This window comes from Quercus lobata, chromosome 5, assembly GCF_001633185.2.
Source record: "Quercus lobata isolate SW786 chromosome 5, ValleyOak3.0 Primary Assembly, whole genome shotgun sequence".
Taxonomy (NCBI): Eukaryota; Viridiplantae; Streptophyta; class Magnoliopsida; order Fagales; family Fagaceae; genus Quercus; species Quercus lobata.
In genome coordinates, this window is record NC_044908.1 from 68,104,334 (window position 1) to 68,176,017 (window position 71,684).

General features: G+C 35.1%; 6 protein-coding genes and 1 long non-coding RNA gene across 8 annotated transcripts; 3 read left to right on the forward strand and 4 right to left on the reverse strand.

The window, feature by feature from the left end:
* The first annotated feature begins 14,566 nt into the window (after positions 1–14,566).
* Positions 14,567–16,363, forward strand: LOC115989674 (protein PYRICULARIA ORYZAE RESISTANCE 21-like). The gene is made up of 3 exons (XM_031113485.1): positions 14,567–14,916; positions 15,240–15,324; positions 15,467–16,363. The coding sequence occupies exons 2-3, from the start codon at positions 15,252–15,254 to the stop codon at positions 16,096–16,098; spliced, it is 705 nt and encodes a 234-aa protein (XP_030969345.1). The 5' UTR covers positions 14,567–14,916; positions 15,240–15,251; the 3' UTR covers positions 16,099–16,363.
* Positions 16,364–24,582: 8,219 nt separating this feature from the next.
* Positions 24,583–26,984, forward strand: LOC115989675 (pentatricopeptide repeat-containing protein At4g16390, chloroplastic). Its single transcript, XM_031113486.1, has one exon. It carries the CDS (start codon positions 24,680–24,682, stop codon positions 26,798–26,800), a length of 2,121 nt encoding a protein of 706 aa, XP_030969346.1. The 5' UTR covers positions 24,583–24,679; the 3' UTR covers positions 26,801–26,984.
* Positions 26,985–29,407: 2,423 nt separating this feature from the next.
* On the reverse strand, positions 29,408–33,330 carry LOC115992059 (microtubule-associated protein 70-5). The gene is made up of 11 exons (XM_031116102.1): positions 32,989–33,330; positions 32,419–32,504; positions 32,124–32,189; positions 31,864–32,034; positions 31,584–31,754; positions 31,345–31,500; positions 31,072–31,218; positions 30,727–30,798; positions 30,086–30,643; positions 29,851–29,999; positions 29,408–29,703 (listed from the first exon to the last, which is right to left on the reverse strand). Exons 1-11 carry the CDS (start codon positions 33,086–33,088, stop codon positions 29,685–29,687), a joined length of 1,695 nt encoding a protein of 564 aa, XP_030971962.1. The 5' UTR covers positions 33,089–33,330; the 3' UTR covers positions 29,408–29,684.
* Positions 33,331–38,041: 4,711 nt separating this feature from the next.
* On the reverse strand, positions 38,042–41,092 carry LOC115989091. Of its 2 annotated transcripts, XR_004091772.1 has the most exons (4): positions 40,828–41,092; positions 39,075–39,142; positions 38,583–38,942; positions 38,042–38,496 (listed from the first exon to the last, which is right to left on the reverse strand). It is a non-coding gene; the product is annotated as an uncharacterized LOC115989091 (long non-coding RNA). The 2 variants fall into 2 exon arrangements; XR_004091771.1 differs by lacking the exons at positions 38,042–38,496; positions 38,583–38,942; positions 39,075–39,142 and adding an exon at positions 39,689–40,219 and having other exon boundaries at positions 40,828–41,070.
* A 6,592-nt stretch (positions 41,093–47,684) lies between these two features.
* LOC115988569 (two-pore potassium channel 1-like) lies at positions 47,685–48,943 on the reverse strand. The gene is made up of 2 exons (XM_031112138.1): positions 48,054–48,943; positions 47,685–47,855 (listed from the first exon to the last, which is right to left on the reverse strand). Exons 1-2 carry the CDS (start codon positions 48,941–48,943, stop codon positions 47,705–47,707), a joined length of 1,041 nt encoding a protein of 346 aa, XP_030967998.1. The 3' UTR covers positions 47,685–47,704.
* A 3,312-nt stretch (positions 48,944–52,255) lies between these two features.
* Positions 52,256–55,467, forward strand: LOC115992045 (putative protein FAR1-RELATED SEQUENCE 10). The gene is made up of 4 exons (XM_031116086.1): positions 52,256–52,376; positions 52,785–53,865; positions 53,952–54,395; positions 54,494–55,467. Exons 2-4 carry the CDS (start codon positions 52,846–52,848, stop codon positions 55,103–55,105), a joined length of 2,076 nt encoding a protein of 691 aa, XP_030971946.1. The 5' UTR covers positions 52,256–52,376; positions 52,785–52,845; the 3' UTR covers positions 55,106–55,467.
* Positions 55,468–60,890: 5,423 nt separating this feature from the next.
* LOC115992506 lies at positions 60,891–62,024 on the reverse strand. The gene has a single exon (XM_031116714.1). It carries the CDS (start codon positions 61,837–61,839, stop codon positions 61,222–61,224), a length of 618 nt encoding a protein of 205 aa, XP_030972574.1. The 5' UTR covers positions 61,840–62,024; the 3' UTR covers positions 60,891–61,221.
* Between the last annotated feature and the right edge of the window lie 9,660 nt (positions 62,025–71,684).

The window sequence follows — 71,684 nt, forward strand, 5'->3', positions numbered from 1 at the left end:
TAAGTATTAATTTCCCCTTAGTCTGTGGTCCGTGGAGCCCTGCAGGACTAGGTTCTGTTTAAAACTTATATTAGTAATAATTTCCCCCAAGTCTGTGGTCCGAGGAGCCATGCAGGACTTGGGTTCTGTTTAAAACTATGAATAGTTGCCTTAAGTATTAATTTCCCCTTAGTCTGTGGTCCGTGGAGCCATGCAGGACTAGGTTCTGTTTAAAACTTATATTAGTAATAATTTCCCCCAAGTCTGTGGTCCGAGGAGCCATGCAGGACTTGGGTTCTGTTTAAAACTATGAATAGTTGCCTTAAGTATTAATTTCCCCTTAGTCTGTGGTCCGTGGAGCCATGCAGGACTAGGTTCTGTTTAAAACTTATATGAGTAATAATTTCCCCCAAGTCTGTGGTCCGAGGAGCCATGCAGGACTTGAGTTCTGTCTAGAACTATGAATAGTTGCCTTAAGTATTAATTTCCCCTTAGTCTGTGGTCCGTGGAGCCATGCAGGACTAGGTTCTGTTTAAAACTTATATTAGTAATAATTTCCCCCAAGTCTGTGGTCCGAGGAGCCATGCAGGACTTGGGTTCTGTTTAAAACTATGAATAGTTGCCTTAAGTATTAATTTCCCCTTAGTCTGTGGTCCGTGGAGCCATGCAGGACTAGGTTCTGTTTAAAACTTATATTAGTAATAATTTCCCCCAAGTCTGTGGTCCGAGGAGCCATGCAGGACTTGGGTTCTGTTTAAAACTATGAATAGTTGCCTTAAGTATTAATTTCCCCTTAGTCTGTGGTCCGTGGAGCCATGCAGGACTAGGTTCTGTTTAAAACTTATATGTAATAATTTCCCCCAAGTCTGTGGTCCGAGGAGCCATGCAGGACTTGGGTTCTGTTTAAAACTATGAATAGTTGCCTTAAGTATTAATTTCCCCTTAGTCTGTGGTCCGTGGAGCCATGCAGGACTAGGTTCTGTTTAAAACTTATATTAGTAATAATTTCCCCCAAGTCTGTGGTCCGAGGAGCCATGCAGGACTTGGGTTCTGTTTAAAACTATGAATAGTTGCCTTAAGTATTAATTTCCCCTTAGTCTGTGGTCCGTGGAGCCATGCAGGACTAGGTTCTGTTTAAAACTTATATTAGTAATAATTTCCCCAAGTCTGTGGTCCGAGGAGCCATGCAGGACTTGGGTTCTGTTTAAAACTATGAATAGTTCTTAAGTATTAATTTCCCCTTAGTCTGTGGTCCGTGGAGCCATGCAGGACTAGGTTCTGTTTAAAACTTATGAGTAATAATTTCCCCCAAGTCTGTGGTCCGAGGAGCCATGCAGGACTTGGGTTCTGTTTAAAACTATGAATAGTTGCCTTAAGTATTAATTTCCCCTTAGTCTGTGGTCCGTGGAGCCATGCAGGACTAGGTTCTGTTTAAAACTTATATTAGTAATAATTTCCCCCAAGTCTGTGGTCCGAGGAGCCATACAGGACTTGGGTTCTGTTTAAAACTATGAATGGTTGTCAGTAGCCCAGCAAGCAGCGGATAATCATGAAAGAAAACGTATGCTAAGCCATTCTCATTAATAATAATATCTTCTGAGGTTATTTACATTCCATGGTCGAGGTACAGTTTTTTTATCTAAATCTTCTAGGTAGTAGGCGCCTATTCCGGCCACGGATGTGACACGGTATGGTCCTTCCCAATTGGGCCCCAGCTTGCCCCAAGAGGGGTTCTTTGCGCTGCCAAGAATCTTCCTCATTACGAGATCACCTGGCCCCAGAGGCCGTGGTTTGACGTTAGCATCATACCCTTGTCTCAGCTTCTGGTGATAATAGGCCACATGAATCATCGCTTTTTCCCTTCTTTCTTCGGCTAGGTCCAGACTCCGTTCCAATAACTCGTCGTTATCGCTTGGGGTAAACGATCTAGACCTCAGTGTGGGAAAGTTGTTCTCAATCGGGAGCACGGCCTCAGCCCCGTAAGTCATCGAGAAGGGGGTCTCACCGGTCGATCGTCGCGGCGTCGTCCGATAAGTCCATAAGACATGGGGGAGTTCTTCTACCCATCTCCCCTTCGCCTCGTCCAACCTCTTCTTCAGTCCGTGTACTATGACCTTGTTCACTGCTTCGACCTGTTCATTTCCCTGAGGGTAGGCGGGGGTGGAATATCGGTTGATGATTCCAAACTCGCGGCAATACTCCCTAAAGTTTTTACTGTCGAACTGCAGACCATTGTCGGAAATGAGTGTACGTGGGGTCCCGAAGCGGGTGATGATGTTTTTCCAGATGAATTTTTGGGCGTCCACGTCCCTAATGTTGGCCAATGGTTCAGCCTCCACCCATTTAGTGAAGTAGTCCGTTCCGACTATTATGTATCGTTTGTTCCCTGCGGCCTTGGGGAAGGGTCCAACTAGATCAAGGCCCCATTGTGCGAACGGCCATGGACTCGAGAGGGGGTTGAGAACTCCTCCGGGTTGGTGGATATTCGGGGCGAATCTTTGGTACTGATCGCACTTCTTGGCGTATTCTTGGGCCTCTCTCTGCATGTTCGGCCACCAGTACCCCTGGGTAAGTGCCCTGTGTGCTAGCGATCTCCCTCCGGTATGACTTCCACAAATCCCCTCGTGTAACTCCTCAAGCAGAGATTCGGATTCTTCTGGGTGTACGCAGAGTAGGTACGATCCAGAATAGGAGCGCCGATATAGTTTGTGGTCCTCTGACAGCCAAAACCGAGGAGCATTCCTTCGTATTTTCTCGGCTTCCAATTTCTCTTCCGGCAAGACGTCGTTTTGCAGGAAGTTCTTTATGGGATCCATCCAACTGTGACTCTTTCTGATCTGGTGGACTCTGGCAGGGCCTCTACTGATGGGACTTGCCTTAGCTAGATCTTCAACCAGGATTACTCGCGGCAGATTATGTGCCAAGGACGTGGCGAGAGTGGCCAGCGAGTCCGCATGGGTGTTGCCACTCCTGGAAATGTGTGTCACATTGAAGGACTCAAAATTCGTCTGCAGCCGCCTGACTTATCCCAGATACTCTTGCATCCTAGTATCTCGGGCTTCCAGCTCACCCATCACCTGTCCGACTACCAGTCTGGAGTCCGAGAACGCTTCTATCATTTTTCCGCCCAACCTTTGAACCATCGTCATCCCTTGTAGTAAGGCTTCGTATTCGGCTTCATTGTTCGTAACCGAGAATCCGGGCCTTAATGATTTTTCAATGGCAGCACCGTCCGGGGATATTAAAACTATCCCAACTCCTGACCCTCTCTGGTTGGCTGCGCCATCTACGTAGACCTTCCAATGCGTGTTCCTTCCTGTTGAGATCGCACCAACCGACTTCCCATCCATGTCCTTCTTCTCGGTTATTGTTTCTATGGAGGGCTCAGCAAACTCCGCTACCAAGTCCGCGAGGACCTGCCCTTTGATGGAGGATCTGGGCATATATTTTATATCAAAGGCTCCTAAGAGCGCACTCCACATGGCGATCCTTCCTGTATAGTCAGCGCTTCGAAGCACTGCTCGGAGGGGAAGCTGAGTCAGAACGATGACTGTGTGCGCCTGAAAGTAATGAGGAAGTTTTCGGGTTGCATGCACTATTGCTAGGATTGCCTTTTCTAAAGGTAGGTATCGCACCTCGGCCTCATGTAGTGATTTGCTCACATAGTACACCGGTCGCTGCACCCCATTATCATCCCGTATCAGTACCAGGCTTACAGCGTGGGGAGCTACGGCGATGTAGGCAAACAGCACCTCATCCGCCTCAAGGCTGGACATGATGGGTGGTCGGGACAGGTAGTCTTTAAGTTGCTGGAAAGCCTGAACGCAATCCTCCGACCATGCAAACTCTTTCCACTTGTTTATCAGGAGGTAGAAAGGCCGACATCGATCCGCCGATCTCGATATGAACCGGTTCAACGCCGCAATCATACCAGTGAGTTTTTGTACTTCCTTCGGATTCCGAGGAGCTTGTAGGCTGTTAATGGCTTTGATTTGATCGGGACTTACTTCTATTCCCCTGTGGGTGACCATATACCCTAGGAATTTCCCAGACCCTACCCCGAATGAACATTTGGAGGCATTCAGCCGCAACCGGTGCTCCCTTAATACGGTGAAGATTGTTCCGAGGTCCTTCATGTGCTCGGACGCCTTTCTACTCTTGACGACCATATCATCTATATAAACCTCAATGATCTTGCCCAGTTGTGGTTCAAACATCCGAGTCATCATTCTTTGGTAGGTTGAGCCTGCGTTCTTTAGGCCAAACGGCATCACCTTGTAATGATAATTTCCGATGGGCGTCATGAAAGCCGTTTTCTCTTGGTCCTCTAGCGCAAGGGGTATCTGATGATAGCCTTGGAAGGCGTCCAGGAAGCTCATCCGAGGGTGCCCCACGGTTGCATCCACCAATCGATCAATTCGGGGTAGGGGGAATGGGTCCTTTGGGCATGCCTTGTTCAGGTCCGTGAAGTCTACGCAGACCCTCCATTTCCCTATCTTCTTCTTTACCACCACCATGTTTGCCAGCCACTCTGGGTAAAAGACCTCTTTGATAGCCCCCGCTCTTTTTAGCTTTGCCACTTCGTCTTTTACGGCACTAACATGTTCCTTTGAAGGGCGTCGGGGTGGCTGCTTCTTCGGAGTGGAAGAGGGGTTGACGTTCAGGTGATGACAAATAAGTCTGGGATCGACGCCCGAGGCGTCGTAGGCTTCCCATGCGAACACGTCGACAATTTCTCTAAGAAATCCGACCAGTTCCTCCTTTTCCTGAGAGGGCAACTCCGAGCCGACCAGAAAGAACTTCTCCGGGTCGTCGTTGACAGCGATTTTATCTAAACTTTCACACCCTATCTCCTCGGCCAGTCCGTCGTCCTGCTCTGCCGAGGCGGCTGATTGCTATAAACTTTCAGGGGCCGAGGACTCGGCATGGGGCCGATGTAAGACGGCGGCCACCATACACTGCCTGGACACGGCCTGATCTCCTCAGATCTCTTCCACTTGTCCTTTGGATGGGTATTTCACCTTCTGATGGAGTGTGGAGGTTACTGCTTCCAGGGCGTGGATCCATGGCCTGGCGACTATCGCGGTGTAGGGTGAGTAAACGTCGACGACGATAAAATTCACTTCCACCACCTCCGCCCCAGTCTGTATGGGTAGTCGGATTTACCCTTTTGGCGTAACCATTCTCCCCTCGAAGCTAAGAAGGGGGGAGTCATAAACTGCCAAATCTTCTGGCTTCAGGTTCAGCCCCTTGTATAAATCAGGGTACATTATCTCTACTGCACTTCCCGAATCCACCAACACCCTTTTCACGTCAAAGCCCCCAATCCTCAGAGTGACCACCAAGGCATCATCGTGGGGTTGAATAGTTCCTCTCTTATCCTCATCCGAGAACCCCAGTATCAAAGAGCTTCCCTTTTTTGACCTTTTGTGTTCCCTCTGCCTGCTCCCGGAGGGGAGCCGATCAACAGCTAACACCCTGGGGATGGGTGGTCCCATTCTTCCTGGTGCAGCGAAGATGACATGTATTGTCCCGGTGGGTGGTCTTAAGGTTACGTCCTTTTGCGGCCCTTGTGCTGCTTGGCCGGTGTAGCCACTCGACGGGTGCAGCAGGTGACGTAACTTTCCCTCTCGGACCAACTGATCCAGATGATTCCACAGATTCCTGCAGTCCTCAGTAGTGTGCCCATGGTCTTGATGATAGTGGCAGTACAGGTTTTGGTTACGTTTGGAAGGTTCTCCAGCCATCTTTCCCGGCCATCTGAAATAGGGTTCATCTCTTACTTTCTCCAGTACCTGTTGTACGGGCTCTCTGAATATGGCATTCACTGTTTGCGGGTTACTCTGCCCAGCCTGTCGCGCAAAATCTCTCCTCGGCTGACCATGATTGTGCCGTTCCGACCTGAAATCATTTGCTTTGGGGTGGATAACCTTCTCCTTCCCCCTCCCTTGCAGCTGATCTTCCTCCACTCTTTTGTACATGTCTATCCTATCCCTCAACTGATCAACGTTGGCAACTGGTTTACCAGTGAGGGACTTCCTTAAGCCATGGTCGGTGGGGAGGCCGCTTTTGAATGTGCTGATAGCGACAGCATCGTGGTTATCATCCAGGTCATTATATACTTCCCAGTATCTATCGGAGTATGCTTTCAGAGTCTCTCCCTCGTGCATGGACAAGGACAATAGCGAACCGAGGGGCCTGGGGACTCTGGTGTTGGTGATAAAGCGAGAGCAGAAATCTCGAGTGAGCTGCTTGTAAGAGCTTATGGAATTTGTCTTCAGGCCATTGAACCACCTCATCGCCATTGATCCCAAGTTGGACGGAAAGATTTTGCACATAAGGGCCTCATTTTGCGAGTAGATCGCCATCTTTTGGTTAAATTGACTCACATGCTCTACCGGGTCTGATCGACCGCTATAAATGGCGAATGCTGGTTGGTTGAACCGTCGAGGTAGCTCAGCCCCTTCAATTCTATACGTGAAGGGGGACCTTGAAACCTGATCCAACGCCTTCTTCATGGCGTCGTTTCCCGAACCCTTACTAGATGCGCTCTCATACTTCCGCACAGGGCGTGGTTCCTTTTCGTAGGTAAAGGTTTCACTTGGGGGGGGTCCTTGACCTCCGTCGGTAACTCACATCCTCCGCATTAGAGGACTTGTCTGAGTCTGAAGGAGATCGCCTTCGCTGTGCTCGTCGTAGCTTCCTTTTCAGATCATCTATCTCTCGCTGCATGGCCTGGTGACTATTTCGCTTCTGGGACACGTGACTACCTATCTGAGTGTGACTCTGGCTTGTCCGGATAATATGCACACTTCCTTCGCGATTTCCCCTGTGGCCTGGATTGACGGGGTTATTTTGCCTCTGGGACTCGGCGAGTTGTGTCTGTTGGGAGTCAGCCTCATGAGGATTCTCCTGGTGCGGACCTAGTTCTGCCATGCTTGACCGTTGTGCTAACTGATGCTCTAGTTCTTCCCACAGACGGCGCCAATTGTAGTTGCACGATTTTCCTGGCCCAAATTCGTTTGATCAGGCCCTGGCCCAAAGCGCAACCCACAATAAATATTTGTAGAGGATGGGTTAAAGAACTTGGTCTCAGTGAGTCTGTTCGGTCTGATACATGGAAAGCATTGTTACAAAAAAATAAAAACACCAGAATGGATCTCTCACGTATAAGTTTGTTTCTTTAGTTCCTCATACAGAAATTTTCGTCCCCTTCTCTAAGGGACTCCACTACATTATATAGTTCCCTTCTCTTATCTCAACCCTACACTTGTTGACTATCTAAGCACCTACTTGAGTGGCTGTCCCATCAGACGCCTTCATCTCTCCCCATGTGAGTTGCAGAGGCCAAGGCGGTACTGTTCAGGGGTCATTTCCTCATTAATGCGGCCAAGTGGGTGGTTGGGGCGCAATTAATGTGGTGGTAGCTCTCCATGGGATATTTTAGATTTTATTCATTTTATATGTTGGGAGGATGAACTGAAGTGGCTGGGGAGAGTTCCTCGTCTGGGCTTCATGATGTCCGAGGAGGATTTACTCCTCGGACATGTTTCCCTGGCGTTTATGGGTTTGAGTAATGCTTCATACGTGGTTTCTCTTCGGATAGGACGCTCCTCGGACGGGCCTGAGTTTGGAATAGCCCATTATTTCTGGGCCGGGCCCCACAGTATGTATGTATGTATGTATGTGTATGTGTATATACATATTATAATAAATATAAAAGTTTACCATAAAACATTTCCTCAATTCAGAACTAATTATTCATGGTTTTAGACTTTAGTATCAATTAAAAGAAGAAAAGAAAAAAAAAACACAATATAAAAAATAGAAAGTTTAAAAGTTACCATTGCATACTAAGAAAACAAATAATACTAATAAGTTAATGCAAATAAGTTACCATTCTGCCCTAACAAAAATTCAAAAATTACAAAACAAAAAAAAAAAAAAAAAAAACTTTTTCTGTACCGGCCGGTATTGCCCGAAATTGGCCGATACACCCGGTATTTTTTTCGGTACGAAATAGGGGGGTCAAACATACCGGATTGCTAGCTGGTACGGTACGGAATCGACTCCCTTGCTTGAAATGCAAACTATTTACAATAACATCCCTTAGATGATTAAAAAAAAAGCTTCAAAAAATATAGAATTTCATATTTTATCCTCCACTTAAATTGTTGTCCAATTCACTTAAATATAGAATTTCATATTTTTCATATATTCAAGAGAGGTCAATGCAATTTTTCCTATTTTTTAAGTGTAATTTTGTGAAACATTAATTGCAGTTGATATATTTACCAAAAATTAAAAAAAGAAAAAGAAAAAGATAGTCAAAAGTCTTGTAAGTTGTAGCTCAATTGGCACATCTATGTGTTTTCAAATAAAGACATTTACAATTTAAATCCCTATCCTCCAACTAAAAAAAAAAAAAAAAACCCGCCTTGCTATTTTTTTTGTTGATAAATTTGATAGAGTTGGCGTTCACTCTTGATGATTGCTCTTTAGTGTAGACGACGATCGAACCCATATCTCTTATTCAACGACAACAGATTTTACCAATTGAATTAAGTTAGACAATTAACAAGAACCCCCACAACTCTGCTCACTCAAATATTTGAATTAAGTCAGGCAATTGAGCAAGATTTGTGTAGAAAGTGAATCTATCACTGCCTCACTGGAGGCTTTCCCAGTTTCTCTTTCTCCTTGGGTTTTAGAGTGGCAAAGGCAAATCCCTTTGCTCGTTGGGCCCTGACTTTTGATTTTGTTGGCCCGTTTGATGTTAATTTGGATCCTCCGAAGCCCATCCTTCATTGGTACCATGGTCCTTTGCTGTGCCCGTTGCCGTTGTTTCAATAAAGTTTTATCATTCATTAACAAAATAAATAAATAAAATTATCATTCAAGAAAAAAAAAGAAAAAGAAAAAAGGATAATATTATCTGTGTCCCCAAAAGATATAAGTGTACGGACCCTTAGCATAAAATGAAAAAAATAAAATAAAATAAAATAAAAATTCACATTTATAATTCACAACTTTTTTTTTAGAAGAGTTATAATTCAAAACCTTAAACCTTAGAATGTTAAACATTTTTTGGTCCAAATAAAGAAAAGAACAAGAATGCAAACTTCTAAATCGCAAAACATTGTAATAAAAAAAAAATCACAAAACATATTCCAAAACATGTAGGGCCCATTTGGTAATGTTGTTCTAGTAATTTTATTTGTATTTTTTGGAAATACTTGTGGATGAAAAAGTGTGTAAAAATACATGTAATATTGTTTAAACACTGATAAATGTTGTTTAAACAACAGTAACAAACGAACCCGTAATTATTGCTTCTCTAATAATTAAACCTATGATAATCCCTTTTAGATCAAACTTAGAGCCATTTTATTTGCATGCCCCAATCCTAATGTATGAGCTAGATACATGACAATGGCCACACACCCATAAAAATTCATCATCTAAGTGTGCAAGGCTAGGGACGGAACCAGGATTCATACCTGGGGGGGCTAAAGCTTAAAACCAAAAAAAAAAATTTATGAAAATAAAAATTAACATCTATTTCATATTTAACAAAATACTACATACAAAATAAGTATTTCTTAAACATTTTATATTATAAAACACATCAACAAAGTATAACATACAAAATAAGTGTTTATTATTTTGTACGCGATTTTTGTTTAGTCCATATTTTTTTTTTTTGTAGTTAAAGGGGCATGAATTTTATTTATTTATTTATTTTCTTGTAGGTCAATATCTAAATATTTTAGATGAGGAGAGACAAATATATATATATATATATATATATTTATATGTGGGGGCCAGTTAATTAGGATGTACTATTAAGGCTGTACTAATTGGGCCTATGGCCCAATCCGAGAACATTAGCTAATTCGAGGATGGCCAGATGAGGTTATAAGGGGAACAGTATAAAGAGAAAGGTAAAAATAGTATAAGATAAGTCCAACGAATGTCCGAGGAGAAAAGCCATCTCGGAAACAAGGGTTCGAGATCAGTAAGAGTGTCATATCATCATAGACTTTCTTCAAAGTTACATCACAACTAAGAGTTGGACATTGGACAAGGGGTAAGAAAAGGGGAGGGCAACAAATATCTTCAAAAAGCTGCTACCTCCACATTAAATGCTTTCCAACTAACTCTCTGGCCGCATTAATGTGGAGGTGATACCTGAAAAGTGGTTAAGCAGCCTTATAGCTACTAGTTGATGGTTCTGGAAGGTGTTGGATGGGACAAGAAAGAGTTCCTAGAATCTAACCTACACGTGTATGGTAGGGATGATACCAAGATTGTAGTATATAGCATGAGAAGATAGCCAAAGGGATGCATCGGAGAAAATCAAGAAATTTTTGGAATAATACTGTGAACTCTCATAACTTTGTTCATGAACAAGACAACATAATATAAGCTCCTTAGGCCACTCCGATGATAGACTTTCTTATCTTACTTGTGTTTAATAGCCTAAAATTAGCAAATTTTATCGTTTTTCTTCTAGAGTAGATCTAGTTCTTTCATCCACGCTCTACAAATTTATTGTTTGGGCTTTTTGGGATAAAACTCAATCCTATATTGAATCCAATCCAATTTCAATCCTTACAATATATATATATATATATATATATATATATATATACACACACATAAATGCAAATCTTAATTTTTTTATACTAGTTTTTTTCTTAATGGAGGGTGGGGGGGGAGCAATGGCCCCCCTCTGCCCCAGTGTAGATCTGTCACTATGCAAGGCCATATTAAATTTAATATTTATTTTCATAAAAGCAATTTAAGTGACAAATAAAATTTCATTGACATCTCTTTTTAATTTATATATATAAATAAAAAACAGTTCCTATTGTCGATAGTTTATCAACATCCAATTTCCAATGGTTCAACAGCTAAAAGAAAATTGCAACAAACAGCAAAGTTAACAAATTTCAAATATTCCAACATTCACACTATAAGACAAAGGCCATTCCTTTTTTTTTTTTTTTTTTAAGGGGACAATTGCACTAACCTCTAATACGGTTTTTTCATTATTGCGCTTACCTCTTCTCTAGAAATAAGACACTCTCCTCTCATGAAATGTAAACTATTTACACTAACATCTCTTAAATGACCGAAAAAAAGTCTCAAAAAAATATAGAATTTTCTATTTTAGTGTCCACACCATGTTTAATTGGAAATTAAGGTTTTTTTAAATTTTATTTATTTTATTTTTTAATAAAAAGCCTTCTTTTTTTTTTTTTCATTCATTCATTCAAGGGAGGCCGGGTTGGTACAAATTTTCTATTATTTTTTAGGTCTTATTTTGTGTAACATTAATTGTGGTTGATGCATTTACCAAAAGTATTTTTTTTTTTTTTTTTTTTAAATATAGCCAAAAACTTTGTAAGTTGTAGCTCAATGTCAACCTCCAAGTGTTTCCAAACAAAAACATCCACAATTTAAATCTCCTAAACCCATCAACTATCAAAGTATAACCAAAAAAACAAAAACAAAAAACCCAAATCCCATGCTAAATAGATAACTCCGCCTCACTTTTTTTTGGTTGATAAATATGATATAGTAGGTGTCCCCTTTTGATAATGGCAGCTAAAGAGATACTCAAGTTTGGGTAAGAGTTAGGCCAAGGTCTTGGAGCATATACTCAATGCAAGGTATACCTTCTCCCAAATATGAGGGCAAAAAATGATTTTATTTTATATATAAATATTTATTTTTAGAGATATAAAAAAAATATATTACTTTCACATTTTTCCTCTAATTTTAAAAAGATTCAAAAAAATTGAGTAATACTAGAAATAAGACAAATTTAAAACTGGTATGTTGCTGTCCTCAAAAGATTAAGCAGAAGATAATTTGCAAGGGTGGTTTAGTATTATCCTCAATAGCTACTCTAATTTGAGATCCCTCATCCCTCTTTCAACTCTTTGATGTGGGGGGCTCCAAATCCAACTTTGAGAGTCCAAAAACACTAGTTTATTATTATCTCTTTTCTTTTTTCTTTTTTTTTTTTTTTTTTTTTTTTTTTTTTTTTTTAATTTCAATCTATAGCATTCGCCCCTAATAATAACTTTTTATCATCAATCTAAGACACCAATTAATTTTTGGTATAAACGAAAATTGAATCTCAAAACTCTTATTCAACTATCAGAGACTTTATCAATTGAGTTACCAAATTATTATTATCCTTAAATAACTACGAAATGTCACTGCGGCAAAAATAGAAATATATAATATGTACAACAGTACAGGGAAGTTAATGTACAAAAACATTTTATGCAAAGTGGCTGGGCTGGGGCTAGGCCCATATATTGTAATTTATCAAGAAATTTTTTTAAGAGTACCATGCTCGGGTTTGACCATTAGTGGCCCTACCTGCCCGCGATCCAGGTTTTTACACACACACATTTATATAAATATAAATATATATATATATATATATATTTATATAATTCAATGAATAATTTAGGGGCCTGGATTTTCATATATAAACTTTCAAGTTTCAACCATATGTTTTAAGGATTGTTTGAAATATATCCTATGTTTTAAAATAAACTTTGAAATTAAATATTATAATTGTACCAAATCATATAAATTCAAACTTTTGACATTTCAAATTTGAATTTTACTCTTTTAGGGGTTTAAGTTTATAAAATTTAAAAGTATATGGTTCAATGTTAAATTAGCAAAATTATACTTAATTTTTAATTCGAATCTACCTTGTTTGAAAATGGAACATACCTTTTTTTTGAAGTGTTATCATTCATGTCTTTTTTTAAAAATATATGGCATTCACTCTATAAATATTTTGGCATTTACCATTTCAAAATTTTACTTTATCAATTTTAAAATACTACTTTACAATCTACCAAACATCAAACATTTTATTTTTTTTACAACTCCTTTTAAATACCACTTTTCAAAATCCTACTTTTCACCACTTTCTTCTCAGTCTAAGTAACCCCAGTCAAAGTCACAAGCACGGCTAGCCACCACCACCATAAACATTCAACACAATCAACCCAGCAAACCTAGACCCATGGCCAACCCACTGCCACCACAATTAGCATCCATCCAAAAATCAACCCCATAGCAAAAAAAAAAAAAAAAAAAAAAAAAAAAATCCTAAACTTGAGAGAGGAGGCGGAGGATAGAGCTGCAAACAAACCCACAAACCCAAGACCTACGGCAGCAATAGCAAGCAAAACCCACAAACTAGAACCACCACTAGCACCACCATGGCAGCCACAACCCACGACAAAAAAAAAAAAAAAAAAAACCCACTACAACAACACCGTTATCAACAATCCACCACAAAACCCATTAAAATAAACCAACATCACTAGCCAAAACAACCACCATCAGAATCACAAGCTACCTCCAAAAAAAAAAAAAAAACCCAAACAATCCACCAAAACAACCACCACCGAAAAAAAAAAAAAAAAAAAAAAAAATTCAACACCACCACTACAACAGTGGTTTTCAATTGTGGATGCTGGTGAATGAAGAAAAGAGAAAAAAAAGTGAGACCAGTGAGAGAAGGAAAAAAGAAATGACAGAAGCTTTGATGGCCCTAGCGAGAGAAAAAGAAAGAAGAGTACAGTGAGAGAGATGAGAGAAGAAATAAAAAAAAAACTGTTTTTTTTATAAGATTTGAGCTACAGTGCGCTCTCATCTCTTGAGAGCGCACTGTAGCAAGATTGTAAATTTTTGAATGTATAGCATGTTTGATGCAGAGATTTTATAGTTTTAGATGATAAAAAATAGCATTTATAGCGTTTACAATCTTTGTTGTGAATGCTTTCACTATAATGATCGTTTTTTATCTTTATTATTATTTGAAGATTGTAGCAAACTTTAAACTCAATCCTCTTATTTAATTAAAAATAACTTTCTTAGTTTTTTTTTTTTATAGGAAAACTTTATTAGTTGAGTTTATTGCACATAGATATCTAATTAGAGAACTTACTAAAATTTTAAATTTTTTTATGGTATACTAAAATTTTAGAATAAATAGTGTGTGGTCTTCAACTTTTATTACGTTCCCAATAATAATTAAATAATGAGTTAATAAAATATAATAAAACAAAAATACTACTAAAGTCATATTTAGATTGGACCAGTCTAGAAGATGAGCCCACAGATCTGATTAGAATGGGCGGAGTTTGTTAGGAGTTATGATTGCTTAAATGCTCTCAAGCTGCAAAAGCCTGCAGCCAGTTTTCTATTTTTTTATTTTTTTCAGAAGAGATAAATAGAAGGTTACGGTTAGGCTTAGCCAAACAATTTTGGACAATTCTGACTGCATGCACAAACATAAAATCAAGAGGTTGGGTGAAACTGGTGATTGTACAATCTGATCCAGTACCTTGTGATGATAGATCAGATCTGGCCCAAACTTAAGCAATACTCTAAGAAGCTTAGGGGTTGGGGACACATGTAGGGTTCCCATTAAGGGTGCATGGCCCATTATTATTATTATTATTATTATTATTAGTAATTTAGTATTATTTTCCTTGATAATGGAAGGTGAGGTGGGTCAATCAGATCCAGAACATGCAAAATGATATAGATTGGAGTGTCAGCAATCACAAAAATAAAAGTGTAAAAACCACACCCTGCAAATTACATAACGACAAGTTCTTTAATCTTGATGGAGCATGAAAATTCAAAGGGAAAGCCCGCGAGTCCGCATCCCATTGGGTGTAGACGTACGACATATGACGTTTTCACGTCTTCTTAAGATGTGGTTTGGCATAATATATGTGCTACTCTTTCTAACTCATCTCGTGGCCTCTTCACTATACATGTACTTTGATTTCTCAATCGAGCAGTGTTTGCCCCTTCAAATACTTTTTTGGTCTGAGTTTTGAGATCTGAATTCAAAGCTGCACAGCCATAGGGGTGGATAAGGTTTGTCAATTCTAGCCGTAATCATTTTTCCTTTTGATTAATACACATTTGATGATAACCCTTCCAGTCTCTTCTTTTTTCTTTTTTTTTGTGTGGTGGGGATTTTGTGTCAAAAGTTACTCTTTTGTTATTGGCTTCTACCGCTTATTCTGTCGCAGAAACTCTTTTTGTTTATGTCAGAACCTGATACTGTTTTTTTTCTGATTATTCTGTCGGCAACATCTCCAAGTTTCTCTTTTTTGCTCATAATTGTTCTTTGGCTTTTGTATTTTTTGGTTTAAATATGGATTATATATATACCAAAATTTATTTGCTTTTTATAGAAGACAACATTGATGATGATCAAGGTCGACCTTCAGTGCAGTCGCTGCTACAAGAAGATCAAGAAAGTGCTTTGTAGAATCCCTCGTGAGTCTCTCTTTTCTTAAGTTCAATTTTTTTTTTCTTTTTTAATGTATAGATGATCGAATGAACAAGTTTGTGTTTTTTTTCTATGTGGCTAAAAAAGAAAACTGAGTTATTATGTGTTGGTAATTTTTGTGAACAAGAGAAATACAAGACCAGGTATACAACGAGAAGGAAAACTGTGTGTTAATCAAAGTGGTATGTTGCTCTCCTGAAAAGATTAAGCAAAAGATAATTTGCAAGGGTGGTTGTGCCGTTAAGAGCATTGAGATCATTGAGAAGCCTAAAGAGAAGCCAAAGGAAAACCCAAAAGATCAGCCTGAGAAGCCTAAGGAGAAACCAAAAGACCCTGAGAAGCCCAAGGAGCCTGAAAAGCCGAAGGAAAAGCCAAAAGAACCTGAGAAGCCTAAGGAGAAACCAAAAGACCCTGAGAAGCCCAAGGAGCCTGAAAAGCCGAAAGAACCTGAGAAGCCTAAGGAAAAACCAAAAGAGCCTGAAAAGCCTAAAGAAAACCCACCACCACCACAACCTCAACCACAACCACAACTGGCTTACCCGGTTCCATTTGGGACTTGTTGCACTGAATGCTATGAGGGTCGTGGTGGGGGCCCATGCTATTCTGGACATGGTAGGCCAACCCCATCTTATGATGGCTACTACGGAAGGCCCATTTATGATAGTTATGGTGGTGGTGGTGGTGGTGGGTATAGAAGTAGTTACGTGAGTCCATGTGATTACTTCGGTGAAGATAATCCCTCTGGATGCTCCATCATGTAAAAAAAAAATGGAACCTTCATAGCATGATGGTGATGATGATGATGATGATGTTGATGATGTTCTAGTTGCCTATGTCTCACATGGTTCCAGTTGGCTGGGTTTGAATTATAGGATTACAAACAAATATTATATATTATTAATAATAATAAGGATATTAATATATGGGTTCGGTTACTGTCGGTGGGGAAAATTTATTGTTCATTTTAGTGTTACTTTGAGTTGTAATGATTTTTTCAAATAATAAAAAGCTTCTATTCAAATAAAAGAAAAAAGAAAAAAGAAAAAAAGCTTCTATTAATCATTTCATCTTCCAATATGTACTGCCGACATTGGATTCCCCTGCTTTAACTAAAACCGTAATGAGTTCTTCATGTTAGGGTCATGGATGCATGGCTGCATACGCCAATGTCAAAGTATGCTAGTTGGTGCACATTCTTTGGCCAAATAATATTAGTCAACGAACTTAATTAATTTTATGTTATTCTCAAAAAAAATAATTAATTTTATGTTACATTACCTCACGCAATTGGTTGGACCTCAATCAATTTCTTTGCTCGTTTTTGGTATGAAAGGACTTACCTTCTTTTTGCTTTCTGTATATGCCAATAGCCAATTTTCGATTTGAACTTCCCAAATTTGTCAAATTGATAATTATGTTAGTCTACCTTTTAAATTGACTAACGTTAACATGACACATACATCAACAAAATATATCAAACACAATCTCAACCGATTGAGAGAGGAGAGAGTGGATTTCTATGATGCAACAATTCAATGATTAAGATCTTAATTGAATTGTTGCATCATTGAACTTTGTGGTCCTGTCGTTGATCTTACCATTCAAGTACAACAACATTTATGATTACGTGGTGGCCGGCTGTGAGAGAGGGTGGAAGGATTGGGGAAGATGGGTTTAATAGGTTGTCGACAAGAGAGTTTTGCTATTTGGCTCATGTCATCACCAAAGTTGTTGTCGGCAATACTAGTGGTGGTGGCATTGGCGATTCTCTACCCAAAACCTTAACCTTTTATATATAGCTAATTATGTAAAATCCCTATTGTTTATTGTTCATTGTTTGCTTTGGATATTGTCATGGTTTGAAACCCAAACCAGAAAAGAACCAGAAAACGAGATATTCAAGATTTTGAGGTTAGATTGAGATCAAACTATGACCAAAAAAAAAATTGTTTATTCACTACGTAAAATAAATATAAGAGTTAGGTAGCGTATGAATTGCGTTTCCGGGTAGTGTTTGCGTTTTCCTTTTATCTTATTTTTTTTAATTGAGAGCAGTGTTTTCGTGTGGGATGTTGTCTGTCAGTGGGTCTCGTGCACTGTGCACAAGACCCACTACCTCTTTGACCAGCAAATTTTGCACTGAAATGTATCTGTTAGTGGGTCTCATAAACAGTTCATGGGACTCACAAACCTCTTTTTCACACAAATTTTCATTAAAAAATGGTACCACGATACTATTCACACATTTAAAAATTATTTTGTTACAGTATTTTCAGTTTTCAGCAAAATAAGTGATATCTAAACACACCCTTAGTATCTTTAGAACACAACATACTAACTTGCTTATATGGTTAGCGTGTCAAGTAGAATTTGTTGCATGTGTAGCTGTGTGTAATTATCAAGGTTTTTCCAAAAAAAAACTGTAGACCCCTGAACTGGTTGGTTTATAGGTCTAAAAAATCAGCTTGACCTCTAGTCTCGGTTAACCCGTTCAAATTGGCCGGTCCAGTTATAAAAACCATGGATATTGTTGCTTCTTTTTATTCTAACTGCATATTTGTTTTCCAATTTTGTGTTGCTTATTCTTTTCTTTTCTTTCTTAAAGCACTAGTTAGTGGAATTTCATGTACCAAAATTTTGGGTTGCGGTAGTCGAATTACCGTCAATATACAAATAAGTCTAGTCACTAAAATAGTACAATTTGATAAATTTTCGTTATTTCAAGTTAGGTTAATTAGTAATATATTGATAAAAGGCAATTATCATGGAGTCCGCGTCATACATTGAAATTCTATCTTATTTATAAATAAAAAATTCATGGCCTTTTTCTTTTGATAATTATAAAGATAACGAAGTATAATTGACTTACAATAATTACAATAAAAACAGTGTAAATTCATGTAAAAATAAAGTTGCACAAATTACTACTTACCATTTCAATAAATTATGAAAAAAAATTGTGTAATTTTTTTTAGATGGGTCTAACATTGTTCAAGGATAAATAAATAATATTATCTATCCTTGAACAAGTGGTTGATCCAATTAGCAAATCAGCAGAGATTGAGCAAAGATTTGTGTAGAAAGTGAGACTTATCAGTGAAGGCTTTCTCCTTCTCCTGGGCTTTTAGAGAGGCAAATCTAACTCGTTGGGCTTTGACTTTTGATTTTGTTGGACTCTCTATCCTCCATTCGTGCCTGTGAGGATAGTCTTCTGTTGTGCCCTTTGTCGTTGTTTCAATAAAGTTTATCATTCATTCACTAACAAAAAAAATAAATAAGTTTATCGTTCAAGCACAAAAAAATAATTTAAAAAATGATAAATATTATCTGTGTCTACAAAAGATGTAAGTGTACGGCCCTTTAGCAAAAAAGTGTATTGGTATACTCTGCCCAGGCAAAGGTGTCAGAGAATCTGAAAAAAAAAAAGAAAAAAAAAAGGCAGAGAATGGCCAGGTGGATTTGGAGAGACTTTTTATATTCATAAGAAGTTTTTGGAAAATTTAATCCACTATAAGAATAACTCTATTGTGTAAAACAAAACATCATCATTCGGCAAATGTCGGTGCTTATGTTGAAACAATCCCTTCAACTATTAGTTTGCCGCTTACTCCAATTTCTAACGAACTAATCATGCTTATGTCTTGTATCTACCAGGAATGGTAATGAGACGAGGAAAGGTCAGATCATGAATGTTTTATCTTTACCTCTATTCCATAAGGTCATTAATCGTTATCTTATCGATTGACAAACTACGAACTTTCTTAGTGTCACTCTTGTAGATTTCCTCAATCATGCTTAATTACTATATAAGATTAAATAGAATTTTGATAATCTCTACCCTTTTAGGTATTATATTCTGTTACAGTGATATTTTTACTGAACTTATAAAATAAATCCAAATCTTCATAACTTTATCATCCAGTATGAAACCATAGTTTGTGGTTGTATAAGGCTATAGAAGATAATCTCCATAAAAATTATCAAACTTTTTAAAATTTCCAATAGACTACTCTAAAATTAGCTAGGTAAAAGTATCATAATTTTTTTGATTATTGGAGAGTTAATCCAATAACCCAAAACTCATAGCACCATACAATTTTATAATCCTTAACCGTCTATCAACATTGAACCATTGGTACTGCAACCGTAATCATAGTCATAACTTCAAAATACAATTGTCTTTCAAATAAAATCTGTTGCCACTTACATTCATAATCAACTCAAGGATCAACATCCTACCAAAAAATGGGTCACTAGTTGAATTTAAATATAGTACAAGCCATGGCATTTTACGCAATTTGCAACATTACAATTCATCTTCTAGTGAAAATTTTAATCCATTAACTTCAAATCACCCCCCCAAAAAAAAAAAATGAAAAAAAAAATTCACATTTATAATTCAAAACCTTAAACCCTAGAATGTTAAACATTTTTTAGTCCAAAAAAGAAGAAGAAAAGAACAAGAAGAAGAACTTCTAAATCACAAAACATATCCCAAAACATGTAGTTATTACTTCTCTAATAATTAAACCTACAATAATCCCTTTAAATCAAATCTAGAGCCATTTTGTTGTCATGCTCCAATCCCAATGTATGACTTAGATACATGACAATGACCACACACCCATAAAAATTCATTGTAAAAGTGTGTACGGCCACATCAAAATTCAATATTTATTTTCGTAAAAGCAATTCAAGTGACAAATAGAATCCCGTTGACATTTCTTTTTATTTTATTTATAAAAAACAGTTCCTGTAGTCGATAGTTTATCAAAAACCAATTTCCAATAGTTCAACAGCTAAAAGAGAATTCCTAGAAAATTGCAAAAAGTTAACAAATTTCAAATATTCCAACATTCACACTATGAGACAAAGGCCATTACTTCTTTTTTTGAGGGGAAAATTGCATTGACCTCTGATGTGGTTTTTCGTTATTACACTGATCTCCCATCTAATTTGAAATAAGACTCACCTCTCTTGAAATGCAAACTATTTACAATAACATCCCTTAGATGATTAAAAAAAGGCTTTAAAAAATATAGAATTTCATATTTTATCCTCTACTTAAACTGTTGTCCAATTCTCTTAAATATAGAATTTCATATTTTTCATATATTCAAGAGAGGTCAATGCAATTTTTCCTATTTTTTAAGTGTAATTTTGTGAAACATTAATTGCATTTGATATATTTTCCAAAAATTATAAAAAAAAAAAAAAAAAAAAAAAAAAAAAAAAAAGATAGTCAAAAGTCTTGTAAGTTGTAACTCAATTGGCACATCTATGTGTTTCCAAATAAAGGTATCCACAATTTAAATCCCTATCCTCCAACTAAAAAAAAAAAAAAACAAAACAAAACCTACCTTGCTATTTTTTTTGTTGATAAATTTGATAAAGTTGGTGTTCACTCTTGATGATTGTTCTTTAGTATAGGCAACGATCGAACCCATATCCTCTTATTCATCGACACAGATTTTACCAATTGAATTAAGTTAGACAATTAACAAGAACCCCCACAACTCTGCTCACTCAAATGTTTGAATTAAGTCAGGCAATTGAGCAAGATTTGTGTAGAAAGTGAATCTATCACTGCCTCACTGGAGGCTTTCCCAGTTTCTCTTTCTCCTTGGGTTTTAGAGTGGCAAAGGCAAATCCCTTTGCTCGTTGGGCCCTGACTTTTGATTTTGTTGGCCCGTTTGATGTTAATTTGGATCCTCCGTAGCCCATCCTTCATTCGTGCCATGGTCCTTTGCTGTGCCCGTTGCCGTTGTTTCAATAAAGTTTTTATCATTCATTAACAAAATAAATAAATAAAATTATCATTCAAGAAAAAAAAAGAAAAAGAAAAAAGGATTATATTATCTGTGTCCCCAAAGGATATAAGTGCACGGACCCTTAGCATAAAATGAAAAAAAAAAAAAAATTCACATTTATATTGTGGGGCCCAATAATTCATGGACCAGGCCCATTCGCCCTTAGAGAGTCCAAAGGCCCGAGCCAAGAAGAACTACGGCCCAAGCTCTACAATGCAGAGCACCAAACAGTTTTGGGAGGCAGCCGAGGACAGTTCAGTCCTCGGCAAATCCAGAATCCCACCGGAGTAAAGGGGTAAAACTGGTATAGGAACGAATTCGTAAGGAGATCCAAAATATCTTGGGGGAAGTTATCCTTACTACCCCTCCAGATAAGACTCTGCACCTGACATCCCCAACAATTCTAGGATTAGACTGATGGGACAAGTATCAGTCTTGTAAAGATCGACCCTACACGTGGACGAAGGACAGTTAACGCAGACGAGTATAAAAGAAGAAAGTAAGTAACTCGAGGAGGTGGCCATTCAACCTCCTAAGAAAAGGAGACGATCTGGGTGAGAACATCTCAACAACACCGGAGATTACAGAAAAAACTCATCGTCAGGTAACCGGGGTATGACCCTAATGGTTCTCGGATCAAGTCCGAGGAGGCCCATCCCATAGGATGCGGTGCCGTAGGGCTTAAACGTTCAAGCCCAAATCCTTTTTCTACACGAATCCCTCTAAAACCAGGACCGGGCACCGCCCCGCGACCAACGGCTAGCTTTTCAAGCCCACTCTCTACAAATCATATTGTGAGGGATCTTTCATGCACGAACCCAACATCCTTATTGGGCCGCTAGAGAATTGTGTCCTTACATATATAATTCACAAATTTTTTTTATAGAAGAGTTATAATTCAAAACCTTAAACCTTAGAATGTTAAACATTTTCGGTCCAAAAAAAGAAAAGAACAAGAATGCAAACTTCTAAATCGCAAAACATAGTAAAAAAAAAAATCACAAAACATATAAGGCCTGTTTGGTAATATTGTTCTAGTAATGTTATTTGTATTTTTTGGAAATACTTGTGGATGAAAAAGTGTGTACAAATACATATAATATTGTTTAAACACTGATAATTGTTGTTTAAATAACAATAACAAACGGGCCCGTAATTATTGCTTCTCTAATAATTAAACCTACGATAATCCCTTTAGATCAAACTTAGAGCCATTTTATTTGCATGCCCCAATCCTAATGTACGAGCTAGATACATGACAATGGCCACACACCCATAAAAATTCATCATCTAAGTGTGCAAGGCCAGGGACGGAACTAGGATTCATACCCGCACGGGAGGGGGGGGGGGGCAAAGCTTAAAACCAAAAAAAAATTTATGAAAATAAAAACTAATATCTATTTCATATTCAACAAAATACTACATACAAAATAAGTATTTCTTAAACATTTTATATTATAAAACACATCAACAAAGTATAACATACAAAATAAGTGTTTTTTATTTTGTGTGCGATTTTTGTTTAGTCTATATTTATTTTTTTATTTTGTTTTTGTAGTTAAAGGGGCATGAATTTTATTTATTTATTTATTTTCTTGTAGGTCAATATCTAAATATTTTAGAGGAGTAGAGACAAATATATATATATATATATATATATATATATATATATATATATAAAAGGGCAAATCTTAATTTTTTTCTACTAGTTTTTTTTTTTAATGTGCTGGTGGGGGGGGGGGGGGGGCAATGGCCCCCCTCTGACCCAGTGTAGATCCGTCCCTGTGCGAGGCTATATTAAATTTAATATTTATTTTCATAAAAGCAATTTAAGTGACAAATAAAATTCCATTGACATCTCTTTTTAAATTTATACATATATATATAATAAAAATAAAAAACAGTTCCTATTGTCGACAGTTTATCAACATCTAATTTCCAATGGTTCAACAGCTAAAAGAAAATTGCAACAAACAACAAAGTTAACAAATTTCAAATATTCCAACATTCACACTATAAGACAAAGGCCATTCCTTTTTTTTTAAGGGGACAATTGCACTAACCTCCAATGCGGTTTTTTCATTATTGCGCTTACCTCTTCTCTAGAAATAAGACACTCTCCTCTCATGAAATGCAAACTATTTACACTAACATCTCTTAAATGACCAAAAAAAAAAGGCTCAAAAAAAATATAGAATTTCCTATTTTAGTGTCCACACCATGTCTAATTGGAAATTAAGGTTTTTTAAATTTTATTTATTTTAGTTTTTGAAAAAGCTTTTTTTTTCATTCATTCATTCAAGGGAGGCTGGGTTGGTACAAATTTTCTCATATTTTTTAGGTCTTATTTTGTGAAACATTAATTGTAGTTGATGCATTTACCAAAAATATTTTTTTTAAAAAGATAGCCAAAAACTTTGTAAGTTGTAGCTTAATGTCAACCTCCAAGTGTTTCCAAACAAAAATATCCACGATTTAAATCCCCTAAACCCATCAACTATCAAATTATAACCAAAAAAACAAAAACAAAAAACCCAAATCCCATGCTAAATGCCTTGCTTTTTTTTTTTTTTGTTGATAAATATGATATAGTAGGTGTCCGCTTTTGATAATTGCTGTTTTGTATAGCCACGAATTGAATCTCATATATCTTATTTGACAAAAAAAAAAATATATCAGTAATTAAGTTAATTAACTGCAACCCACGACTCTACCTCACTCAAAAATGGTTGAAGCTACCACCGCACACTCTTAGTGCAATGGTCACTCTACAAGTATAAATGTTTATGGGGTATAGGGGACAAAGGTCGGGGTTCAAGTTTTCAAGAGGGAGTTTCACACACATATACTAGATTAGGGTAGAGTAGAATTTCTATCTTTCTTATTTTCCTAGGTCGGAACAAGTTGATAGGATCCCCTTTTTGTCGCCCCCATGTCGCCACACGGGAGGGACATGGAAACGTAAAAAAGGAAATAGAGGGATGGGCTTTCTCTCGCTTTTGGCATAGCGGGTCCCGACGGGAGGCCCGCACGACAGGCTATTAGCTCAGTGGTAGAACGTGCCCCTGATAATTGCGTCGTTATGCTTGGGCTGTGAGGGCTCTCAGCCACATGGATAGTTCAATGTGCTCATCAGCACCTGACCCTGAGATGTGGATCATCCAAAGCACATTAACATGGCGTACTTCTCCTGTTCGAACCGGGGTTTGAAACCAAACTTCTCCTTAAAAAGATAAATGGGGCGATTCAGGTGAGATCCAATGTAGATCCAACTTTCTATTCAATCGTGAGATTCGAGTGGTCCGGGAGACCACCACGGCTCCTCTCTTCTCAAGAATCCATACATCCCTTATATATATATATATATAAATTAAAAAAAAAGTTTGTAGCTACACTTGAAGTGATAAAACTAAGGACAATATAGTGAAAAACAAATTTGCTCATAAACGGCTCACTTGATAAGGCCTCCTCCCTCCCTCTAAACCCCCCCAGCCCCCCAAAATAAACACACACAGAGCAAAGAGAGAGGGAAATGGCTTACCATCTCTGCTCTTCACCTTCCTCCCTTTTGCACGACCGTCAACCTCTCTGCAACTCTCTTTCCTCTCCACCAAAACTTGGTTCCAAAACCTCCACTTTCACCTACTCTTTCATGCCCACTCTTCTCCCATCTCAACCAAAAACCTTACTTCAAATAACCCATGTTTCTCTACAAGACCCAATCCCACAAGAAACCCAGAACTTAAACCCCTCAAAGGGCAATGATTCTCAATACCCAGATGGGAAATCCGGGTCCTCCTCCAAAAACTATATCTGGGTCAATCCCAAAAGCTCCAGAGCCTCACAGCTTCGCAAGAATTCCTATGATGCAAGGTATGCTTCTCTTGTGAAAATGGCTGAGTCTTTGAATTCATGTAGTCCAAATGAGGAAGATGTTGCTGAAGTTCTTAGGGGTTTAGGTGATAGAATTTTAGAACAAGATGCTGTGACTATTATTAATAATATGGTGAATCCAGAAACTGCATACCTTGCACTTAGGCACTTTCAACAAAGGTTGAAACTAAGTAGGGAGGTGATACTTTATAATGTGACTTTGAAAGTGTTTAGAAAGTGTAGGGATTTTGAAAGAGCAGAGAAGCTGTTTGATGAAATGCTTGAGAGAGGAGTTAAACCTGTTAACACCACGTTTTCGACTATGATTACTTGTGCTAGGCTATGTTCTTTTCCACATAAGGCTGTCGAGTGGTTTGAGAAGATGCCCAGTTTTGGGTGTGTTCCTGATGGTGTTACGTATTCAGCTATGATAGACGCCTATGGACGGGCTGGTAATGTTAATATGGCCTTGAGTTTGTATGACAGAGCTAGAACTCAAAAGTGGCGTATTGATCCAGTGACGTTCTCAACATTGATTAAAATTTATGGAACGTCGGGAAATTTTGATGGGTGCTTGAATGTTTATGAAGAGATGAAAGCTCTTGGTGTGAAGCCTAACTTGGTTATATATAACACTTTGATTGATGCAATGGGAAGAGCTAAGAGGCCTTGGCAAGCTAAGATCATTTACAGAGAGATGAAAAAAAATGGGTTTTTGCCGAATTTTGGGACATATGCATCTCTTTTACGGGCTTATGGTAGAGCTCGATATGGTGAAGATGCGCTTAGTGTGTATAAGGAGATGAAGGAGAAGGGAGCGGAGTTGACTATAGTTCTCTACAACACTCTTTTGGCTATGTGTGCTGATCTTGGCTATGTTGATGAGGCTGTTGAGATTGTTGAAGATATGAAAAATTCCGGGACTTGCAAGCCTGACAGTTGGTCTTTTTCATCCTTGATTACCATATATTCCTGCAGTGGTAAAGTCTCAGAGGCTGAGGTGACATTGAATGAGATGTTTGAAGCAGGTTTTGAGCCAAACATCTTTGTTCTGACATCACTCATACAATGTTATGGGAAAGCTCAGCGTACTGATGATGTTGTGAGGACATTCCATCGACTCTTGGAGTTGGGAATTACTCCAGATGAACGCTTCTGCTGTTGTCTTCTGAATGTCATGACCCAAACACCAAAGGAAGAACTTAGTAAGCTTACTGATTGTGTTGAGAAGGCTGATTCCAAGCTTGGTCATGTGGTACAACTATTGGTGGGGGAGCAAGATAATGATGAAGAATTTAAAAGGGGATCATCAGAACTCTTTGATTCCATTGGTTCTGATGTAAGGAAGGCATATTGCAATTGCTTAATTGATATCTGTGTCAAACTAGATCTGTTGCAGAGAGCATGTGAGCTACTAGACTTGGGGATTACACTTGAGATATACACAGATATTCAGTCTAGGTCTTCAACCCAGTGGTCTCTATATCTAAAGGGTCTCTCTCTTGGTGCAGCCTTGACTGCATTACATGTATGGATAAATGATTTGACCAAGGCATTGGAATCTGGGGAGGAGCTTCCTCCGTTGCTTGGAATCAATACAGGACATGGGAAGCACAAGTACTCAGATAAGGGATTAGCAGCTGTTTTTGAGTCACATTTGAAGGAACTCAATGCTCCATTCCATGAGGCTCCAGATAAGGTTGGCTGGTTTTTGACTACAAAGGTTGCGGCCCAATCGTGGTTAGAGTCTAGAAGTTCACCTGGATTAGTTGCTGCTTAGGTGTTTTATGAACTGCTCTTCTCATTGATATGTAATGCTTAGAAGTGGTATGTGCTGCTTCTCAAATGCTTCTTTTATTTGTTTTTGATCTTATCTCTCAGAGGAGATGATATTAGACGATGAAATCTATTTATACTTTAATCTCTTGTAGAGTTAATGAAGTTTTAAGAATTTTTGGATAAAATTGCCTATAGTTATACTCTGATCCCTTAATACATTACACGTCAGATCTTATAGGACCATGATTGAATAAATTCAGGAACAGCTACATGGGAATTGGGAAAGTATTGTTTTGTATTTTACTATTTTTCAAGCAGAAAAAAAAAAAAAAAGGAAGAAGCTGTTGCTGTGATAATGGAAGATAAAGACGGAGAGGTAATAAGTGATTTGTGGCCCTAAATTCGTTGACTTCTATTCTGCTAAACGCTTAAAAAAAATTTGACTCTAAATTCTGCTTAAAAAAATAAGTTGGCTTTTGACATCTGAATAAATATTATGTTCTTTGATAAAGGATTGCAATAAAAAACGCACAGACCTCTGACTTTGTTGACATCAAGATAATCAAAATGAAAATAGTGGGATATCTTCATGTGAGCAGGGAGCTTACTTGAAAATCCCTACCCTTGACTTGGGCAACTAAGAAAGGTTATATAAATAAAATTGAACTGATAATGAGGTAGTGATGGTATTGGTTTGCACGTTGAACCGCCTCCAACTTGAAATATGGCCATGCCAAATTATAAATTGATGATCCTAATTTGTTTGTTTTCAAGCACAATGGGAAACTGCATGAATGTACTGTCCTATTCACAAAAGAAGAAGATCAAAGTTCTCATCTTTAATGGAGGAGAGAAAGAGTTCAATGCCTCAACACCAGTTGAGGAGATCACTTCTGGTCCTTACAATGGCTTTGAGCTGGTACACCATGCCCAGCCTTATTCACCATTGCCACCCAACACTAGGCTAGAACCTGGGGAGGTTTATTGCCTTGTACCACTCCTGACACAGCCTAATTACCCATGGATGTCATCAAAAACGGCCAACCACAAAACTGGCAAGAGAAGGACAATAAAGATTGTAGTGACTAAGGAACAGTTTCAGTTTCTGTTAGGAAGCACAAAGAAGTTCCTATCTGAAGAAATTTCAGTCAGATCTTTGGGGGGCTTTCAAGTAGGAGAAGGGTGTCAGAAATGGCAGCCATCCTTAGCTACCATTCCTGAGGTATATTAGCATCCTCCTCATTTGGAATAGATCCATATGATAGTTCAGATTAGATATTACAAATCTAAAGGTGTATCTAAGGTTATGTTATTTAAAATTTTAAATGACATGGAACTCTGTACATTGTCAAATTCAGGAAACACGATCTTAACTGCTCTATTTCAAGTGAAATAGAGATGAGTGATAGGACAACTTCTGGTATCTTTCTTCCTTTTTCTAACTAGTTGTGCCATAACCATTTCACCATGGAAATTGTATATATAGTATGTAACTATATATTTCAATCAAGCAATGGTGAAGAGACAGCAGTTTGGGATTCTCAAACTTTTCAATGTATTCCTTCTTTTTGTTCTAGCAATGTAGGGAAAATTTTCAGTGTAGGATGTAGAATATGTTTATGACAGTTGTAATTTCTGTCTACAATTTGCTACAGTTGTTTCAAGCCATGACAGTCATGTAAAATGTGTTTTCCTACCAAGTCAATTACAACAGTTGTATATGACTTGTGGCTTGTGGTAACTAATGACATTTTGCAGTTGTTTCTTGCTACGATTGTTGTACGGATTGCTTTCCATCCTATCTAGTTACGAAAGCCAAAGGACTTGTCATTATAGAGTAATAAGTGACAGTAGTATATCTCACTAGAATTCTGCAAAAGTATTAGTTTCACAATAGATGTGTATATTACATAGTTCAAAAGAATCTTGTAATCATTTAGTATCTTTGTATTAATTTCACACTTCCATGATTTTGTGGCACCCATGCTCTTATGCTGAAGAGTTGCTTTAGCAACTTCAGAGGCCAGCCAAACTCTAGCTTTGTTACCTAAATTCTTGGAATGAATATTTTCTGACTCTGGGTAAGTTTAATGCCATAGTTTTTTGATGAATGTTTAATGCCATAGTTACCATAACAGAAGACATGTTTGTTGTGGAGCATGCAGGTATGTAGCAAATGCCATATAAAAAATTTCAGGAAGACTAAAATCCAGTGAGAGTATTTAGTTTCATAAAAGGTTATAAAATGTATGCTTTCACGTACTTTGTTATAAGGATTGGGTTTCCCAATGTGTTTTGTTGATACATAATATCTTCATGTTAGAAACTTCAGCATCTTGTCAAGATTTCCCATTTAGGCTCACATAACTTTCTTGAAAGCCTGATTTTTATTTATGTCAAATGATTTCTCATTTCCCAAATTTATCATACCGTCACAGTTTTCAATTATGTTTCAAATTCAAAATGATTTTGTCATTGAGTCCTGGCTCAAATGGCAGTTCCTCTTTCCACAAGAACATTTGGAAGGTAAGGTCATGAGTTCAAAAACTCATTATGTGTGTAAGTCATTAATAATTAAAAAAAAAAATCAGCTCCATTTCGGACCATAAAAAAAAGGCAGTTGAAAGTTCATTTCCTTCTTACTATTCACAAGTATGGACGCAAAACCATATTGGATACAATTTACACAATATCAAACAGTAGACAAAACAAATCTAACACATCACAAAGTCAATTCCCCCCATTCCAATCAGACCTTTATTTCTTCTAACTATCTTGGTTAAACTTCGTTTGTGTATCTACATTTGAAATCACACAAAGTGGCTGATGAGTCAAATGATTTCAGATTTCCTGATAATTTCAACTTTCTCCAATGTAGGGAATATTCACAATGCTTTTGTTACCCTGCAGCAATTGGAAACCACAAGAAGTTTAATATTTGACAGCCAAAGTTAATGCAAAATTCATCTTTAAATCATCTAGGACTTTCAATGCATTAGGCTAAATTAGTAATAGCTGTACCAAGAATGCTCAGTAAACAGAGGAAAAAACCTTGTAGATGAGTTTGCATGTCTATTCTTTCTATTATCATCCACCTTCATTAATGCAGCTTCCTTTTCTCTAGCTGCTGCTTCTCTCTTCATTTTCTTGGACTCTACTTCGATGGCTTTTGTCAATGCATCAACCTTCTTTATGAGCACCTGCATGGAATTTTACCACATGCAATCAATACTCTCTGAGAGTGAGAGCGAGAGAGAGAGAGAGAGCATAGTTTCTTATACATTACCTTTATTTCTTCATCTTTAGTATTCAAAGTACTTTCCTTCACATCACAAAGCTTCCTTAAGTTGATGACTTCCTTTTGAAGTCTATCATACAGCAATCCTGAGACCACATCTTCATTACTTCCTTTGTTTTGTGGATCTTCATCGCCTCCACTTTTGGATTTTCTTTCTGGTGAGGCTGTTGTTTCATCATTATCTGTGTTCTCATTTTCATTGCTATCAACAACTTTACTTCTAGATGCCCATATACTTTTTTTCAGCATATTTTCACCTGAAGCATATTTCTTTTTCAAGTTATTTGCTTGTTTGAGCTCTAGAGTAACATTGGCTGTTTCATTTTCTACAATGGGGTTTTGCAATGGAGAGCTTATACTGACAGTAGAAGCCCTTGGCTGGGATGTAGACCTCTTTCTTAGTCCACCATTGCTTGTCAAAAAGCCAAATATGTTGCTGGACTTTTCTGTTTTTGGGGACTTACAGAATCTGTTAGGGTTGACTGAGAAACTCGAGGAATCCTTCAAACCTTCTTCAATTATTTTAAGTCTCAGCTTTAATTTATCCTGAATTAAATTCACATTAGTACAGATATTTTACTGATTTAAGAGATCAAAAGAAAAAACAAGATAGGAAATTATATGTTCACCTTAAGTTGTGCTTCTGCCTTAGCTGTTCTCTCTGATATGGCTAGTTTGTCTCTCAGTCGCTGCATCTCTGCCTACATTTGCAAGGTATGATTAATCAAACAGAAAATATATGTAACAAATGCCTTCTTCTGTATATTTACTTGAGTTCTAACATTAACATTGCTTTTCTTGTTTATACTTCAATGATCTTTTTTGTTCTTGTTTTTAAATATCTTTGATCTTGTATGGATTTAGCTAGCTAATTAAAACTGCAGAACCAGTCCCACATTCACATTAAGAGTATGTTTAAAGTGGAAAATGTTTAAAAAATTGGGCTTCCTATAATTTTATGGGAAGGAAAATACCTGCAGAATTCTTCTCTCTTCCAACCATTGCTTGACAGGCATTACTTTGTCATTTTCATCTTTCCACTCATTAGCCACCACAGTTGCAACTCTGTTTGCTGAAACTTTGACTCTTGCTAGCTCCCTTTCCAGTGTCCTCTTTTCCTCCTGAGAAGTTGCACAAAACCATGATTAGAAATTTGAACAAAATCGAAAAAATCGAAATCATCAGAAGACTTGGTAAATAAATTTTCAGTGGAACACTTGAAATCACCACATATCCATGAAACATACATGCAATTCTTCTATCTGCCGCCGGTAGTCACGTATAGAATTAGCAGCAGCCCCACCTGCTAGAATAGCCTCCTCAAGTTCTTGAATGGTTTGGCTCAGCTTTTCAACCTCTAAAACCTTTTGGCGATTGGTTTTCTCAAGAATTCTGTTCTCCTCCTGCATGTGTTACGTATAAACTGAGTTAATTACCCAAACTTCATTATCTTGATCAGAGTAAAGCATCTGATGCAAAATCATGCCTGGCAAATCTCTATCTGTCTCTTCAATTCATAGTTTTGATTTTGAACCTCCTCTACTATTAAAGCCCTTTCTAGAGCACTTCTCAAAATTCTCTCTGCTTCAAGCAGGGCAGATTCTTTTGACTTAGTGAGACGTTCCAGAGCCTTTTTATCCTCCTGCATTGCTGCAATCTGAAAAGGCCAAGAGTGAAGGAAAAATGTAAGTATTGTGAGCTATCAACAAAGTTGGTATATTGCATTAGTTTCTAAAAGCAATTTCCTTATAAATTTCATCACCTACCTCATTCTTGTACATCTTGATTTCAGCCTCAAGAGGAGCAATGACTGATTCTATAGGAAGAGAATCATCCTCTTTTTGGTTTGCATACACCCTTCTTAGTGTTGCTTCAGCAGCATACTGTGCTGCCAATGCATCTTTCTTCTCACTTGTTAGTTTCTTGACTTCAAGATTCTGCATTTCATCAGATTTTGACACAATGAAGTATCTCACATTTAAACACACCATAATTCCAAACAGTATTTAGTGACTGCTAAATATACCTTATGGTCAAGAAAATTTTCAGTGACTCGGAGTTTCTCTTCCATTTTATCAACTTCATTTTTGAGCTGGAAAAAATTAATGAAATTCAAACAGAATTTTAGTAGTGAAAATTTGTAAAAAAATAGTTTCTTCCTACAAAACCAAAAACTTCCAGTGTACTTAGTACTACAAAATTTTGGTCCTGAAATGTGAAATAATAGCACAGATTAACATATTACTCGCATGTCTGTCCTGTTAATGTGCACAAATGTGTGGAAATTGAGTGCCAATGTTTGCATATGCTTTTTTGATTACCTCTTCTACAGCCTTATCCTTCAAAGCTTCAGTGGCTCTCAATGCCTTGATTTCACCTTGTGCAGCCCCCAACTCCCTATCCTTCTCTGAACATTCAAATCATGAAATGCCTAAGATCTTTTTATTCTTTAAAGAAAAAAGGAAATCATGCTTTGAGGTGGTTATATACTCCATAAGCTAAATAAATTGGAAATAAGCTTTGAAAACGAGCCCTTAGAATAGCATAAAATAGTTAAAAAAAAATAACTAAGAGAGATACAAAGAGAACAGCAAGAATTTATTAGTAATGACATAGTTCAACTCTAAAAAGTAAAAACTCATGGGGAAAAGAAGAAACTTGTACATGTAGTACAGGCAGCATCACACGAACCACAACACTGGTCCTTAATACGTATGAACTCTAGGATAACATAGAACTAAATCAGAAAGCAGAACTAAGATAGACCCAAAAACCTTAACATCCAATTCAATGATCCTATTGAACTCACTGTAGCAATGGACACATTAACAAGTTTAATGTCGTGCTAGGCAGCGTGTGTGTGTGTGTGTTTGTTTTGAAAAGAGAGAAACCTTTGAGTAGGTTCTGGAGGCGATTGAGCTCTAACACAAGAGGGTCTGGGTGAGAAAGAGAGAGCTCATCACATGCAACTTGTTCTTCATAGCTCACCATTTTTGGTTTTGGGTTTTTTTTTTTTTTTTTTTGGGTGCTTGGAAGTTCAAGGAATTCAAAAATCAAGTACAAGAATAAGAACAAAGAAGTGGGTTTTAAAGGGTTTTAATGGGTGATTGAATGACGGACTTTATCTGAGGAAGAGTCATATATTTCAAGGAAATTGACCGCAAAGAGAAGGATGGCTTTCCCTTGCTGTGAAGCAAAAAATTGAAAGGCACATTTCATGACTTATAAGCCGGCCTAGCCGGCTGTTTTTGCTCCTCTCTTCCCTCCTCTTTACAGTAACGGTTACTTCTTCCTCGTAATCATTTTTATTTTGAACCTCACTATCTTAAACTAATCCACAACCTATAGATATTCTCTCTTCCAAATATATATATATATATAAAATTCATAGCTTTTCAATGGTTCTAAGCGATGATGACTCTATCCTAGTGCAAGCTGCATATAAATTAATGTATTAAATTACAATTTTATATAGGAACAAACAAATGTGAAATGCTTAATTATCTAGTCTATGTGGTGGGTGATAGTGTATTTGATGGTTTAGAATATTTATCTTTTTATGTTTAATTGTAAATATGATTTCATATTATTTCAAATTTTAAATGGTGTGACATATAAATGCCTTTTAAAATTTGTAATATCTAATTTGAATAATGAAATTGATTAATTTGAACTTTTGAAATGATTTTCCAATTTAATTTTTATATTATATAAAAAGTAAAAGGCCATTATATTTGATTATTTAAGAATAGATATGCCCATTTACATTGTTGAAGAGAAGGATCAAAGGGATAGGGATGAGTTGGTTACATGTGTTGCAACTTGAGTTGCAAACTAATATGTGATTAGATAAATAAAACTCAAATAAGTGAAAAATTAAAACAAGAAAGATAGAATAAAAACCATTAGAATATCTAATCTTCCCATTAAAAATATAGTTTAAAATTACTACTAATTTTACTACAAAAAACTTACAAATTGACACATTAATAATATAATAGTAAAAAACATTTTCAAATAATTTTTTGAAGGTGATTCTCTTGTGATTGACTGATTTCATCGGCACTCACCAGAAAAATCCCCCCTACCCAGATCATCAATAGCCTCGATTGTCTACGAAATCATCTACCTCTCGCATGAGTTTCGTCAATTTGAGGTCTTACATAACCAAAAGAAAGGAAACCAATCAGGCCATCATGTTACTTGAATTGAGGAGAGCTCTTGTTTCTTAGAACACACTCTTTCAAACGATGTAATCCCCATTCATTCAACTTAATGAAATTGCAGTTTTACTATAATAAAAAATACAGTATATAATAGTAAATAAAAATTTCAAATAATTTTTCGTCTTGCTTTTAAAGTTGACACATAAGTTTTTTTTTTTTTTTTTTTGAGACTCAATCACTTAACATATAAATTAATTTGTAAAAGTAAAATTGGTAGTATTCCTATCATCAATAATAAAATCACCAAAAAAAGAAAAAGAGAATAAAATCCGTGAGATAAACATGCATTTTGTTTTTGTCCTTATCTTGATGAAAGTGGTTGATGATAGGTCTAGTTCTATTATTATTATTATTTATGTGTTAAAGACTTTAATTACATAATAATGTATATCCAATATCATAGGAAAATTCATTTCCTTCGCTAGAGTCCTTTGCAAATGATAAGAAGGAACTGTGTTGGGTCTGGTCATTATCTGATTATATTGATGGAAAGCTCTTGTTTTGGAGTAACTCAATTGCTCCTCTCTTCCCTCCTCTTTACAGTAACGGTTACTTCTTCCTCGTAATCATTTTTATTTTGAACCTCACTATCTTAAACTAATCCACAACCTATAGATATTCTCTCTTCCAAATATATATATATATATAAAATTCATAGCTTTTCAATGGTTCTAAGCGATGATGACTCTATCCTAGTGCAAGCTGCATATAAATTAATGTATTAAATTACAATTTTATATAGGAACAAACAAATGTGAAATGCTTAATTATCTAGTCTATGTGGTGGGTGATAGTGTATTTGATGGTTTAGAATATTTATCTTTTTATGTTTAATTGTAAATATGATTTCATATTATTTCAAATTTTAAATGGTGTGACATATAAATGCCTTTTAAAATTTGTAATATCTAATTTGAATAATGAAATTGATTAATTTGAACTTTTGAAATGATTTTCCAATTTAATTTTTATATTATATAAAAAGTAAAAGGCCATTATATTTGATTATTTAAGAATAGATATGCCCATTTACATTGTTGAAGAGAAGGATCAAAGGGATAGGGATGAGTTGGTTACATGTGTTGCAACTTGAGTTGCAAACTAATATGTGATTAGATAAATAAAACTCAAATAAGTGAAAAATTAAAACAAGAAAGATAGAATAAAAACCATTAGAATATCTAATCTTCCCATTAAAAATATAGTTTAAAATTACTACTAATTTTACTACAAAAAACTTACAAATTGACACATTAATAATATAATAGTAAAAAACATTTTCAAATAATTTTTTGAAGGTGATTCTCTTGTGATTGACTGATTTCATCGGCACTCACCAGAAAAATCCCCCCTACCCAGATCATCAATAGCCTCGATTGTCTACGAAATCATCTACCTCTCGCATGAGTTTCGTCAATTTGAGGTCTTACATAACCAAAGGAAAGGAAACCAATCAGGCCATCATGTTACTTGAATTGAGGAGAGCTCTTGTTTCTTAGAACACACTCTTTCAAACGATGTAATCCCCATTCATTCAACTTAATGAAATTGCAGTTTTACTATAATAAAAAATACAGTATATAATAGTAAATAAAAATTTCAAATAATTTTTCGTCTTGCTTTTAAAGTTGACACATAAGTTTTTTTTTTTTTTTTTTTGAGACTCAATCACTTAACATATAAATTAATTTGTAAAATTAAAATTGGTAGTATTCCTATCATCAATAATAAAATCACCAAAAAAAGAAAAAGAGAATAAAATCCGTGAGATAAACATGCATTTTGTTTTTGTCCTTATCTTGATGAAAGTGGTTGATGATAGGTCTAGTTCTATTATTATTATTATTTATGTGTTAAAGACTTTAATTACATAATAATGTATATCCAATATCATAGGAAAATCCATTTCCTTCGCTAGAGTCCTTTGCAAATGATAAGAAGGAACTGTGTTGGGTCTGGTCATTATCTGATTATATTGATGGAAAGCTCTTGTTTTGGAGTAACTCAATTGCTTAAGCGCAAAATCAGTCTTTAAAGGGCTATGGTTTTCTACTTAGTGGAAGTCACTCAAACAATTTTTTGAATGAAAACTAAGAAAATGAGGTATTTGATGACCTCTTTATTGAAAGGGACCAACTAAAAGTGGCTTGAAAGAACAACATATTCACTAGTGTAGATAGAGCCATTCATCTTTGCTTAAAAGCATTATTGTATATACGAAAATTATATGAAGCTCCAGCAGCATTTGGACACTTAGCCATTTGGCAAATTCTTTTTTAGGGTATATGTTGGTGTGGCTGTTTGATTAGACGACAAAGGGAGAACATCACCACCCCTCACCAACACCAAGTAACCCTTTATAATAGTGAAAAATAAAAAAGCCAAAACCAAACCCCCAATACAACCAAAATAGTCAAAAGGGTTCTTGATTATTTTAAGCTTTGGGGATATATATGTTAATTATTTCTTGATTAAATTTCTGACCAAAGTAGCTGTGAAAGTGATGTGAAAGTGGGATCAAGCTAAGCCTTGAGTTGTTCTGTTTATTTTCTGTTCCTTATTGGTTTGGTTTGAGTAGGTAGATTGAAATAACTGTTTTTAGAGTATTTTTAATGATGTCATATATAGAATGTGTTAGAGTCCTCAAAAGGGTGTCTCCCCCAGGTGTACATTTTGTGGAATGGTTGAGATGGAGGGACCATTGATCATCTAAAAGGTTCATAGAAGGATTATAATTTAAAAAAGAAAGGCATCATTGTATTTTACTCTATTAGGTTTTCATAGACTCAAACTTTTGCTAATTTAATTGGCAATTGCAGCTGGTTATAGAGCCCTGAACTAGGACCTTCCTTCTTCTCAAAAAAAAAAAAAAAAAGAAAAAAAGAAAAAGAAAAAGAAAAGAAAATTAGGACCTTCCATGTCTTGTATGGTAAATTCAAATGAATAATTTGGGAGCCAATGTACCAAAAGCAAGGGTGGAGCCAAAAATTTTAAAAATATTTTAATACTATATATATATTTAACATTTTAATTATTAGCCTACAAAAATGGGACTTGACACCCCCAAATATTTGAGCTAGTCCAATGATACTCTTAAAAAAATTGTCCAATTGATCTAGTAATTATAGAAATTTTTTTTCTCACATTCATTTTTTATTGTAAAATGTGTTCTTGTGTTGTTAAAGTTTTGGATCATTCATGTCTTTAAATACTTCATTAGTTCAATTGAAATTTTTTTTCTCACTTTGATAGACAATTTGGTAATTTATATTAAAAATGAAAACTTAAAGGATTCCCTACGAAGGATACTAAGTTATATGTGTATAGATATATATGTTTGTACATGTTTATGAAAATTTGTATAAGATAATAAATTAGTATCATAAGTTGGCCCCCCAAACAAAAATTTCTAACTATGCCCCTGACCACAAGTCATCAAAATCGCATTTATGTTGAACTTCTTGTTGAATTCTAATTTGGCCACCAAAAAAAAAAAAATGGAAATTATTTGCTTAAGTGTTTAAACCAATTATTTGCATAAGCAATTTAACAAAAGCAATTTATTTGCTCAAGTGTTTAAACCTATATTTGGCCATGAAACCGGTGAACTAATTTAAGAAGCTTCTATGAAGCTATGCCTAGGTCAAATTAGTTCATAGGTCTTTTTCATTTTCCATAAAACAAGAACAACAACAACAGTAAAGCAACAACTATAATGTGGAAAAAGACAATATTGAAGTAAACAACGCTTCGAATCTTAAGACGACAGAGAATCCCAATTAAAAGGGTAAACCAAACTTTACCCTTTGTAGCAATTCAATGAACAAAGAACAATGATGAAAGTAAATTTAAATCTCAGAATCCTTTGGATTGGCCCAAAAAAATTCTGTCTCTGGCCATTGGTCTCTCCAGGTCTCAGTCTCCCAAAACATTTCAAGTTGGGCTGGTGGATTTTATATCTGTCCAACTTGTGGAGGGGCTAACTTAAGCCCATACTATCTTTATTACCCAATTGGCCTGGGCTTGTTCATTCCAATTGAGTTATAAGAATAGGTAGTTAATTGTATTTAGGTCCTATGCTTCTTCCATAGTTCCATTGAAAAGCCATGGTGGGCTTTTATTGTCCACTGTCCAATCAAGCCCAATTAGATATCCCAGCAACTTCCAATGTGCCTATAAAAGTTATAGCAAGTAGTAACTAGCAACTATTCAGCAAAAAGAAGGAAAAAAAAAAAAGTATTAGTAACTAGTAATTATACCATGATTTTCCTTATTGACTGCAATGGATTGAGATCATCATTCCAAATATAAAATTAATTTCATGGGACAGAAGAATCTATTTGGCTGCACATCTGAAGAGAATTTTGGCTATTATCTTAACCGACCAGAGTTACACTTTCTCCTTTGTAACAAAAAATCAATAATGTCCTACAAGGCTTTTATTATATTATCCCTTGACTAGAATCTACCAATGGCATGGGAAAGAGAAACTGTTTGCTTTCCAGAAACCCTTGAAGAAGTTATCCTTTTTGGCTTTTCATTAGACAAAGTGCAAAAGAAGAATCAATTTTGCCAAGATAACTCTCCATGTATTCTTCTTTGATCAACTAATTCTTTTCCTGGATTCCATAAATACAAAGGAGAAAAAAAAGTTATTCCTTTCCTAACTTCTAATATTCATTTAAATTGAAAAATGATCATTTGAAAATGGACAAGGCAGCCAAGCAATCAAATAAATAAAGAATCTTTACCAAAACATTCCATTAGATCCATTGCAATGACTAATCTGCCCTTCCAAATTTCTGACTTGCAGTTGTCCCTAGGCAATCAATGTTGACAAATTAACTAGAGTAAAAACTAGGCATAAAAAGGTTTTTATTTTTATATGTTATTAATGAGTGAGTTTTTGGCTAAGGAAAGGGGGTTGGATTGATTTAAACAAGTAACTTCTGTTACATGAGGCATGATCATTGAGGACTCGAACCAACTGTACTGCTTTCTGACTCTCCCTTGTGTGTGTGTTTCTAAAAGAATACTAAAATCATGATCTGATTGCATTTGCTGCCCCCTTACAAATTGGTCTAACTTATAATGACATTAGTTTGACAATCTTTTATGGTTTTACTAGTTTAACCATGTGATCCTTTGCCATGAGCAGTACTACATGCACAATATTTTTCACAACAAATTTCTCGTCACCACAATGGTTGTGAAAAATTGGAGGGGGGGGGGGGGTGGTGGAATTTGTGACTCTAGACTAGAGTCTAGAGACTTATTGGTTTGGCATATCAATTTGTAAATCAAAGAATAATTAGTTAAATTAAGGGGGGACACTTTGGGAAACCATGTGTACTATGAAAATAAGTAGAGGCCAAGCAAACTATAAAATTATTGAAACCATCATTTCCAGCATAGAACCTTAGGAAGAGATATATATATATATATAGATAACCATATTCCTCAACAGAGAACCTCAAGAAAGGATATATAATCACAATCTCTCTCTCTCTCTGTGGGGTTATAGTTATAATCCAAGAAGCCATGGAAATCCCAGATAAGCTTCTGCAGTACAGATATCATTTAACCATAGCAGCCATTGTTCCATTAGTTCTTTCCTTACTATTGTATGCAGCTCCTCGGCTTCTCACCATCCTGGCCTACTTTTGGCCTCTCTTTGCATCGACAGCAGTTTTGTTGATGGCATTAATAGCCTTTGGTGGTCTATCCCAGTTTTCGAATGAAGCTCATGGTGAAAAAGCAGGCGCAGGAATTCTAGATTATGTCGGAGGACAGCCAGAACATAGTTAAGAGCCTCAAAATCATGTGTAAACTTATGAGGTTCAGATATAGATTTAGTATCCATTGATCAATGACCTCATTTTCTTTGTAACATTGTCTGCAAGAAAAGAAATTTCAAATTCCCACCTTGTTTTCCCCCCCTAAATCTTAAAGTGACTTGGATGACAGTGACAATGTAAATTCTGGTAATAATAAATGAAAGACAGTTTGGTTCTCTATGTACATGACCAACTTTTATGGCCTGAGAAATTTACTTTGTGACACCATTTCTTTTATCATTTTTGTTGTATACTTTTAATGGATTGATTGGGTTGTTGTGATGGGCTCCTAGTTTTGAGAAGAACTTAATATAGGAATTAAATCATAGGAAGAATTCTGGTGGGCAAGAAGTTGGTGTCTCAAGTTTCAATCATTGATCTCAAAAAATTGTCCTTTGAGACTGCGAATCAATGTCAGGGCAATTGCCTAAGGCCCCCAAGTGGAAGGGGGCCCCAAAATTTTAGAAAAGAACCAACCGGGTAGTAGAGGATTTAGTTTCAAAAATAATCTGGCACATCCTTTTAACCAAAAAAACAAAAATTTTAGTAAATCCTATTAAACATTGATTCTAAACAAAATCATTGACCAGATAAACTACAAATCCGGTCTAAGAGATTAACCACAAATCAAAACAAATAAATCCACTCAAAACCCTAAAAATTTTACCTTTCTCTCTAGTCTCTGCTCTCCGCCTCTCTCTAGTCTCCAGTCTCCACCGTTCAGTCTGTTCTCATCTGCTCAACAGACAACAGCTCAAGGCTCAAGCAAGGCAGCTAGCTTGAAGCTCCTCCGCCTCCGCCTGGACCGCCTCAGCCTCTCTCTGATTCTCTGCTCTCCGCCCCTCTCAAGTCTCACCGTATCAGGTTCTGAGGTTCAGGAATGAGGTATAAAATTATAAATATTTGTTAAGAACTTAAGATAACTTTGTTTATTTGGGCCCTCCTAAATTTTTGTTATGTTGTGCTTAATTTTTTTTAAATTTATATAGGTTGAGATGGTTAAAAACTTGATTGTTTAATGAAATTACAACAATATTTTTTATATAAATCAAGTTCTATTTCTCATTTACTTTACATTTGAAAGTTAGTTTTTATTTTAGTCTTTATAAATATATTGTTTGATTAGAAATGTCTACTAGAAAATATGCATCGAGATATGAAAAACTTAAAAAAAAAAAAATTAATTGAGTCTCAAAAAGGATCAATGGATAAATTTATTATTAGTAATAAACAAAATATAACACAAAATTTAGATGAAAATATCACAAATGAGTAAGAAATTCACTAAAATAATTTAGAAGAAAATGATGTTCAATTTTGCAATACAACAAATCTTCATAATGAACTTCAAAATAATTTAGAAGAAAATGAAAATAATGATGAAAAATATAATATAAAAATATTAAATAAACATTAATTTAATTAATATATAAAAAAAATACCCCATTTTTAGTTCTCGCCTTATGCTCCAAAATGTCTAGGGCCGCCCCTGTTTCCCTCTCATCCTTTCTCTACCTCAACCCACATCACACCGTGCTCCATGGCTGACCACCAAACTCTCCTTCTAAACCTCCATGACCGGAGTTTTTCAAACTCATCACCTCCAACCACGCACCATTGCCGAAACTCAGCCAAAATCAAATCGCAACAAAAACCCAGAAGCCCACTAAATCACAAATCAAATCACACCCATCGAAATCAAAGCACAAAACCCATAAAACAACCAAAATCACAAAATAAAAATACTGAAAGTGAACCCACCGTTAAAAAAATATATATTGGTTTTGTTATTATATTTTAGAAGAAGAATCATCTTGTTGAACTAATTTTAGATCCAAATTAATCAAACACATACCACAAGTAAGAATGATAGACTGAAAGCAAAAAAAAAAAAAAAAAAATGGTATTTTTCAGAAAAGTGTTTTAAAAAAATAGAAAGGGTAAGCAAAATATAAAAACTATTTGTTTCATAATCTCAAATAAATAAATAAATAACCAAAAATTACACACTATAATCCGGTGAAGTCTCGTGAGCCACAATTTCACCTAAGAGGATCGTTTAAGTTGAGAGGAAGAGATTTTCATAGTCTTTGGCTCAGCAGCACAATCTTCGATTTTCTTTCTTGACGTAGCTTTCGCTCACTCCTCTTCTGTTAGCCTAGACGACATATAAAGAGAAATAAATGGAAGAAGAACAAAGTATCACGTAAAAAAGAAGAAAAGAAAAATTGTGAGAGAAGAAAGACGGACTGAGATCAGGTGCACTGTTGTAGGTATTTTTTTTACATTTTTTACTCTTTTTTTTTTTTTTTAACTTTTTAACTCCCTTTTAATATATTTTATTTAATGGTTGAGATTGACAGTTGTTTTTTCAACTTTTAATCTCAGTTATTAATTACAATTGCATCAGAGTAATTCACCTGAATCTAAAAAAGACAAAGAGACCTACACATATACATACACATACAAATACACATACATATACACATACACATACATAAACACGCATAAATACATATACATACACATAAACATATATAAATATAAGCACGTATAAACACATACATATATACATATATAAGCACACATATACATACACATACAAATACACATAAACATACATACACATACACATAAATATACATATATATATATATATATATATATATATATATATAAACATAAACACATACTGTAACGCCCCAAAATCATAAGTATTAAAAGTCTATTTGATCTGAATAATCCATAAAAAAATATTAAATAAAAGAAACTAGCAACCTTAAATCTCATCACAAGAGTCAGAGCTCTAATTCACCAAATACAAAACATCCTCAAAATAATTCTCCAATACATTGTTTAATGCCATAAATTAATAATAAAAATCCTCAATTCTACAAAAATAGTTCATAACTTCCGTCTCCCAAGAATTTCTACTCCAGTAATCCCTCTAATGTATCTGTAATGGGAAAATAAAGGGGGGGTGAGATAACTCAATAAGTGAAATTCACTAACATTGGGGTGTGGGAACAAACCTTTCAAATAAATAATTCTTTTAACAGATTCACAACTTATAACTCACCAATATTTTGTCATCAACTATTTCATGTAAAAGAAAATAATATCTTTATATTGTAAACCATCATAATATATATATTGATACCATCACATAAACAATTTCCTAGACTTTTCTCGTGGTCAACGTTTATGCCCCGTTGACAGGGTTGTGCTGTCCCCTTTTTGGGACTGGAACCTCCTTTCATCCCATTTCTTAAAGATGGCTCCTTTGAAACCTAAAGGTACACTCCCTTGCTAAGGAGCTTCTTTTTGGATCCTCAATAGTATGCTCCCTTGCTAAGGAGCTATCAAATGTGCACTATCCCCTTTTTGGGACCGTCTCTTGCTAAGGACTAGCTGCAGCATGATTGTCTCTTACTAAGGACTAAATACCATACTGAGCTTCTAATCACGACTTGCCATAGGTTTTCAAAACATATTCAATATGCTCACAAAATAATCCATTCATACTTCTCAAAATATAAAGACATATACACACATACAAGTTTAAATAAAATTAGGTTGTCCCACAAGTTTTTCATAAAATGAATAGCCAATGTGCACATCAAACATTTGTAAAATATTTATTTATATATAGAATATCAACATATTCTTTCATATAAAATAGTTTAATAATTAACACTGTTTTGGGAAAACCCCCAAAATTAGTAAACATCACTTACCTCTTAGTTGCAAAAATAAAGGAAATCAACCTCCCTTGAGTCACAACAATTCAGTAGAATTAGAACCTAGCAATACCAAAAATAGGTTCATCAATACACAATTTCCCACTTCAAAATTTATTTTCACACTTAAACGGTTTTATCCTAAACAATATTAATATATCCAAAATCCTCCATCTATTCACTTAACTATCAAATTTACTATTGGAAGCCACGTATTGTCTTAATTTGTTGCTTAGCATTCCTTCTTGATGCCACTAGATGTCCATTGATTCTAACCATTATGTATATAACTATATATATTCAACTTAACATTGAAGGCCACGCGAGATTGCTTTAATCCATCAATCTAGTGCTAGAATGCTCTCTTGATGCCGCTAGGCATCTACTGACCTTAATATTACATATATATATATATATATATATATATATATATATATATTAAACCAAAGTGAAAGCTACGTAAACAGTCAAGCTTGGACCATGCTTAGTAGGGAATAGCATGGCAATACTTGAGGTAGCATGTGTAGCATGGCAAACGGTCAGAGTTTATTTATTATTCTTAGTTTTTCAGCCGCAATGTTGGACTTAGAACTACTAGATCAGTGCAGCTATGTAAACAATTGCTAATATAATATTGAAATCATCACTCCAAGGACCCAAAATCTATTACACGTTGAACTAGTGTGAATGCAAAATAATCGGTCAACAATTGTGGCTTAGTGTGAATGCAATAACATAAGCATTCTTTTCACTTTAACATGGTGACCAAGTCTACATTTATTACTCTATTTGGCTCAATTTCAAGTCTGTATCTCTGCCTGACATATTGACCAAGTCTTTATTTAATATAATACAATTATAGGAAACCCTTTTCTATTAGTATAATGATAGTCTAGGTTCCAATCAATTGCAAGCTATTGACCATACAAACTTTTTAAATCTTGAGCTTGAGAAAAATCATACCTGAAGACTCCCACCAACGCCACAGTGGAGAAAGGCAGATATTCAATTGTCGGCTGAAGCAAAAAGAAATCCCATCAGAAAAACACGTGTGACCTAAAAGGAAAAAGGCTAAGGTTTTCAAGGCCCATATATGTACTTATGTCACCTCACTTGGGCTTCATATTCCATAGAATTTATCTTCTTTTTAATACATTAGGCCCAAATTTATTTAATCCATTTTAATTATAGGCCTCCATTAAAAATTAACGTATAGTCATTTAATTGGTATCAAATTATGGGGTGTTACACATACACATAAATACGTATAAGCTCACATAAACATAAACATACACACACATAAATTTAAATATAAACATAAACATACATAAAAACTCGATTTAGCACACCAAAATAACTAACGAAATTATTTGAGGATTGGTGTTAGTTTGCAATTTTTTCCAATTTATATGAGGGTTTAATTTTTCTCAGTCTGTATGTTTGTTTATATCTATGTATGTTTATGTTAATGTGTGTGTATTTATGTGTATGTGTGTTTATGTTTGGTTGTTTTTGTTTATGCGTGTTTATGTGTATGTGTGTTTATGTTTATTTGTTTTGTGTATGTTTGTTTGTGTTTGTGTTCATGTATGTTTATGTGTATGTGTGTTTATATTTATATTTATATTTATAAATATAAACATACATAAACATACACACATATATAAACATGCATAAACATAAATGAACATAAACATAAATACACATGCACATACACATACACACTCATACACATACACATACACATACATAAATATACACACATACATAAACATAAATAAATATAAACATAAACATAAACACATATGTACACACACATAAACATAAACATACACATACACACACATAAACATACACATATACATACACACTCATACACATACAAATACATAAACACATATACACATACACATATTTTTAGTTCTCGTCTTAGACCTCAAAATGTCTAGGGCCGCCCCTGATCAATGTTTCCTTATAGGTCAAGTTCTTATGAGTTGTTTCATGATGAAATGAGTTTACTGATTGCCTTAAGATATCTTAAGTTTCTGTTATGCATACACTGTACATATGATATGCTTCAAGAGAACTTGCATTCCTGCTGGTTTGGTTACCTTGTCTATTACTCTGGAAGTTCCCCTTCTCTAATAATGATCCTTGGGTAAAAGCATGAAAGTGCTTTATCCTATGCCTGTCTTTAAGTAAACCACTTTTGTAATACAAAGTCGCAAATGCCAAAGAAGAGACTTGAGCACTAACCTAACACTTAAGATGCATAGATACGAGTACGGTAATACAATATTTCTTGAAAATCCTAAGGTATGATATGTAGCAGATACACAAATTAATTACTTATTAAATATATTTTTTATATATTGTTATGCATTTACTTTTCATATATTGTTAAGCATATATTAATTTAAGAGCAATAATGGATAATAAAGTGAATTTATGGTCATTAAATGATGGTTTATAGTACAAACCAAGATCCAAAAGAGTAAATAATAGATAACTTCTATCTTTTCTCTCAAAAAAAAAGAAAAAAAAGAAAAGATAATAAGTGTTCTAAATTGAAACCAATATATAAAAAATATAAATAAAAATTCTTACAAGTTTGTGCTATTGCTCATTATCGGGGTTGGGTTACAACGATATCCAAGCAATATCATAGGTATATCCTAGACGTATTGGCACTTTTGTTTTTGTTTTTTTTTTTTTTTTAACACAACTAGGCATGTATCTTAGAGGTATCTAGTACAATATGTATCATAGATACATGCATCCTAACACACACCTCCCTATTGGAGAGAGAGAGAGAGAGATATATATATATATATATATATATATATATATATATATATATTATATTTAAGAAAAAGTGTACTAAGTCATATATAAAGTGAGAAACCATGCAATACCTACAAAGTTCCATGGGATGCAAAACTCATGGATAATCGAGAGAAAAGTTTAAAGACTTAATTTTTCAAGGTTTTCTCAATTATCTTATCATATAAATAACTAGATAGTACCAAGTGAGTTACAAAGTTCTTGGTTATAAATGCATGACTTAATGAGTTGAGAATGAATGATTAATGATATAATATCAAGATGAATTTGAGGTATGCCTAATGAGTATGCATGGAATGAAATCAAGGTGGGATTGATGATATATTAGTGTAATACAATAAGGGTAAACTTAGATACAATATCTTAGATGTAGTATAATGTACATTAGGTTTCTCAATTGAATTCAAATACTTGGGAATTAGCGCATGTTTAGCAATTTTTTAGTGATGCATTCATGCAAGATTACTAATCTTTTGGGCTCAGCCCAACGCAAATGATGCCCATAAAAAATGAAAATTTTGAATGGTATGCTTGTTATTTCCTTGAGTTTCCACAATAATGGTTCTGTAAATTCTGTCGATTCACTGAGTTCTTTTTAATAGATTTTGATTTTGTTTTTCCCTTCCTTTCTTTACCGAATTGCAATAGTACCAGTCGACCATCTCATAGTTCTTTTGCGTTTAGCGTTTTGATTGTTGTTGAGTTTCCATAAGTTAGTTAATATATGAAGTTTAAAGCAGTCTAATCTCCACCAGATTCATCATCTCACGGTTCTGGCAAAAATATGTACTAGTCTTGTCACCAGTTCAATGGATTCATAGTCATTCCTTCTCTAGCAAAGGTACATTTGCACTTAGCTTTCAAATATAGCTACAAAATAAAAGATCTCAACATCTTCAATAGTTATTATACCTTATACAAAGGGGTTAACAGCCAGGATGGTGTTAGTCAGATCTGAACTTAGGATGACTGAGATGACATAAGATCAGATGTTGTCAAAGCTCCGGATTGATCAACATCAAATCTCTTAAATGTCTCTATCACAACTGAAACATCCTCATGGCTAATCTTCCCCATTTCCTCAAGCTTATATATGACAAATTCTGCAACACTGATAACAGAAACCAACAAGACACATAAGAATCACAGGGAAAACTCAGCCAATTAATGAAAACATCATTTACAAGATCATAAAATTTTACATAGAAGGGAATAGGCATTTGTGGTGAAAGAAAGAACCTAAAGTTACTGCTAGTTATTTCTCTTCCTTTATGTTTAATGTGTTCAGCACTACACAAATGACTCTTACCTAACAGCCTTATCATGATCAAGATCTGCTGCCTCAAGATCCGAGGGTGTCAAATTTCGTTTAAGAACCCATTTCACGAATGAGCTTTGCCTTCTTTCAGTGTATAGTTCAGCAAGGTAGAGAAAGAACTGAGCTAAGCAAATGGTACTGCTCAATATCCAGAAAATAGCAAAAATACGACCCCGTTTAGTTGAGAAGCTCTCATCCCCATAACCCAGAGTGGTGATGGTTGAACAGACACAATAGAATGCATCCATAAAATTGAATTCTTCAACTACAAATAAGAAGAGAGTTCCAACTATTATAAGAACAAAAAGAAGGATCCCAGCCATGATAAACTTATATTTAACTTTGTGAGTTTCAACCTCCTTAAGAATCTCAGTTGGACCCTTTTTGCGCATGTAAATGGTTCTAGCTAGAAGGATTTCCTGTTTTTCTACTATATAATCTGCAGCCTGACTAAGAATCAGCCCCACAAGAACCATGCCTGTGAAGACATAAATAGTTGCAAGTAGTTTTGCCAGCATGCTATTTGGCACAAGGTCCCCATATCCAACAGTAGTCATTGTAACAACACAAAAGTAAATGGAATCAAGAATTCCATTTGTTTTTTGACCCTTGATCTGATGCCTGATGAGGAAGAAACAAATGGTGCCTCCACCTAGGTAAGCACCCAACCACATGAACACTTGCTTGAAATTAAATTGTGGTTTCACAGGTATGGATTCAGGATGTAAAGGAAATTCAACTCCATTTTCTTCAGGGCGATTGGTCTCAGCTAAAGAAGCAGTACTACCACGTTGTTGTCTTCTTCTTTGGAGGTCATTCGTCTCCTTATGATGATCTCTAAACTCTGAAAGCAATGATTCATTAGCATCATTACAAGCCATCAGAAAACTAAAGTAAGGTTCATCTGACTGGGAAACCTGCAGAACACAACTGTAAAAGGAGCTGAAATTAGCCATGTGACATAATGTGTCTGAACTCTAACCTTACATAAAATCATTGAGCAGAAGTCATTTTACATTAATTTCTAGTGGTCAGTAGTTAATAACTATAATCATCATTGCTTGCCAAAAATCAATGGATTTAATGTACAAAACTTTTCACTTCCGTAGTAGCTCATAAACAGTGACACTAATTTCTTCCATATGCACTGATGAGAATGAATTATTTTGTTCCTGTACAATTTGCATTGCCATATTCATTGCTGAGCACTTAACTGGAATTCAGTCATTAAAAAAGCAATCATGCTTCTGCCCATTCAATAGCGGTTTGGCAAATTTTTTCCTTGTAAGTGACCCCATGCGATTTTAGCATATAAAATGCACTTGCAGTTAACAACTGCACTTGTTGCCATCTCCGAGAGATTACTGTGCGTGTGGGATGGAGGAATTACACATGCCAAGAGGAATAGTCAAGTACTCAAAGAGCTCAAGACACCTTAGGAGAAAAAAAAACTAATAACATTTACATTTGAATTGAAATTAAGGTAAACATGGTTAGAAGGTTAGCCAACTTGTTCCAAAGGAAATCAAGGAAAACAAACATTATTTATCCTAGTTTTATCATTAATTATCGATTTGAAACACAAAGATCCTGGCTTTTAACTGAATATCCATTATAACTGAATCAAACAACATGCAATTCTTACCATCATATTGGATCCTAACATGTATGACAAATCAACTTTCTCTCGTTAGATATGCAATCAAATAAAATGGCTTCTCAGAAACTATAAATTTGTTTTGAAAAATTAGAAGAAAAAAAAGTTAATAGAAGAAAGAATGAATATGAAGTAATATGCTTTTAGAATATTATATTTCTTAAACTCATAAAAATAAAATGTTATATGTGAAGAAGATAGGCAAACTTAAGCACCATACCAATATGAACATTCACACAAAGAAAGAGAAAAAGGAAAAAGAAATTAGATGAATTAATGTTTATGGAAAGATAGAAACAGAACCCAGAGGGTATTGAAAATTGGAGATTTTGTCTTACACGAGAAAGCCGTTATTGCAAATCAATTGCTCAATTTGAAAGTGATGTTCCTGTAATTTTGCATGACCCACAGAGAACTCAGAAACATAGGACCCGAATGAACTGTCATATACCAGGAAAGTAGTATCAAAGTGATAAAAAAAAAAGGAACCAAGATTCACTCTGATGCTTCCAACTGGCCAGTTTCTCACCACTAATAAGAACCAAACATGGACTTTGACCTCCAACTGTTAAGACCCATATGGCCAATGTCACATACCAGAAAGCATGCTCTAATCTTCTTCTGTTTTTATCTTTTAAAAATATAAAAATAGTATGCTATAATCTAGAATGCCATAAAAGCTAACAAGTAACAATTACTTGAAACTAGGAGCTAATTTTTTTTATTTTATTAGTTTTAAGTGGTTATATCAACTTTGTTAAATTATTCTATTTATTGTCCATGAGATAGTTTGAAAATAGCATGAAGATAGTTTGAAATCCCATGAATCAGTAGTGTGGTCGATAAAACTTGAAATCTTCTAGTTTACTATATATCTTTCAAGTTTATTAAACATTTAAACCCACTACTCACTATTCCAAAATGAACACTAATATTTAATTCTTAATTCAACCCAAAAAGTTGAATGATCACTATTCAGTTGAAAATGGTTTTTTTGGTTTCCTATAGTGTATTCTCAAAACTTTCAACCAAAAACTAATCACTGTTCGAGACGGGTAGACCCTAATGAGGTAAATCGCTGGCCCAGGGCTCAATCCCAATTAAGAAACACATATACACACATGAACATGCCAACTATGATAAAATGTTTGCATTATCTTGTTTTACGGCTATAACTACATACACTATTTGAATAGGAACTTACTAGTAACTAATGGAATGAATAATACAAATATAAATATGATTTGTATTTCGTAGGGTTGACATGGATAGTTCTAAACAAAATGTGAAATCTATGACCCTTATTTGGTCTTTTTAGGTCAGGTCAACTCGTTATGATTTGTAATTTTTTCACATGCAAAATAAAAATAAAATTGAAACTTTTTAATATTGACTTTATCTCATTTTCAACACAAAAAACCAAAGAACAAATAAACAAAAACACTCGTAGAAGGAGTAAATTTTAGTGTTACTAGTTCAACTATTAGCTGGATCATTGGGTCACTAGTTCAACTAGTAGGTTATCGATCAAATTATAGGGTTAAATAAATTTTTTTATTTTACAATAAATATAAGTTTGAGAATTGAAACATAAATATGTAAATTGAAAAAAAAAGAAAAAAAGAAGAAGAAGCATATGCCTAAATTAAACTAGCCATCATAATTCAAAATCAAGGTTCATAATAACAGAGTAGTCTTTTGATAGGATGATAATCTTAGTGGTAGATAGATCGATAGAAAAGAACTTTTTTAAAAATTCTTTAGGTTTTGTTATCTCAAAAAAAAAATATTTAGGTTTTTTCCTCTTTAAATTACCTTACTTAATATCTTTTTATTGGATATGAATTTTAACAAATTCACCATTAGATTACTTCTTCTTCTTCTATTCCCATGCTTGCAAAATTTCTTGAAAATTAAAGATCAATAACTATGTCATCAATAAATTGTTTAAATTGCAAGTTTTTGTAATTTAAAATTGTGCATAAAACATAAGGTTATAAATCATATAATAAATAACATCCGATTGACACAAAAGTTGACATGTATATTAAAAGTGTAAAGAACATGCAACTCAATAGTTAGCATTTTAAAATATGCAGTAATACATATTTTATTGAGTAAGGTTATAGTTTTATACTACAACCAATTTTGTAGATAAATTTTGTCTTTATCATATTATAACATATTAAGCAGTAAAACAAGTCAATAAAGTGGATCTATATATGTAAGTTTACAAATTTCACAAACTCAATCAGGTGATAAAAACTCATTTGGGTTACACGGGCCACTTCAAACCCACCGGGTTTGATTGAGTTTGACATAAACACCTAGACCAATCTAGGTGCCAGGTCACCGGGTTTTCAGTCCGACCAGCTGGGTAGGTCCATGTTTAACAACTATGACCCAAGCCCAATCTGTGGTCTTAAGGCCTTATTTCTCTTTACAGGCCCAATAAAAAGAAAAGGGTCCGGCTCTACATACTACACACTGTGAGAGTTGGAGTTGGAGTTGGACTTCAATTCAGTTTCAGTTTTTTTTTTGTGTCAGAGACTCTGAGTAGTAGGAAAATCCAGAAGTAGAACTGTAGAAGCACTCAACCTGGGGAAGAAAGAAGAAGAAAAACAAGGGCTTAAGCACTTCCCCTCCCTCTCTCACTGGTACAACACTTACCAAGTTTTCTTACACTAACTCATGCTTCAATTACACATTTACTTTGTTTGCTTCTTTCTCAGTGAATTTTCAAACCCTTTGCAGTTTAAAACCCATATTTCTCATGCCATTTGTAGTTCATAAATCTTAGCGTTTCTGGGTATTAGCTCTTTACTTTGTTCTAGCAAAAAGAACCCATTTTTGTTTTACCTTTTAATTTTCTGTTTCTTAGACCATTTGTTGAATTTGTACTACAAGCTAGCTTTTGGGGCTTTGAGTAGCTTTAATTGAAGTTTATGCTTTAATAGTATTAATTTTTTAGTCTGTTGAATATCCTATGCTAGCAAGAATAGACCTTTTATGTTTTATCTTTTGGTTTTCTGTTTCTAATGCCATTTTTGAATTTGTACTGCCAGCTAGCTTTTGGGGCTTTGGGTAACCATAATTGAACTGTATACTTTAGTCCAAGTGTAAGTAATGACATCATTACCGTCGAAAAATATATGGATACGGCGGCAACAGTGCCCATGTGGGGATTGGAAATGTTATGTTTCATATGAGGGTGATGCTGAAGAAACGTCCATAGCATCTCAATTGGTAAAGAATGATATGGTACCATCGGAATCTATGGTTGCTCCTTATGTTGGAATGGTGTTTAAGAGTGATGATGACGCGTTTGAGTATTATGGCAATTTTGCTAGAAAGAATGGATTTTCAATTAGGAAAGAGAGATCAAGACTTAGCCCGCAATTGGGTATTTATAAACGCGACTTTGTTTGTTATCGTTCTGGATTTGCACCTGCAAAGAAAAAGCCTACCGGGGAGCACCATAGGGATAGGAAATCGGTGAGATGTGGATGTGATGCAAAAATGTATTTATCGAAAGAGATAGTTGAAGGTGTTTCTCAGTGGTTTGTTGTACAGTTCAGTAATGTTCATAACCATGAACTTTTGGAAGATGACCAAGTACGCCTCCTTCCAGCTTATCGTAAAATTCACGAGGCAGATCAAGAGCGCATACTGTTACTTTCTAAAGCTGGGTTTCCTATTCATCGTATAGTGAAGGTGCTGGAGTTGGAAAAGGGGATTCAAGGTGGGCATTTACCATTTTTGGAGAGGGATGTCAGAAATTTTGTTCAGAACCGTAAGAAGGTTGTTCAAGAAAATGATGCTTTGCTCACTGAAAAAAGGGAAAATGATACGCTGGAACTGCTGGAGGCATGCAAGGCCACAAAAGAAACAGATGAAGACTTTGTTTATGATTTTTCTGTGGATGAGAATGATAAGGTTGAAAATATTGCTTGGTCCTATGGTGACTCAGTTCATGCATACACCATGTTTGGTGATGTGGTTTATTTTGACACCACTTATCGATCAATCACATATGGAATGCTTTTTGGAGCATGGCTTGGCATTGACAATCATGGTAGAACCATATTCTTTGGTTGTGTCCTGTTACAGGATGAAACATCCCGTTCCTTCTCATGGGCTTTACAGGTTTACTGCTAATATCCTTTATAATGGTTTTAGTTATGTATTCATATATCTTCCCTTGCAATAATTATTTCCCACCTTGAATACAGACTTTTGTCCGTTTCATGAGAGGAAGATGTCCACAAACAATTCTAACTGATTTGGACCCTGGGCTTATAGATGCCATAAGAAGTGAGCTACCAAACACTAAACATGTCACTTCTATATGGAATATTATCTCCAAACTACCAAGTTGGTTATCTCTTCTGCTTGGATCTCGCTATGCAGAATTTAAATCTGAGTTTGATGTGTTATATCATGTGGATACTGTGGATGAATTTGATCTTCGATGGAATCAAATGCTTTCCATGTTTGGACTTGGTTCAGACAAACACATTGCTTTACTCTTTTCTTTCCGGGCATCTTGGGCACTATCCTATATGAGAGGTTACTTTCTTGCTCGAATGGCGACGACAGCATATTCAAAGTCTGTAGATTCATTCTTGAAAGGGGTTTTTAGTGCACAAACATGTTTGCGTAGCTTTTTTGAGCAGGTATATTAGTTAAAAGTTATTTTCCCTATTCTCCTTGCATTTATGTTTTCCCTGTAGTCCATGCACTGATATTGCTTCTCTTGCTTGAACTCTTTCAGGTTGGCATTTCTGCTAACTTTCAAAATCATGCACATGTAGCAATGCAGTATATGCGTATAAAAACATGCATACCCATTGAAGATCATGCACGAAGCATTCTTACGCCTTTTGCCTTCAATGCTTTACAAAATGAGTTGGTGATGACCATGCAGTATGCAACATCTGAGATGGCTAATGGATCATATATTGTACGCCACTTCAAGAAGATGGATGGAGAGCATCTTGTCATATGGATACCAGAAGATGAACAGATCCATTGTTCCTGTAAGGAATTTGAGTCTTCAGGAATTTTGTGCAGACATGCTCTTAAGATACTTATAGTAAAAAACTACTTTCATCTTCCTGATAAATATTTTCTGAGTAGATGGCGCCGAGAAAGTTCTCCAGTTATTTATGAAGATAATTGTACTCAAAATGGTGAGGATGAATGGTTTCAAGAATATCATTGCCTTACTGAAACTCTATTCTCAGAATCATCTATTACAAAGGAGCGTTCTGATTATGTTCGTATTGAACTCACTAAAGAGCTCACAAGGCTCCTTAATGAGGTCAGAAACCTCCCAGAGATTGATGGAGTTGCTATGGATTTGACACTTTCCCCGACTTGTTGATTTGAAGTGAAGGGTTCTATGCATGCTAGCAAATGCAGCTTTATTTTCATCTAATGGAGAGCAAAGAAAGGTGAAAGAAAGTATGAGCAAAAGTTGAAGAAGGTGAAAAAGGGGGGACAAAATGTTAATGGATTCTCATTGACAACTTTCAATCAGAAGAGTTAACATTTTGAGAAGGGTTAACCAGAAGTGTATATTACAATATTTATTGTTGTTCAATAGCCAGCTGTGACTGTGGCTTCCTGGATGAATAATTAGGCTGAAAGAATGCAGATGGGGTCAATAGATATACATAGGAAGGTGTACTTTGTCACATGTCACAATGTTCTTTTAGTAATGAAGCAGAAGCATAGTTTCTATCTTATACTGTTCTTAACTTGGAACAGGTGCATTTCAATAAGTGTTTGCTTGATTTATTAAGGCGTAAGAATGATTTTTCGTTGATACTGCAGCCATGCTGTCTTTTGCTCAACATACTTTTGACGTAAAAGTATCCCTTATGACAAATAAATTGGTCGTGATGGCACAACCTACTCCAAAGCATCTATATATATATACCTTGACTCATGTCTTGCCATCCAAGCCTCGTATTGTATTTCTTACACATCATGTATTGGGCATACCAATGAGGTTTTATCCAGAAGCTTATTTAACCATCTATTTTAGTTTCAAACATCTAATACTTTTTTTTATGCTGTAAAAAGTAGCTGCTTGTAAATGTTTCGACTCCGTTATCCTCTAAATTGGTGATGTCATTAATTAGTTTATGATTATGCTGTTTAAACCTATGTTGATGAACTGTGTATTAAATGAATGTGAGAACATGTTGATCTAAATTCTCTTTTACTTAAATATATAACAGCATATATGCCTAAGTTTCCTTGTAAATTGGATTCATGACTAAAATTATCACCACAATATCTCATCTTTACACCTGTCCTTGTAACACGACAACAACGACGCCTTAGACCCAAAATGCTGGTATCTGCTACATATCCATGAGACCATGACAGATTAATTTGAATCAACCACAAACCACATGTATTCTTTCTTCCATTCTAGCCTATCCAAAATCATACTCTATGTACCTTAATTAACATGTCCCTTTTTATTACTTCTGCTAATATTATTTTAGGCCTTTTTCTACCTCTTTTTGTTCCCTCAACTTAAATCCACTTTTTTCTCTTTGGTGCATCAATTGCTCTCCTTTGCAATATCATACAGTTTCTCAACACCTTTAAAACATAACATAATGGATTCAACTTGGACATATAAGAATAACATGAAGGGTTCAATTCCGAAGTCTCTTGTATCCTTGGATATTGCCAATAACTAATTAGATTTTACAGCAACTAAGGTACGTAGCAGCAAAAAAAAAAGGTATCCTGTTTCCTTGGATACTCTAGTCCTTGATGCTTACCTTAACTTTTTCTTCTTTTTTTTTCCCTACTATTGACTAATTATAGCTTCTTCTGGTGCTCTTGTATTATTTGCAATGGTTATATAATCTTCAAGATGCAGGTTACCCAGTAATAAAATAATTATGTTCTGTTGTCTACGAATGGAGTGATAGTCCTTTGTTTGAGGATACTGTGAGTGAAGTTATATCCAACATACTTTTTATCATGGAATGTACTTGCCCTCATCTGTTGAACATCCAGAACAGTAGTACATACTATTGAACAATTTTTTATCTCTAGTGGACCTCTCAATAGGATTCGAACCCAGATGAAGTTTTGGCCATCTATCAGAGAAAAAAGAATGAATGGATCTTGTAGGATTCCCAAGAAATTCTTCGATTTCTTCCAGCCATGCATAAAAGAATCTTAAAATGATTGGTTTATAGATTCATGTTGGAAATTTACAGTCCAGAGTCCATACACAACTACTAATGGTTTGAATGATAAAGTTTCTCATGTCTGGATGATGTATTTGTTAAAGATATTGGGTTTATGTTGATGTAAGTATGTAATGGCCCAAGAAGCCCAATTGTGTTGTAAGCCCATCTAGGGCTAACCCTAGCTTCTAGTTTCTGAACCTTGTTAAGGATTCACTGTAATCATTGACTTGAGTATACACTAAAGATATAGCCACTAAGGCTTTATCATGTTATCATGTGGATATAGGTTGTTGGTCAAACTATGTAATCCCTCGTTTTCTTCTCTCTTTTTTGCTTCCACTTCTCTATATTATTTTATTCTCATCTTTAACAATTATTGTTTCTGGAGCAGTTGGACCAAGTAGTAAATTTCCTTGTTTGAGGCACTACCTGCAATGTTAGGGTGATGCATCTTAATTGATCCTTCCAAGTTGGTTTCAATTTAAGAGATAATGGGTGTAAATTTTCACTTATTAGACTGGTAGATGTATAATCAGGTGAGATGTTTGAAAGAGAGTTTCCATTGTTTGTTGATAAATTTTCACAATTGAATGCATGATTGAGGTTCTCATTGAGGGAGAAATTATCTCATCCATTAGATATATGTATCCTCCCTCTCACAATGCGTAGGTCCCACATGATTGTAGGGCCCACATTGTAAGAGGGAAGATGCATGAGATAATTATTGTCCTTAAGGAGTGCTTTAATTAGTTTTCTGCTGTCTCAGTCTTTTAATAGTATATGTCTCTGCAAGGATCACAAATTGATAGGGTAGGTTAGTATGCACAATATATGTGAAGTTACCAATGCCATTAATTTGATCTAATTTGTCCAATGGTTGACTTTTCTACTTACCTGAAATGATTTTTGAGGCTCTACTTAATTCAAATGACTTCAGGTTGGATGATCTGGATCCACATTCACTACCCTCATTTAGATAAGGACAGTAACATTGTACTGATCTTCATACCATCCAAACCCCTTGTTTCTTCCATAAAAAAATTGTGTTCTCTTAAAATGGTTGTTCAGCTGCACCATACTAGAGTCATTGACAATTATTTAGGACCAAAATTCTTGTCCCGACTTGCAGGCAGATAAATCTGGTCTTCTCCATGTTGCAATGATGCTCATCAATCTGGGCTCCTTCCAGATCTCTCTTCCATAAATGAATGGCAGTGGGAGGTAACAATTTTATTGATTCACTAAACTAGAATCTTAACTCAATAGAGGGTCTCCTTTTGGAGAAGCCCTGTCCATGATATTTGTTATTAAATATAAATTTTAAAAGAATGAAAATGATAGTTGCCAATTTCTAGCCACATGAGTGTAGACATATGAATGGTCGGTTTGTACAATATAGGACATGACAAAAATGACAAATATCAATTTGCCAAGAAAGATATTTGTCAAGAAAATATCAACCCTCAATTATAAGTGCTCCTATGTGAAATTTTGTCCTGTAAACTTTCCATGAAATGGCTAATTGATATTTGCTTTTTGGAACCATCTTAATCACCTAGGCGGACCTACAGCTTTTTTTGTGGAGGGATGGGCTTGACCTGGGGTTCATGTCTGGTTGCACCTTTATGAATCCTAAAAGTTACGAATGTGTGTCTGTATTAGTGGTCTAATTTGGATGTATTTGGCAGCAAGGAATTGGAGGCTTGTGGAAAGTTAGTCGGAAGGAAATGCAACGATGTGGTTTCTTTTATTTGTCTAATGGGGGTGCATTAAACGAGAGACTATATGCTTAAAAGTTAAAAGCTGATTAAAGGTATTCTTTTCTTTTTCTTTTGTTCTTTATCCTTAAGAAAGTTATGTAGGAGTTGAAATCTGAGTATTCTTTTATTGGTTTCAATAGAATAATTTCTATGGAATGTCCTTTACTCTTCACTTTGGAGAGAGAATAAAAATTTTATGTTAACCCGTTAACCCACATGTTAACCCAGGGGAAAAGAGGTGGATTTATCTCTTTGATAACGCTTGTTTCAAAAGTTTAAGTTGTTACAATATAATGATCCTAATTATTTTACTATTATTCTAATGCTAAAAAGTTTCCAAAATGCTTAAAAAACAGCACTGTAATAAAAAAATAAAAAATTATAGAGCAGTAGTCAATTAATCAAAAAAAAAAAATGACAATTACTTTTGCGCCCCTTGAATTTGGTATTAAGATTCTCCCAATTTGTTTTTGAAATGGAGTAATTTGAAACAGAGAAGGATCATTTCACGGAAACAGTTTTTGCATTAAGAATACTCTGGTTTTTTATGGAAGGATAGGAACTATTTATGGTAAATATTTAGTTTTTTGTGAATCTAAATGTATAATAGTTAAAGGTGCAATCATATAAACCTTCTTTGAAAGATAGACAGTAAAGTAGTTCTACTGTCAATCTTTTCTCCAACCTCTAATTTGATAATTAGAGGAAAAGAAATTTAAACATTAAATGTCTTCGTTAGAAATACTAAGAGGTGCTAGTTAAGCTACAAAAATCTTGGTATTTCTCTAATTAGTTGTGTACAGTAGTGCATTAATAGGCACTAAGAACTCCAATGACATAGGAATGAGATGGAGGTGAGATAATGGGTCGATGAAGATTACCAATAAATAAAAAATAATTCACTACCATGACCTCATTGAGAACTTAAATGACATAAGAGTGAGATGGAGGTGAGATAATGGATCAATGATGATTAATAATAATAAAATAATAATTCACTACCATGACCTCTAGAGGTCGGGCCTTAAGCAAGTGTCTTCCACCAAAAGTAACCTTCCACCAAAAGCGACAAGTTGCGGGTTCAAATTTGGTACTCAATTTCTTCAATAAAAATTGGGGGTAGGTTACCTAATTAGCTCTCCCAGATGTTACAAAAGTGGGAGTTTTGTGCATGAGTACAACTAACATGATTTCATAAATAATTATCTATGTTATGAAAAAAAAAAGTAAAAGAAACTCTATAAACAATTATCCTTGTTAGTGCTGTAGTATATACTTGATTTATATTTGATTTCTTCTACTATAATATGTTGAGACATGAAATTTTTAATAATATTATGAAAATTTTCCCAATATTATTCATAACTTTTGAGGCATAATAAAAATAGTGTCAATAAATGAATCCATGTGAAATTGATTGTAGTTTAGCAAAAAAAAAAAAAAAAAAAGTGAAATTGATTGTACTCTAATTCTGAGGAAATTGTGAAATAAGTTGTGTTGTGAAATAAGTTGCCTCAAGGAGTGCTCCCTGTAACAATTGCTATCTCTGACACATTTGCAATACACAAATTTTCACTGCTATTAAGGCTACATCTTATTGCTTCGTATTAAAGCGGTGTCAACGATGGATTTATGTGAAAGTTGTATTGTTCCATTATATTCTTTTAAAAAGGTTAGTGTACATCCTTAATGTCTTTCTCTATTTATTTTTTTATTAATTTTTTTACTGATCACATAAAAAGAGGTGATATTGATCCTATTATAACTCGTCACCTTTAAAGATGCGAAAAATATGGAAAAAAAAAAAAAAAAAAAAGTGTCTACTAACATTTCTCTTTGATTTAATGTATAAATATATTCTTCAGTAACTAAAAATGTCCTGCGTGGTCTTGTCGTTTCTAGTATTTTCCACAAAACTCCGGCCACGAGTCCACCAAAATATTTTATTGTCTTCAAGGGTAGGCTCAAGGCTGGACTGGGAATATCTTCCACTTCAAACTCTTTGTTTATTTATTAATTTATTATTATTTTCCTGATCCTTCAAAATCTTCTTCAAGTCATACTATTAATTTGTTGTCTTGTCTGATTAATCTCATAACCAACAAACTAGTGGTTTTTAAGTTTTTTAATTTTCATGAAATTAAAATTATTTTGCTGCTTTGCCTAATTTGGTAGTAAAAGAACAAGAAGAAAGTAGCATAATTTATTCAGACTCATGGCGTTTTACAAGCCTAAGTTACATTACAACAAAGGAGAACTTAACAAGAAGCAAAGCTCTGCATGCATACATAATATGAAAAAGGGCTTGAAAAAAAAAAACCATTAGAGCTTATAGGCATCTTAAAAGAAACCAAAGCTATATGCCAATGACATTGAAAAAGGACTAGACATATATAGGAGAGAACCAAGTGATTTTGAAAGTGACCAAATCATTTTGGCAGTATGATACATATCTCTCTTTCTCTTTCTCTCTCTCTCTCTCTCTCTCTCTCTCTATATATATATATATATATATATCAGACTGCAATTAGTTGTTGTTGAGCTCCAATCCTGATTTCTTCCTTCATTTTCCTTATGAATTCTTCAAATTTTTTGTTTAATTCATCTGTACTAGGAAATTCTTCATTTACTGCAGCCGCTGCAAGTTCTTCTTCACCATCTGTCCTCAACACAACCCCATTCTCTTCTTCCTCTATCCCTTCATCTTCTGCAGGAAAAGCTTCACTCTCTCTTTCTTCTTTCTCTGTATTTGAAGACCCATCTTCTTGTTCTTCTAATCTTTCAGCTTCAGCTACTTCTTCTCTCTTAGCTACAAGGGCAACATTCTCCAGTGATCTAATATCATTCCCAGTACATGAAGAGCTGCAAGAAACTGCGCTTTTGGCTAGAATAGCAAGTATTCCATTACAAATGAGAAACATGTACTTCCTTTCAATTGAGTGGGTGAATAGGGAGAAAAAGAATGTGGAGAAGTAGACATTGTAGAAATAAGGAAAGAAGCAGAAGCCTGAATTATAGCAAATAAACAAAGTAATTAGAGAGACTGAGAAGACAAACAGCAAAGTCCTTTTCAAGAACTGGAACTTGTTGAATTTGCAAACAGTTTGGAACTTCTGGTCCTCAATTTGCTTCATCTTTGTTTGTTCTCCTTTTTCTGTAAAGCAAAAGTTAAAGCTCTAGGTAGAGAAGAATCTTATAAGGATGGCCTTGAAAGAGGGGTTTTTGTTTGTCTTTTGGGTTCTTAAATTTGTATGTTGGTTGGGCATTCATGCCCCTCTCTATTTATAGGAGTTTTAAAAACTTCTACAGTTTCATGGACTATTGAATGCACATAAGAATGAGAGTGGGAATAAAACTTTTTACAAATCTCCATTTGCTAAAGTAGTAAGACGGTATGAAACCTTTAACATAGCTACTATTTTCTTATTAACACACATTGATCATGTTAATGGTCCTTTAGGATATTTATTAATTAATCATTTTAAAAAAATTTTAATAACACTATATGAAAAATATAAAAAGTTGTCAAAAAAATCAATAATTTTTTTCTATTTTTCATAAAAAATATTAAAAATATATTCTAAATCAATACTCTTAAGATATCGGTTAACTTTTTACATACACTAATTACAACTACTAATATAATGGTTGTAAAAACTTCTATTTCACTAGATTTTTGTTTACAAAAATACCTGCCTTTTTTTTTTTTTTTTTTTGATAACATACATGCCTGATTGTAGGAAATGAATCGGAACTTTCTAAGCAATCATGACCATGAGACCCAAGTCAGTTAACTTTCCGCTGATATGACTCTATTGAAAGAATCAAAGGTTAAAGAAACAGAAAGATGCCGTTGTAATCTTGTAGAGGATTTTCCTTGAAGGTTCTAGCGTTCAGAAAACTACACAAAACGATATACTACGTATATAACACGGTATGAAGTTAAGGGTTAGATTTCATGTGTATTTCCCATGAAGGTCAATATCTGCGTACATTGTTGAAATTCATTCAGTACGTTTGGATTTGAGTTTATTTTTATTGAACTAAAAACTGAAAATATTGTAGTGAAATAATTTTTAAATGTGTGAATAGTACTTGGGATCTATTTTTAATGAAAAAGTTGGTGAAAAGTGAAATTTGTGGGACTTATGAACGTACATTTATACACTGTTTACAGTTGACTTGGTCAAATAGTGCGACTGGAACCCAAAAAAAAAAACGAAATGTGATTTTCCAAACGTAGACGCACAAAATGTACATGGACTCAATAATACAGTATTCAAGGTCATGGCCCACCTTCTAAATTAGTGACACTACAGGTAAGCAATTTTTTTTTTTTTTAAATTACTTTTTTTAATTACTAATTACTCCATATAATTTAGCCATATTAAGAACTAATTATTAACTCGTGCGATATACAAGAATAGCTACTCAATGAGTTTCAAGAAAAAAAAAAAAAAGGACATTATATTTTAGTTGGAGTAGTTAGCAAAAATGCATGAAATTTATATTAAAAAAAATGATATTGAAAGAAATAGCACAAAGTTTTATTAGTTAAGTAGAAGAAAGTAATGTTGTTTTATTTATTAATTTTTTGTGGGAAGGAATAAGAGACAAAATGTTGCATCTCTATTTTAGTTTGTGTTAAATATATAGGTATATATGAGATAAGTTATAATATATATGCACAAAAAATGCCTATTAGCCGAAAATGTGTCTATTGAATGAAAAAGTACTTACCAAAAGGTGTCTGTTAAATGTCATAGCCCTTTATATTAGATATACCAAAAAGTGTCTACTAGCAAAAATGTGCCTATTGAATAAAAATGTATCTATTGACCAAAAATGTGCCTGCTGTGAAGTCAAGAGTAAACTTCATATGTATTTCCCAGGAAGGTCAATATTTGCAGACATTATGGAAAAATATGGACCCAATAATACATTATTCAAGGTCATGGTCCACCTTATGAATTAGTGACCACTACAGGCAAGCAATCTTTTTTTAAAAAATAATTATTACTAGGGTGTGTTTGGATATCGCTTATTTTGCTAAAAATTGAAAACTTATTGCTGAAAACAATAAAAAAATAATAATAATTTTTGAGTTACTGTTCATTCCCTCAAACACTGTACATTTGCCTTAATGCACTGTTCATGTCCTATGAACAGTACAAGAGGTGCTGGTAAAAAAAAAAAAAAAGCAAAAACCTAGACGCGTGAGTTTTCATCCGTATCCAAACAGATACTAATTACTCCATATAATTTAGCCATATTAAAAACTAGTTATTAACCCGTGCAATATACAAGAATAGCTATTGAATGAGTTTTTTTTTTTTTTTTTTTTTTAAAGATATTATTTTTTAGTTGGAGCAGTAAGCAAAAATGCATGAAGTTAATATATATATTGAAAAAAATAGCACAAAGTTTTATTAGTTAAACAGAAGAAAGCAATGTTGTTTTATTTATTAATTTTTTGTGGGAAAGAATAAGAGACAGAATGTTACATCTCTAGTTTAGTTTGTGTTGTATATATAGGTATATATAACATAGGTTGTAGTATATATGCAAAAAAAAGCCTATTGGCCGAAAATGTGTTTATTGAATGAAAATGTGTTAATTGGCTAAAAATGTATTTATTGAATGAAAAAGTGCTCACCAAAAGGTATCTATTGAAAGGTCATAACCCTTCATATTAGATATGCCAAAAGGTGTCTATTGGCCGAAAATGTGTCTATTGAATGAAAATATGCCTATTAACCGAAAATGTGTCTATTGAATGAAAATGTGCCTATTGACTGAAAATATGGCTATTGAATGAAAATGTACCTATTAAAAGGTCATAACCCTTCATATTGGACATACTAAAAGGTGCCTATTGACCGAAAAGGTGTTTGTTGGTCGAAAATATATCTATTGAATGAAAATCTGCCTATTGACTGAAAAAGTGTCAATTGAAAAATGAAAAGTCACAATTGTTCGTGTTTTTAAATGTATATGTGGCATTAATTTATGTAGCCATATAGCACAATAGGGAAAGGTTAACAAAAAGTCAATCGTTTTAGTTTTATATTATACTAGTCACTAACCCGTGCAATGCACGGAAATAACTATTGGATGCAACTCTAGTTTAGTTTTTTTTTTTTTTTTTTTTTAAACAAACCTCTCTAGTTTAGTTTGTGATGTATTTATAGGAATATATGGTTAAAACTATTGTATGGAGTGAATAGGAAACTGACTCCTAATATATCCACTTGAAGATGTTATTAAAAGTGGTAAAAATTCTTGAGTCCACATAGGAAAGAAAATAGATAATATATGAATTTATAAACTAATGGGCTGGATATTGAGTTGGGTTTTGGCATATGCGGACTGAGTCCTCTTGTCCAAATAATAATGAATACTATGGCTTTTCAATGTTTTGTAAATGTAGACACGTAGGACAGAACTATAGTTGGACTTGGGGGCAATGCCCCCGCCCCCTTCCCAATTTTTTTAAGTACATACATATATGTATTAATTTTAGCAATTTTTTTCAATAAAATTGCACTTTTCCCTCTCAACAATATTATTGATCTTTTTAAAGGCTATAAAAAATTTTATTGATCTAAAATCTAAAATAAATTTAATAAGCTCAACAAAAAAATTTACCAATAACAAACTTAAGTCCAAACAACACCCCAAAACAAACCCACGCAAGACAAACAAAAAATAAAATAAAATAAAAAATTTCTAAGCCAATTCTAACTGGTCTAAGTGAACACCTACACACATTTGACACACACAAGACACCAAAAAAAAAGCTTAACTTTCTAAATTGAGAAGTGCTATGTCTACAACAATTTCACAATATTTTCACAACAAATCATATGTGGTAAGTTGTTATTAGTTCTAATTTGAATCCACAACTTAAATTACTTTTTTGCCTACTCATAACAATCAATAATAACCTACCACTTATGATTTGTTGTGAAAATGTAGTAAAAATATTGTGAAAATAGCATTTCTCTTCTAAATAAATGCTTACTTGGACTTTCACAAAAAAAAAAAAAACTCCATATATTTATACTTTTGCCCCCTAACTCTAAGTCCTGACTCCGTCCTAGTATCAATTTTTCTTCTATATTGCCTTTATTGTGATGTAAGGTAATTTACATTGTTATTAAATTACAAACATTGTTACTGTGCCGTATCAATTTTTTTTTTTTTGAGATAGGTGTCGTGTCATATTGGTTCATTGAATGTGTTTATAAAGTCATATAAACAAATATGTGGTATAGAATCTAGTTTTATTTATGTGATTCGTTTATAAACAATTTGGTTGACAATTTGATCCGAGTAAAAATTTAAATGGTTTTGTCAATCTGTTATTAACTCTTTTGCAAGAGGAAGCAATTTCATTAAATCTTGGGCAGAATGGCTTTTATAATTTGATGAAATTGTGTTAAACACAAGACTTGATCAGTATTGTGGGGGTAACAGATCAGGGAGCCCATACTAATATATACGTTGGGCCAAGTGCCCAGTCCAAGGAAGAACCCCTTCTCGGCCATGAAGAACCCCTCCTCGGCCATGGGAAGAACCCTTCCTCGGTCAGGTATGGCCGAGGATAAAGGGAACGGCCTACTACTGAGAGTGACACTCCGGGTCATTCCATGGAATATGATAAGTACTAAGACAGAAAAGGACAATAGAAGGAATGGAAATATCTAAGGGAAAGTTGTCATTATTGCATTAAGTGTTCTGTACCTAACAGAATCATGTTTTTCAGCCTTTACAACCACTCCCAACAACTTTGGAGAGGGGTTGATGGGATAAGTATCAGCACCATGAATCTAAATCTACACGTGGACGTTGGGGGAAGGAGGGAAGCTAGTATAAAATGGGGGGCGGGAGGCAATCTAAAGGGGGGCTGGTGACCACTACCACTCGAGAGGTACTAGAAAAAAAGCTCCTCGAATTGTGCCGAGGACCAACCTTCTTTGATAAACTCAGTTTATCTCTGCTTGATTGTCATGAACACCATATTAACTGTTACCCATGCACTAAGGCCTAACTCTTCGACCCACTCTTTACAAATTTATTGTATCGGGTTCACTAGTCCAAGATCTCATACATCTTGGGCTTGGGCTGCAAAACGTGACCCTTCAATTGGCGCCATCTGTGGGAAGAGCTTGTGTGTTAATGAGTGCAACAGTTAATCATGGTAGGATCAAGCTCCTATAAGCAAGAGTCCCTCGAGAAGACCGTTTTGGCGGTAGTACATTCTGCACGAAAGCTTCCCCATTATTTTCAAGAACACACAATTGTTGTCATAACTCAGCTTCTGCTCAGGTCTACACTTCGAAGTACTGATTATGCGGGGAGGATTGCTAAATGAAGCACAGTTCTAGGGGCTTTTAACATCAAGTATATGCCCCATACACTTGTCAATGGGCTAGTTCTTGTAGGTCTAGTAGCCCAGTTTGCTAAAATTCCCATTAGAGAAAGAAGCCGAGAATCAAAACATGGATGGAAAATCGGTTGGCATAATTTCCCTGCAAAAACTTCTATTTTGGAAGGAATATATTGGTATCTTCTAATCTTCTGAAGTGGTTAAACAGAACCTTAGTTATGTCAGGTCCTCGAACCTCCTGCTTTGGGGAAATTAACACACACTAAAATCTTCTGAAGCAGTTAAACAGAACCTTAGTTATGTCGGGTCCTCGAACCTCCTGCTTTGGAGAAATTAGTGCGTACTGAAATCTTCTGAAGTGGTTAAATAGAACCTTAGCTATGTTGGGTCCTCAGACCTCCTGCTTTGGGGAAATTAGGACGCACTGAAATCTTCTGAACCGGTTAAACAAAACCTTAGCTATGTCGGATCCTCCGACCTCCTGCTTTGGGGAAATTAGCACGCACTGAAATCTTCTGAACTGGTTAAACAGAACCTTAACTATATCGGGTCCTCGGATCTCCTGCTTTAGGGAAATTAGCACGCGCTGAAATCTTCTAAACCTGTTAAACAGAACCTTAGCTATGTCGGGTCCTCGGATCTCTTGTTTTAGGGAAATTAACACGCACTGGCAACTTTCTAAATGATTAAGCTGAGCTCAATCATGCCTTGATCCTCGGACCAGATGATGTAGGAAGGTTAACACTCCGTGACAACGTTTAAAGTGCTTAAACAGAACCTAGCGCATGCCTGAGTCCTCGGACCAAACGCTTAAGGGAAATTAACGCTATAACATTATCGTAAATGTTGAAAAGAACCTTTGTATCCGGTGGTCCCCTCGGACTGCTTACTTTAAATTACACATTCTTTGATGGTCACGCTGTTCGCAGTATAAAGTACACAGTTATTTTCCTGATTAGTCCTATATAGTTAACTTATTTAAAGTTAGCAGTCAGGTGCCCGTCAGTTTTGATAAACTCAGGGTGACAACTTTTCATTACCATCAATAGCATCAATTCTAAGTACTATTTGAAAGAAAAATACCAACACACCCATTCATGAAACAATTACTGCAGAAAAGGAAAGGTTCGTAAAATAAAATGCAGTTATCTTTTTATTAAATAAAGGGAAGGTACATCGTATACAAAAGGGCTTAGGCAACCCTATTTCAAAAGCTAACTCTAAAAAGCAGTCTATAGGAACAGTAAATCCACAATCTTATTCTAGCAACAATCGAGCCAGTATGGATGGTACCGGCGATGAGAAAGAAGAAGAAGCGGAGACGCCGGATCCACAATCTTCTTCTAGCAGTAATCGAGCCAGTACGGATGGTACCGACGATGAGAGAAAAGAAGAAGTGGAGACGCCAGATCCATAATCTTGTTCTAGTAGCAATCGAGCCAGTATGGATGGTACCGGTGATGAGAAAGAAGAAGAAGCAGGAGCGCTTGATGGACCCCTCTTCTCCTCACTATGAGATGTTCTGATATCAAGGCTGAAAGATAGAACACCTCCCTACCCACGTTCTTGTTGGTTTGCTTGATCAACCTTAGTCCATCTCCATATCTGCGCACATATGACACATGGCGCTATGTGAAACCCAAATTTTGTCGCAACAAAAATCTGATGTGATCTACACCTGCTTCAGGTTTTGGCGGAAGGAAGAGAGACTTCTTTCTTGCTCGGTTGAAAGGAAGAAATGTCTTTGGCCTCTGCTTCCCTTGCCTTAACTGTGTCATCCTGAATCTTGGCAACGTTCTTAGCTTCTAAAAAGGGCTTGGTTCCCTCACCCTCACTTTTATCCTTGGCCACTTCATTCCCTAGACCTCAATCAACACCTTGGTGGGGTCCTTGGGAACGTCTGAAGAGTTAAGAGGTTGAAACTCCCGCAAAACTCAAGAATCTGTAAATGAGGAAAAATGACCCCCCCATGTGTCTTATATAGGAGGCAAACCCGGTGGCAATTAATTCGCCCGAATCTCAAAAAAAGAATTACAAGCGAGATAAATCTCGCTCAATTTCCAAAGCAGTCTTCAACCGTTGGATTTGCGTCACTTCGTAAAAGGCCTTAATGAAAGCACACCTCGTGTATCGAAACAGCAGGAATGCAACTTGGATAAACTAAAAGAATATCTTACAATCAAACATAATGTAAAATGGGCGTAAAAGAACTATCATCACATCGAGATCCTCCTTTCCTCCCATGGGGAAGAAAAGAAGAATCCCGAGAAGCTATTGTGGAGGTAACAGATCAAGGAGCCCATACCAATATATACGTTGGGCCAAGGGCCCAATCCAAGGAAGAACCCCTCCTCGGCCAGGTATGGCCTAGGACAAAGGGGGCCTACCACTGAGAGTGACACTTCGGGTTATTCCATGGAATATGATAAGTACTAAGACAGAAAAGGACAATGGGAGGAATGGAAATATCTAAGGGAAAGCTGCCATTATTATATTAAGTGCTCTGTACCTAACAGAGTCATGTTTTTCAGCCTTTACAACCACTCCCAACAACTTTGGAGAGGGGCTGATGAGACAAGTATCAACACCATGAATCTAAATCTACAAATGGACATTAGTGGGTGGAGGGAAGCTAGTATAAAATGGGAGGCAGGAGGCAATCTAAAGGGGGGTTGGAGACCACTACCACTCGAGAGGTACTAGAAAAAAAGCTCATCGAATTGTGCCGAGGACCAACCTTCTTTGATAAACTTAGTTTATCTCTGCTTGATTGTCATGAACACCATATTAACTGTTACCCATGCACTAAGGCCTAACTCTTCGACCCATTCTCTACAAATTTATTGTACCAGACTCACTGGTCCAAGATCCCATACATCTTGGGCTTGGGCTGCAAAACGTGACCCTACAGGTATTATTCATCCTTTACACATTTGGCCTATGAGTTTTTAATTATCTTGTAAATTTCTTCTTATATATACAATATTTATTTATTATTTTTTCTTATTACATCTTTTTGTGTTATTGCGTATAATTAGATTTGTATGTTGTTATCAAAAAAATAAATTGTTGAAATATATACAAGATAAGTTGTAATATATATACTAAAATGTGCTTGAAATGTTATAACCCTTCAAATTAGATATACCAAAAGGCGTTTATTGAAAGTTCATAACCATTTATATTGGATATACCAAAAGGTACTTATTAAAATGTTATAACCCTTTATATGGGATATTTATTAAAGGTGCATATTGAACGAAAATGTGTCTATAAATGAAAATGCACAACTATTCAGTGTTTTTAAATGTATATGTGGAATAAATTTATGTAACCACGTGATACAAAAAGTCAAACATTTTATTTTTATATTATATATAGATATAGATTAGTCGTTAACCCGTACAATGCACGTAAATAATTACTAAATGAGTTTCAGGGAAAAAAACCCATTATTTTTTAATTTGAGTAGTAAGCAAAAATGCATAAAATATAATTTAAAAAAATGATATTGATAGAATAGTACAAATTTTTATCTATTAGGCAGAAGAAAGCAATGTTGTTTTATTTATTAGTTTTTTTTTTGGAAAAATAAGAGATAGAATGTTGTGTATCTAGTTTAGTTTGTGTTGTATAGAATGTTGCGTATCTAGTTTAGTTTGTGTTGTATATATAAGTATATAAAAAATAAGTTGTAAGATATATACCAAAAGGAGCCTATTGAAATGTCATAATCTTTCAAATTGGATATATTAAAAGGTGCCTATTGAAATGTCACAACCCTTCATATTGAATATACCAAAAGATGCCTATTGAAAAGTCATAACTTTTCATATTGGATATACCAAAAAGTACCTATTGAAATGTCATAACCCTTCATATGGGATATATATTAAAGGTACTTATCGAATGAAAAGAGGCCTATTGACGGTAAATGTTTCTATTAACTAAAAAATATGCCTATTGCATGAAAATGTTCCTATTGATCGAAAATGTACTTATTGAATGAAAAAAAAAAAAAAAAAAAAAAAGAGAGAGAGAAAAGAGAAAAAGACTATTGGCTGAAAAATTGTATATTGAATGAAAATATGTTTATTGAAGGGTCATAATCCTTTGGGTATAAATAATGGTTCATATTCATTTGGTAATTACTTCTCAACTTCTTCTCTTTCATTTTTCTTAGAAACACAAAAAACTTGTGAGTCTTCTCCAAAATTCCTATCCGTAAAACATAATCAACTTTGTTGTGTGTTTCTACAAATAAGGAGTGGTCATCAATATCTCCATCCAAGATAATCTATATTGATTCATTCATAAACAAAACAGGTATATAATAGCCATTTGTATTACACGAGTATCCAAGCACTTGAATACAATATAAAATATAATATAACCATGGCCAAGAAACTCATTTATTCCTGAATATGTCAAAACAAATATAATATACAATAATCAAAAGAAAATCCGCCTTTTTTTTTTTTTTTAATCGACAATCTACCTCATTATCTTATAACAGATAATATAATCATCCAATGTAGGCAAAATAGTTTTAAAAGTTCTTAATGGTTAATAACTTAGGAAATCTCC

What these genes read in the sequence shown, in the direction of transcription:
- LOC115989675 (XM_031113486.1), top strand. Translation starts at nt 24,680, where the DNA reads ATGGCTTACCATCTCTGCTCTTCACCTTCCTCCCTTTTGCACGACCGT.
- LOC115992059 (XM_031116102.1), bottom strand. Translation starts at nt 33,088, where the DNA reads ATGGTGAGCTATGAAGAACAAGTTGCATGTGATGAGCTCTCTCTTTCT. An exon ending in AGGATAAGGCTGTAGAAGAG is followed by an intron (nt 32,190 to 32,418) that starts GTAATCAAAAAA and finishes AATTTTTTCCAG; the next exon opens with CTCAAAAATGAAGTTGATAA. An exon ending in AGGCAGAAGCACAACTTAAG is followed by an intron (nt 30,644 to 30,726) that starts GTGAACATATAA and finishes AATTTAATTCAG; the next exon opens with GATAAATTAAAGCTGAGACT.
- LOC115992045 (XM_031116086.1), top strand. Translation starts at nt 52,846, where the DNA reads ATGACATCATTACCGTCGAAAAATATATGGATACGGCGGCAACAGTGC. An exon ending in CCTTCTCATGGGCTTTACAG is followed by an intron (nt 53,866 to 53,951) that starts GTTTACTGCTAA and finishes CCTTGAATACAG; the next exon opens with ACTTTTGTCCGTTTCATGAG. An exon ending in TGCGTAGCTTTTTTGAGCAG is followed by an intron (nt 54,396 to 54,493) that starts GTATATTAGTTA and finishes GAACTCTTTCAG; the next exon opens with GTTGGCATTTCTGCTAACTT.
- LOC115992506 (XM_031116714.1), bottom strand. Translation starts at nt 61,839, where the DNA reads ATGAAGCAAATTGAGGACCAGAAGTTCCAAACTGTTTGCAAATTCAAC.
- LOC115988569 (XM_031112138.1), bottom strand. Translation starts at nt 48,943, where the DNA reads ATGGCTTGTAATGATGCTAATGAATCATTGCTTTCAGAGTTTAGAGAT. An exon ending in GATCATGATAAGGCTGTTAG is followed by an intron (nt 47,856 to 48,053) that starts GTAAGAGTCATT and finishes TTCTGTTATCAG; the next exon opens with TGTTGCAGAATTTGTCATAT.
- LOC115989674 (XM_031113485.1), top strand. Translation starts at nt 15,252, where the DNA reads ATGATGATCAAGGTCGACCTTCAGTGCAGTCGCTGCTACAAGAAGATC. An exon ending in AGTGCTTTGTAGAATCCCTC is followed by an intron (nt 15,325 to 15,466) that starts GTGAGTCTCTCT and finishes TGTGAACAAGAG; the next exon opens with AAATACAAGACCAGGTATAC.